Source organism: Lytechinus variegatus, chromosome 12, assembly GCF_018143015.1.
Source record: "Lytechinus variegatus isolate NC3 chromosome 12, Lvar_3.0, whole genome shotgun sequence".
Lineage (NCBI taxonomy): Eukaryota > Metazoa > Echinodermata > Echinoidea > Temnopleuroida > Toxopneustidae > Lytechinus > Lytechinus variegatus.
This window is the reverse complement of record NC_054751.1, coordinates 26,646,542-26,718,630: the sequence shown is the minus strand read 5'-3', so window position 1 is coordinate 26,718,630 and position 72,089 is coordinate 26,646,542. Positions and strand designations below refer to the sequence as shown.

Below are 72,089 nucleotides of genomic sequence, written 5' to 3'. Positions count from 1 at the left end.
TTACTATTATTATTACTATTATCATTATAATTATTATTATTATTATTACTATTAATACTACTACTGTCATCATTATTTACATTTGTGGCAGTTATTGTGTTTAAGAGGAGACATATATGGCAATATTGAAGATTAAGAGTAATTCTGCAATTAGGTGACTTGTTTTCTATCTAAATGGTTCAGAAGACGAATTGAGAAAGGAATAAAAGAATTTCCGTAACGGTTTGTTCTTACTTTAACTGATTCCCACCTTCTTCCACTACGAAGTAGTTTGTATTTCTTATCTAATGGATGGGAGTGATCACTGACTATTGCTTGGGCTTTGTCAACAACCTTTCCTTCACACATCCTGTTATTACATGAAATCATCATTGTTTCATTTTGTTCATAAATGTGTAAATGATGTGTCTCCTCTATGATGGAATTAGTTGTAGAAATAAATAACTAATGCACTTAATCAGTTGTCAATCCAATTGTTTAAGTTCTTGGTATAAAATGAACAACTGGGGATAATGATATCATCAGCCCACCTAATGAATATTCATGAGGACATGCCTAGAACTGTTTCACCGGAATAATGCAAATCTTTACATTTTCAATAACTTCGTTATTTGTTATCCGATTTTGATGAAAATTTCAGCATTTTGCTCTTTGAATTTTACTTCATTTATTGAGATATAACTATCTTCAGCCTGGAGCATCCCTTTAACGAGTTGTTACAGCATGATCAATGATGTGATCATGTAAGATCTAATTGATCACAAGGGACACAAGAAAGGAGGTAGGCTGTTGAACGGTACCGAAATCCTATTTCCGATTGTGGAATTGGGAATAATTTCACGATTATCATTATATCGTCTGCGAAGACTCCCTGAGGGATACACTGATAGGCCAAACATCCAGAAAACACCCTGTAAATTCCCTGTAGAAAGTTAGGATTTCATGTAAAACATAAGTTACCATGGTAAAGGTAAAGGACAATCCTATAATCTGTACACCCGGGATCTGTATCCCTGTCTCTGTCTCTCTCCTCATTTCTATCCATCTTTTTCTCCCACGTTGCTACCAAGGCTCGTTCAATAGCATTACGCAATGAGCGCCACAATAAAGAAATCATTCTTATTCGATGTTCATATTCTTCATTTCATATTGTTTTTCTATAAAAATGTAAAATGTTAAAATTCGTATCTGATTTCTTTACTTTGCATTATGTTTAAGTGGAAATTAGATAAAGAATTGTGATGAATTGGATTGAATTCCTTAAAGAATACAGGATGAAATTGAGATTTTAAACAATTTTCGAAATGTTATGGAATAATGTCACGTGATTATCATATAGGCTTGATAATTGAATATGTGGAAAGTCTTGATGTCTGAACATCACTATTCTAAAAAAAATCCCGATAAATACAGACATAGACATTACATCCTACAATTTATAAGATTCCATTATGAACATTATGGTATCATAGATACAGTTCATTAATGGCAGTTACCATAGTTATTATGACTCCCCGGGTATGACTCTTTGATGGTGTTATCATAAATCCGTCTGATGGGTCTGATGATGATGATTATTATTATATTTTATCATTGTTATTTGTTTTGGCGTCACCTGTGCCTGGGAGGCGAAAAGCGAACTGAATCACTATGACCCGCAAGTCTCTCCTCCCGATATAACTGATATGGGGAAGTGCAGGTTACGATAAAACGAATGGTCTGTGCTGCTGCTCTAAAAGTTTTCATGATCAGTGACGGGACCGAGAGTGTGTGGGACTAGATGTCCCTGCCCTTTCTGTCCAAATTTATACGAGTGATGAAGTTTAATTATAGATGACGATCATATCACTCTGAGAATAAATAACGTTGGATCTCCGACACGCCTCGACGCACTGACGAACAATGTCAACTATGAACGAGAAGACAGCTCATCATCCTCGTAGTTTCTTTATATCATTTGAAACACAATCCTTACAAGCTCATGGCATACATTTGTGGAATACCGCATGACCACTCTTCCATAATGATGAATGTCCTAAATAGGATAAACTACATGACTTCTAAATGCAGTTACAGAAATGATTTGGTTTTCGGACACATCTGATATCTGATATTGCTATGAGTAATAATTTTCATATTTCCCCCTTTTCGATGGATTTTATAAAGTGCGTCACAATCTATATAAAAAAATTATTCTTAACGGCCAAAATTTTCGCTTGTTCACTTCTCTCACTCGCGACGTTTTTGAAATTTAGCGACGTTTTTGAAAGTTAGCCCCATCCGCCATGTCGTTTCGCCCTTTCATTTATTTATTTTTTTTTGAAATTTTATTATTCTGGGTGTTCATTATACTACTGTGAAAAATACTGAAGCATGACGGCCTTACTACTGAAATCAAGATATAAATCAAAGTAAGCATTTCAATTATAAACACATAAACCAATAAACTCAAGGGGTCTTTATCTTGAAATTGTTTTTTCATAATTGACTAGATCAGGGGCGGTAATCGATGGGGGGGGGAGGGGGTACACAGTGCCCCCAATTTTTGAAGCAACGAAAATGTGTAATTTTTACGGAAGAAAATGCCCTCCTCATGAACGTGTACTCTGCCCCTTTCACCTGAGAATGATCCGTTTTATGTATTAGCAAGTGTCATTTCTCTTATCAGTGCCAATTTTTACACAAAAAATGTCCCATCAAAAACTTGCTCTGTGCCCCCTTTCACCTGCTTTATGTGTTAAGGAGAACCCCCTTGCCTTTTTGTGAGTGCTCTTTCTTTAGTCAGCGCCCTTTCTCGAATCAGTGTCCCATTTTACCCACGAAATGTGCGCCTTACAAACGTGTTCTGGGTCCCTTTCATACCTGAGAAGAACCTTTGCATGTGTTAGGGAGCGCCCCTTTGCCTTTTCATGGATGCCTGTTCCTCATATCTGATAGATTGTCCTTAAAAAGCATTCTTTTCATGCCCGATGACCGCCCGGTTTCTTTAATTAGCGTTCCGCTTCCTTCTACATGACTGTGTATCATTTAATCGCATATCCCTTTCAAGATATGATTTGCCCCTTTCGCCACTTCTTTTTCTTTTAATACTGAAATTCATCCCTAATACCTTTAATCAAGTTCCCTATTTCAATATGCCCTCATTTACTTTTGATAAATGCCCCTTTCCTTTTCTAGTTTCTTAAAAAAGTTCAGTATGTTAATGTTTTGATGGCGTCCCTTTTTCTTAGGAACAATACAGTGTTCCTATTATTATGATTCTGGAAAAACACATTCTAAATTCATTAATTTCACATATAATTATCTCGAGGAATAGGAGGCTGTTGCTATTCGAAACAACAAACCTCACAACCATTGATTTTTTTTCTATTTCGACAGGAACAGCCAGCGTTTGTAATACTTTGGCAAATTCCCATATAGAAACAGCATCATCGGTAAGAAACGAAAAAACAATTTTATCATTTTTGTATGTTACTATAATTCCAATAAAAAAATATTCCTACTCGCCTTAAGCTTCATATGAGTGGGGCAGATAAGTCTCCCCCCTATTTGTTTTAAGATGGTGCCCTTTCCGAAAGAAAAAGGTGGCAATTTTCCGTGTGCCCCCCTTTCAACTTCGTTCCGCCCCCCGACCCGACTAGAATATGCAGGATTTGAATATAGTCACATCAAATTATTTCGAGTTTCACCTAAAATAATCATTTTCTCATTGATTATGCAATTTAATTCCATTAAATTCCATGAAATATATGTATACGTTTATGTATATGATGATGACTCATAATGGCGTATGGCCTGATTATTATCATGATTATACATGAGCAAAAAATCCTGGTTAAGTGTTTTCTCCACATAAGAGAAAGCTACACTCTAAAAGCACTGAGCAAAATTCTACCAAATAAATGGAAAATGCATGTTTGCTAGGATTTTTGTTTACCCCATATTGAGCTATTTCAATGCAAAATTGCGTAAAATTTTAAAATAGAATCATTTTACCCAACCAAAATGCATGTTCCCATTGTACCCAATATTGGTAAACCTTTTTTTTAGAGTGTAAGGCTATTCAACCCTTTTCGTGTGATTGCCAGCTCTCTTTGCTAATGACTGTGAAATACTAACCGTCTCTTTCATTTTATCTTCCTAGAATAGCGCCACTGGCGCTGTCTGGCCATCATTGTTGCAGTTTGCATAACCAGCATCTCCCACTAAAAATGACTATGATGTATACTTGTATATTTATATTTATGCAATGTGACTGTAAAGAGCTAAGGATCTTTTTATTCCAAATTTCAAATACACATTTTCACGAAACACTATTCAATATGTCGGACCAAAACTTCGGAATTCTTTATCGAATGAACTCAAACATTCCCCCCACACTCCTGTTAATCAAATGGAAATATAAATTTTTCCCTCTTACTCCTTAAGGTAGTTTTATATTTGCCTCTCCCTCCCCTTTATTTGTCTTTTACTTTCTTTTTCTTTGTCTGGGGTTTTGAGGTCAAGTATCCTTTTTTTCTTATGTAATTTATGTATTCCATTGTTTTTTCATTGGAGATTGACCTTGATAGATCAATATGGCCTTTGTCAATCCCCTCCACATTTTGATTTTCTATGTTTTTTTTAATGTAATATATTGTAACTATTTATACTTGTATTGTTATTATCTATGTATGTGTTCGATTGTAAAGATATTGCATGTTTTTTTTAACTCAATATTTGGAAAATAAAATTGAATTGAATTGAAAAAGAGTTACGGTACACACACTAAGAAATAAAGGTTCAAAATTGAACCCCAAAAGGTTGATGCAAAATCAGCACCCTATGGGTTAAAAAATTGAACCCCCTGGTTGGGATTCATTTTTGCACCCTGTGGGTTCAAATCTGCACCCCTAAACTTTAAATTGCAGTTTTGTACCCGCAGGGTGCAAAAATGAACCCCAACCAGGGCTTCAATTTTTGAACCCCAATCAGGGGTTCAATTTTTGAACCCATAGGGTGCTGATTTTACATCAACCTTTCGGGGTTCAATTTTGAAACTTTATTTCTTAGTGTGCAAAAGTGAAGACTTGAGCATAGGACAATGCTCATGGACTGCTTAGAGATGGTGCTTCTGAAAAACTTAAACATGGTAATAGGGTTGGTACAGGTTAAGTGGACGATCCCGCCGTAACATTGAGCGTTATAGCACGCGCCTGTATTCAAGCTTAAAATATGTGTTACAAACTATTAACGATCCGAGGTTCGAGTCTAGTGTCGGGTGAAATACCAAATACACACACGCGCGCGCACGCGGAGTGTTTGTCTGAACAGCGCATTAAAGCAGCTAACTGGAAGAATTTTTTTCGGATAAGTTCCTCGACAAATTTCCATACTTGGTTGATACACGTCTGGAAGAACACAAGGAATACATTGCACATCCTCACGGACCCAAAGCATGAACTCCCTCATGCACAACGCACACACACCTTGCCACACACCGCAAACTGAGACCTGTAAGCAAGAGGCGTGTAGTTTCTAAAGTTTTTTGGAGGCAAGCTCGAATGGCAATTATTAAGAAGAATTAATGGGCACTGATTATTCGTGGGTGGAAAGAAAACGCCGAAGTATCGAAAATAATAGCCCCACACACTCATTTCAACGAACTTTAAGCCTATATTCATCTGGGTATTATATCGGGTATTATATTGCTTCATGTCTGATGTTACGGCATATTTTGTTTGACGAAAGGACAAAGCCCCCAGGAAAAACCTCTTAATGCAAAGGGCATTTAGCTACAAAAGAACTCGAAACTTGTTGATATTGATAGGGACGTACGTAAATGGCAAAATTAGTCAATCCTAAGTTAAAAAAAAAAGAAAAAAAAGAAGAGAACTCGAGTCTTGACAGTTTTACTGAGTAAAAAAATGATGACGAGAGAGTGGCAGAGTTTCCATGGCTTTTATGGGGAGCATTTTATAAAAAGAGACTTGTCGGACGTTTTTATCCCACAGTAAATATAGCAACAGTGGTTCTCAGCCTATCAAATCATTGAAAGATGTCGGATCTGACAACTTTTCGGACGGCAAATGAAATTGAAGAAATGTTCCACGGTTCAAGCTATGGAAGATAGAGCGCGCACAAGATGATCATGAAGGCATTATAGAAATAGAGTGGGGGTGTATCTTCAGTCATGGGGGGGGGGGGTACTCCTGCTTGTCTGCTTATTGTGCTTTACGGGAGGGGCGAATTTGGCCCCAAAGCTTTAAGTAGTCTCAAAAATGTTGAATAAATAAAATACGATTATGATTAAATTCAGAACATGCATGATGATTGGGTAAAGAATGGGTTTCATGGGTTATATGATAAAGTAATATTGTTTAGACTTCACACAATATTTGGCATGCTTTACCCCACGAAATAAATCAGTTCAGGGAAAGGTTTTAGTCAACTTTATCGATTTCGCGAGACAAAGAAAAATCATAGACAGGGAGGCATTCGGCGACCCCACCCCCTCAAATTTCGAAGTTTACACAGCAGCCAATGGGAAGTCTTCTCGTCCACCCCCATATACACTAACCAAAACCTTACAAAATTCGCACTTGCATCATAAAGCTATAGCTCTATGCTTGCATGGCGTGAAAGAAAGCAAAATATTCAGGACAGCAATACTATCAAAAGGTTGAGAAACCCTTATTCCCAATGCCATGGAGGAAAATACTCAGGAAATATCCATTTTAATAAAGAAATTAGTGAGTTGAAAGGGAATCGATCAATTATTGAAAAGGGCGTTTACAGCTGCACGACCGTAATTTTGATGGTATTGTCCTGGGAGTGAAGTGGATAAATGGTGACTTCACTTTTTAGGGACCTATATATCCGAAGGACTAATGAGTCTAAAAGCCGTGCTTTTATGAACGAACCGGTAATCATTATGATGTTAAATGATATTGATGTAGATATTTGATCTTGAACTCGAATTATAATGTATATGGGCGTATTGACACGGTTGGCGTGGCCATGCGGGTGTGTGATATGTGTGCGTTGGTGCGTTCTTGGGTACGCGTGGGTGTGTGTGTGACATAGAGGATATGGATGAGATTATATCAGTCTATGAATATTCATGTTTACAATTATGAAAATATTCACAATGTCGCTCTTTGTAGCCTACACAATGCATTTAACTCACAGATTTGCTGGTATCTGTGTTTTTTTTTTTATATTTAATTGAGTTACTCACAAAGTTCGACTGGATAGTAAGACTCAACATTATGTCGCTTTAAACTAACACACATCCTCGCATTGAGTGCTTTGAACCTGTTTCGCTTTGCAATAATATTAAACAATATCATATTTATAAACCGATGTATCCAGGCTCGGTCATCGAATAATAATTGGATGATGCCTCTAGATGTTCTCACAGGGGATAGGGAGTATTGACGGATGTTATTGCAGCCCTAGATATACACGATATAAAGTAGGTAGAACAAATATGGCTGTGCGTAGTCATAGTACAAATATCACGTCAGAAATCAATCTCAGAATAGAGATGGAGCTTATAATTTGAAACAAAAGCCTCATGGGACGCCATTGAAGAAAATCTTTATGTTAATCGATTCGGCGAGTTGTCTGGAAAATTAAGATTTGAATTAATTTTTGTATCTTCAAGATGGATGCATCTTTTCGTTTTGAAGTCCATAATTTGTTTTCTGCCTTTATCATCATTTTTTTAACTAACTCGTCTCTCCTACTTTATCCTGCTCTCCAATTTTCTTTTAAATCCTCTCTGTCTACTTGAAACCCCTTTTTATTTCCCCTTCTCTTTTGTCATTTCCATTTCAATCTCCATCTTCACTCCCCTCTCTCTCCTTTTCACAGACGCACATCCATATTTAAACTTGTTCACTTGTTCGTTCATTTCAGTCTGTCTGTCTCTTTTCTTGTCTCTCTGCTCTCCCCTCCCTCTCCCCTCTCTCTCCCCCTCTCTCTCTTTCTCTCCCTCTCTTTTATATTTCTCCTTATCCATTTGCCTTCCCTATTCCTCCTTCTCTGAATGTTTATACATCATCTATAAGTTTTAATTTTTTCCCTTGTCTGTCTGTAGCTCTCTCTCTCCCTCCCTCCCCTTATCTCTTATACATAATCCATCGAGTAAAGAATGAGCCGCATTCGGTGTCGAAGACATCCACCGATGCTTTAGAGGAAATTTTGCTCGTGGCTGGAGTTAACATACTTTACCAGGATAAAAGAAAATTTCCTCAAAATTCACGGATAAACTGTAACTTTTGTCGTCAATAAGCGTATTTTGACCTGAGGAAACACTCTAAATATCCAAAATTGCTAATACCCAAGTCTGCTTCTACGACAGGTACGAGGCAACTCGTCACCTCTTCATGGATCGAGTTCAAAGTCATCTCACCAAATATTTCGTCACATTGGAAAATGTGATGTCATAATCGTGCTCGGGTGAGCGGAAGCGGAACTCTTAGTCTTTTATCCCAGACGTGGATTACATTTTACAGCCAGCCACATTTTGGGGCGAACGAAAAGAAATGTGATGCAACGAAATCAGAAGTGGGATAATAATTTCTTATATATCGCAAAGCGCTAAAAGTCTGTGACGTGTTTTTCTGCTCAACCGAACATACAGAACCTGAAACGTCGTTTTAAAAGAACCTTATTTTATTAGTATCTGGATTTGCATCTGTATTTATGTGTTATCTTGTGAACATCAACTTTGATATCAGGAATTTCTGGTTTTTGCTTTGGGTTGTAAATGATAAAAATTCTTTCTTTACCTTTATCTGTCATTTCTCTTATCTTTCCTATTTTATTGCCTAGAAACATAAATTCCATGCAGTGTGAGCCATTTAAGACCTGCGGTTCCGGACGGAAGGGAAATTGGCAAAATTATTGAGCTCAAGTTCATTAACAGTTCGTAGAAAGTTCAGACCGTATTTTGATTTTACTGGCATGCGGTTTACAAATGACTTTATCCCTAATTAAGCCATTAACCCGGGCAAGCACAGGTTCGGATTAATCCCGATCAAGGCAATGCTATAAGCAATCTATTATCGAGTGTTACTGGGTCACATACAAATTGATTCACTTTTGGTGTTAGCTAAATTTGTAACGCTTTTAGAGTAATCATAACTACCATCCTCTAGCAGACAAGACATACGTCAGTCATGACGTATGCCGCCCTGGACGTAAGGTGGAGGATACGGTGGCACACTGCTCCGAGAATGGGAGAAGACGTTATCCGGGAAGGAAGAGGAAGTGTAGGGGGGATGGAGATCTGGAGGGGAGGGAGAGAGAGAGAGAGGGGGGGGGATGGGAAAATACTATGGAGTGGTAGCCATGACGATTTGGGGATGAGTACCCAATGACTTATTTGGGGTTAAAATACAGAAATGACACAAATGAGAGTTAGAGCGAGAGGTGTCTAAAGAGGAAGAGGTAAGATAGGGTTGGGTGGAGAGAGGGAGAGGGTCGGGGGGGGGGGGGTAGAGGAGGAGATAGAGGGAGCTACATAACAGACAGAAAAAGAGGGAAAATATAGAGGTTGTATAAAATGCATGTACATCTAGGAGAAGGAGAAAGAGGGGGAGGCAAATGGAAATCACCTTTCTTAGCTAAGATCATGTGTATCAGGTGAAAGGGAGAGGGACGGAAAGAGAAAGAGAAAGAGAGGGGGGGTATAAAGAGTATCTGATTCATTTTCATCGGCACATCGGCAACAATTATCCTCCCACTCACTAAATGGAGTGATCTTGGTGTTTATATATATCAAATAACTTCTGAGCACTCACTATAATAGTGACATTCAGAATACTATTTCTGTAGAAGAGAAGTAATGGTAAATATATCTGACAAGATTTAAGTACCTTACCGACTCTTTCTTTCTCTATATCTCTCTATATTCTACACTCTAAAAAAAAATTACCCAATATTGGGTAAAATGGGAACATGCACATATTTGTTGGGTAAAAAGATACCAAATATTTTGTAGAATTTACACAATGTTGCGTTGAAATTTACCCTACAATTTACCCAATATTGGGGTAAAAAAATACCCAGCAAACATGCACGTTCCCTTTCTACCCAATATTGGGTAAATTTTTACTCGGTGTTTTAGAGCGTATGTTACATATCTTTCTTAAAATTTCATTTATCGATGAAATGACATGAATGCAGAATTGTGTATTGGCTTGGGAATCTTTAGTACAGAGAGGGGTGGGGGAGGTGGGGAGAGAACAAAAAAAGAAAAACTGCGAGACTGCGAGAGAGAGAGGGGGGGGGGGGGGGGAGAAAGTATAAGACTGTTGACTTAGACTTGTGTGTGTGTGTTTGGGTGGGTGAGGGTGTTGATGGGTGGTTGTGTGCGGATGTGGTGGTGTGTGTGCATTTGTGTAGGTGAAGGTGTCTTAGTGTTTAGTGAGGGGTTAGTGAGGGGTTAGTGAGGTTGCGAGAGGGTGAGTGTGTGTGAGGGTGTGTGTGTATGCGTGTGGTTTTAATGGTAAGGTATGATACTAACAGTATAGATCTACCTTAGATACTGAATAAAAAACATGTAACATAATTCTTATGATTGTTGAAAGTACCAATGCCCTTTAATAATTGCCTTTTTATCATTTAAGTACGATGTTTTGCATTTCCAGTGTTATCTCCAGTCAATCATTCTATCATTTTAATACAGAATATGAAAATAACAACAAAAGTAGCTCTTCTCTTTTTAAAAGCATCATAGACTTAGGAAAGATGTTTTTTCCTAATAAATTCGGCAGGAATGTTGCTGCTCCCATGGTTGAACCAGGTTTACCTGCAGTGTGAAGATAGATCGTTAAGAAATGCATGAGTCAGCAAAAATCAAAGGCAAAAATGTCACTTCTCAGTTATCATTTGACCACCTAGCACATCGACACTTTCCAAATTTTCACGGTTCGGTTGAAAAAAATCTTTCTTATATTTGATTAAAAAAATATAATAAAAGTTAAGCACTTTAAGGAGCTTTTACAGTGACAATAATTCGGCGTGCTGATTTTCAGCACCAAGAGTGCTAAAAACAGCGTTTGACCTGCAGCTAAATTGTACAGGTGTCGCTTTTATCACCTTAAGTGCTTAAAATGGGCAGAAATACAGTCATACACGCTACTTACATGTAAGTGCACAATTTAGCACTTTACTTCTTAGAGTGTATACATTCCCATTATCATTCCGGGATGCAGGGACACAGAGGTACGGTGTATTCCAAACAGTATGAATGCAATTTGCATGACACTACTGATGACAACTGTCGGAAATGACATGAATGCAGAGCGTTTTGCTTTCGGCGAACAAGGGGACAATCTCCCCTATCCGCTGCAATCGAATCGATGACAGAGCAAACATATTACTCCTCCGTCGTACTAAGGATATTGTATTTCTTGACATTGCATTTTCTCAAATAATTTTCAAGGATTTCGCGCAGTTTGTTTTCTTTTGTCACAAGTTTCCTATACGCGGTTGATTAAACTGTCATCCTTTCACCATTAGTGCGAGATGTGTTATGTTAAATAACTATAAGGTTGAGGAATAATTCGGCTGAAGACAAAGTTGTTTGGGATTTTTTTTTTAATATAGAACATGTTAACTATGGTAACGAATGATTCTATCTGCTTAGGAAAACAAATATAAATATATGTCTTTCAGTTAATTTACTCAAACAAGTTTAATATAATTTTCTAAATGTAAATGATCATTTCATGTTCATTTAAGGATAATCTTTTTGATCATCTAAAAAAATAAACGACGGTGGAAAATTGTTACGGTGGCTACATTACCTAAAATGGTCAAAAATAATGAATGTTCGTTAAAAACGACCAGCGGACCGACGGCTTAATTAAGGTCCTCTCCGATTAATCTTGCAAAGAGAAGATATCAGCGTAAATCGAACCAGTGTCATCGAATTTCGATTGAAACACCTTTAGGTAAATGACGGAAGCAAAATGGAATTGTTTTTCAATTAATTGTTCTTTTTATTAATGACGTAAAAATGAAAAAAATCTGAAAGATGTCTATAATTTCTTGCCCAATTGATGATATTTTTATCATGTTTACGTAAAAGGCTTAAATGATATAAATTCTATCTTGATTTCGATTGAATAAATATAGAGGCATGCATACATTAGATGTCACAGCCCACATAGCGAAAATAAGAGAAAATCACAATTATTGACGTCAATTCAATAATTTCGCTTTCAATTTGATTGTTTTTCTTGGGTCGCAAGGGACATAATTATCCCCCTCTCTCTTTTCCTCTTCAGTCCCCCTCCCTCATCCATCTCCCCTCCCTCTCTCTCAATTTCTTAAGGTGACGTGCGACTCCAGAGCTCAATAGGAAGATGTTATCGCTACCATCATCATCATCATCATCATCTTTGTGATACTTTCTGAAGGCTGCGGTAGAATTAGAAGAGGAAAGTGTGGGGGAGGATTCGCAGACGTTCATGGAGCTCGCGGCTTTGGTAAATGTGGCGTAGCGGTCGCCATTTTGTATCACGTGTGCATCCGGGATAGCCGGCTGAGGTAACATACATTGAAGTTGTTTGAAATAACCAATAAACAAAAGTCAATAACCATGATAACCTGTTGAGCCATCATGACTGGGGTTTGACAGGTGCCGAAGTGGTTGAACCCATCAGGAATAACTTAAAGAATAGGTTCATACATTAAGTATGAGGATATTTATAGGCCTACCCAGAATGCTTCTGGATCTTTAGTTTCAGTGGGTTTTTTTAAAAGCATCTACAAAATGGTTGACCAAATGGGCAAATTAATGGATCGATGTATGAATTGATAGATTCATAAATGAAATAACGACTTAATCTCAGTGAACAAATCAATACCCACTCTTAAAATAGTTGGGCTAAAAATGCCAACTTTTAACTTTTAACCAACCCTGGGCAACATACTGTCCACACAACTACTGGTTCAAATCTGCCCAAATAGATTTGCTCAATCACAGGGGACAGTATGTTGCCCAATATTTTAAGTGTGCACGCATAATAATATATAATATATATATTATATATATATATATATATATATATATATATATATATATATATACGGAAATATTGCTTAACAAGTACAATGAATAAGGGCATTTGGACCAAACTAAATGCATCAATGTAAAACGTGTTTAATTTCTACGATTTTACTACATTGATGGAATAATGACTCCTTGGAATGACTAAGAATGCCAAAAATACATGTCGATCATGACTTTCTAACCAACTTGTTAATACTCGCTTTTGAATAATCATTTCTCCTAAAAGATCATATCTGAATAGTGCAGACACTATCTACAGATGCTCTGACCAAAAAGACGTTTCACCTGCTCCAAGAAACGACATTGCGCAAATCCACTATTTGAGTGTAAATAAAAAAAACATCTGAAATAAATTGATTGATTGACCTCCTCGCATGGGGTCAAGGGCAAATATCAGGTGAAATCCAGCTTCTTGGAATAAAAATATTCCGAACAATATACAATAAAGTGTAATTGTGTTTTCTTCCTTTGATAAGACATGCAAATGAACGTTACGTGTTCGATTAAGCATGCTTAGGGTAGTTGTGAATGTTACAATAACTATTAGAGCTTTCTATTTGGAATTATTTTTAGATATCATGTCATGAGGAAAAAGTTTTTACTTCGAATATGTCTCGCCACGTGCCAAAAAACCTGCTCTCTTTTTGACAGGGCGTGTTCCTTCCGTTAATGTGAAACAGAGCGGTTTTACGAACGACAAACTTCTTCTTATTATTAGAGGAAAAGTGTATGAAGTTTACAGAAGTATGTGCAATTCATGAGAGTGTGATTCACATTCCCCGTTCGTAGTGAACGCGGATTCTTAGTGTAAAATCCTATTCTCTCATACCAGGATGGGGTGTAAGAATATGCTTTTATCCGCACGCAAACATGTAGTCTATTAATTACACTCGTATTTCAGAAGGGGTACACCAATTATTTCTGGATTATGATGTGCTTTTTGTAATAAGTCAAGTTCCACAGAAGGAAATCAAAGATCAATAGATCATCAAAATCCTTCTCATATTTTATATTTTCTCTCTGTGGACGATTTTCATTCCGAGTCCATCCACCTAATGTAATTTTAAATTTATTCGGGTTTTTATTAGGGGGTTGAGAAATAATCAAGAATATTTTGATTTTATAATACCTTTATGAACGGAGAAAGTTTCCCAAAATACGCACAAGTAATACAGAACGGGTCGTGTGGTCAAGTGATAAGAGCATTAGACTCATAATCGTAAGGTTGTGAGTTCGAATCCCCACTCTGCCATTGTCTCCACTTTGATAAAAAGACCCGAGAGTAATATCTGTCGTCTATATGTAAGGTCAGCCACTATGATAAACCTAGACGTGAAATGTTTCCTAGGTAATTGGTTAAAAACCAGCTTGCGTTTACCAGCAAAACGCTGTCTTGCCGAGTTCCTACGGGAGTTACCATAAACAGAACCAGAAGAATAAGCAATATATAAGTTTCATTCTTTCGGTTCATGATTTCCTGAAATTTATTCCCATTTTTGAAGTTTCACGGAGCCGTTCGAAAAGTAATGCACGCTTTTACGTGGACTCGTGTGTGATATTGAATTCTTCACCAACTTCCCTAAAGTTGCACATTATGATAATGACTCCTACTGTCCCTGCTGGAAAGAACACAGTGTCCCACAGTGTGTTCACATAGTCGACTCTGTGAGATGTGATTCACAATGTTAAAACGCTCCAATTTAACAGTGTGAAGATGATTTCACATTGTGGACACCTCCACAGTGTGGTTTACCACAGAGTGCTCACTTAGTGATGTTTGATTTCACAGTGCGAATTTACTCGTTCACAATGTGAAGATGTGATTCACAATGTTAAAACGCTCCAATTTGACAGTGTGAAGATGATTTCACACTGCGTTTCACACTGTGGGACACTGTGTTCTTTCCGGCAGGGGTTAACATTCATTTTAGTGCAACTGCAAAGTCGGGGCGGCGCCAGGGCATTTTGACAGGGAGGGGTTGCACTCAAAATGTAAAGTTGTTTGTTTTCTCGATTAAATAACAGGGGTACTACAGAGGAACATTGCCATGATCTCTCGTGTTCATAATTTTACAAGATTTTTTTCTTCGTTTTTCTTTCCTTTTCACTACTTGAAAAAGTACGGGCAGGCCCCGGTTCAGAATATATTTTTGGCAAAAAGTATTTATTCACTTGTACTTATAAAACAGTAAAAAATATCAGTAAAAAACTTTTGTCTTGGGTTTTAGCACAACATGAACCCCTGTTCTGAATTAAAAAATCCATATTTGCTCTCTGCGACTGATATGATCGTATTTTTAGATAGCAATTGAATAGGGAGTTTGGGGAAGGTGCGAAAGTGATAGCTGACCGAAATCAGTTTATTTGGATCTGTCCTTACGTATTTTTTCTTTAACTGGACAAATAGTCACAACCTCGAAATCATGACTTGATATTAATCGGATTTCTCGTTAGAGATGGAATTGATGAGCACTGGCGATGGTGTCAAACATCGATAAGGGTCAAGAATCTCTATTGAACATGTCCAATAAGCGGAGACTTCGTTCTATGGAGGTCTTTGTACTCAAACGCATGGAAGCTATTACTATGATCATGATGATAATCGGGTATTTTCTTATCGTGATGCATTTTTAGATGTATATGAAGAGTGCCGTGGGGGTATTGTCTAATCTTAGGGCTGGAGTTGATGATTTTTGAGCTGATAAATTATGGACGTGGGTGGTGTTTGTTAGCTTTAGCAATGCCTTGATGGAGACTAATGAAGTGAAGATTAAAACTCTGGAGACAAAAATGATATGGGTGAAGAATTTATTAAAAACTCCTTTTTTCTCTCTCTCTTCTCCTGTTTTCATTATATATATATATATATGCAAAGATGGATACACGCTTGGAGTGTGAGGTGTTGGTGTGGGTGTGTGTGTGTGTGAGCGCTAATGTATGCGAGAGGGTGTGGGGTGTGTGCGCATTCAAGAGGGTTACAATTATTACTGTATAGAGAGAGAAAAGGAGAGGAGATTATGTATATGATATGAAGCAGAGAAAAGAAAAAAAAGAGGTTGTGTGTGTGTGTTTGTGAAGATGGTGATGGTGTGGTGAGACTGTGTGTGGATTGAGCGCGAGGGTATGAAATAAAGAGAGATAAAAAAGACAGATGCGATGAAAGAAAAAGTGTCTGGGTGTGCGTATCGATGTGTGAGAGAGAGTGTGTGTGTTTTTTATGTGTGTTCATTTGCGGAGACGTGTGTGTGTGGGAGGTTGATGGTCTGTGTGTGTGTGCAAGGGTAGGTGTGAGTATATGTGATAGACAAAAAAGATGAACACGGAGAGTTTGCGGGGAGAAGAGATTGAAAAAAAATGTGACAGTGGAAACGCCTAACTGAACCCTAAAACAAGTGGCTACACCTTTTTATGGCGTTTTAGAAAGTTATTTTGTTTTAATGTTTGTTCCTTATCTTAATGTATTGCTTGAACGTTGTAGATGAATTCACATTATCGCAGTTCAAGGTCAAAAACTAAATCATTTTCCTATGGGGTGTTAAAGTATGAATTGGCTTGTGATCTGTCTCATGCTACTCATCTTTGAAATACGACATATACTTTTGATTTTTTTTAAAACTTCACATCCAGTATTATATCGCATTCCTAAAAGACTATGATAAGAATGAAAACATTTTACACGTCTGTTTTCATATCTCTCTCCGAATGTTTTCTTTGAAGTCATCTTACTGTCATGACAGCGTTAAAACATTACTAAAATGTCACGTGCTTCTTGTCTCGTCCCTTTTCTGTATTTACCCAAAACCCTAGGACCCATTCATAATGGATTTGAAGTGGGTGTAAAAGGATTTAGTAATTACAACTTTTTGAAAATCACTTAAGCTGACGTTTTGACCGACCACCTCAATTGAACATGGGAATTATCAGTTATCGTTAAAGGAGGAGTTTACCCTAGCGATAAGTTTGTTTTGATAACAGCAGAAACCAAAAAAAAAGGTAAAGAAAAATGTTGATAAAGGTTTGATGAAATCCATCCAAAACTTATGGAGATTTTAATTGTATTAAGTTTGATTTTGTGACGTCACACACGAGCCGCTCTCCCATATGTCGTGTGATGAAATTCCCCCGATTGTCATTTTAAAAAGTGATTTTATTTGTGCAGAAAAGGTACCTATAGACACGTCATTCTATACCCCATTAAGAATGAATAATTAATCATGTTTCAGTAAAAAATAGAAAATTATTATATTGACAATACAATGGTGGAGCTGGTAGCATATGACGTCACAAATTAAAAACTTTAAAAAATTATCTCTTCTATTCTTGGATGGATCTTTATCAAACCTTCACCAACATTTTTCAATATTTTTCTCCCTTTATTTATCTTCAGGTGAACTTCCCCTATAAAAGAGAATCATGAATATGGTGATTTATAGCCAAATGTTGGGTGAAGAATTATCTGTGTTGGAGAGGAGTGTTCAGGACAATGAGTAAATAGTGTGGCTAAGTATGTTCTGTATATTTTCTAGTAAGTACCTGATGACTAGTAAACGTAATTTGATGCGATTAGAAAGTAACTGCTATAAAATCAATGGACTTTCACACCAGGTATTGGACATCGGTTAAACCAATTAACACAGGAAATTAACTAAAATTTCATCGATGAATCCTACTGTTTAAGTGATAATTACCGAGTGGAGTTTTTGATGCAAGATTATCTACCAAATTTCATTTTCATCTCATTTAATTTATTTTCATATTTCTCATTGACATTCGATCGACCTAAAATAAAGAAAAACAATAATATATGATTATAACATTATATACAACTGATACAAGTATATAATAACATAATATAAGAGTTATAAGGTAAAAACTTAATTTAAGACAAAGAAATATGATGGGACCTACATAAAAGCAAGCGTGTAAAACTGCAGGCCCCGGTAAAATAAGTTGTGAGTAATCAATTGTGGAAGACGGATAAATTTATGAACTTAAATATACAGATTTGAATTTAATTCAATTTGAATACAGAAAAAACGAAAGAAAAATACTTAAAAATAGAAAATTGAATGGGTCAAGGCAATCAAAATTATTAACATGCGTTTAAAGGATATATCCACCCTTCCATAACCCATTTAGTAAATAATATCTAATATACTTCTGTCGAAATATGCATGTATAGTTAAAGAAAGCAAATAAGTAGCAATTTGAAATGAAATAGGACCAAGACAAAGAATAGTCAGTGATATAGGAAAAGTGAAACCCTCACATCCCCCCAAGTACATGTATACTCCAGGTACGGGTTCAGCGTGCGCATTCAGCAATACATTAGAATAATCACTGGCTTACAGATGGGGAGGGGGGCATGGCCCCCGAAAATTCAAAGGCCAAGAAAAACAAAAGGGAAAAAAAAGCGGAAATTAAAGAAAAGAAAGGAAAAAGGGTTAAGGTAATATGTTATATTCTGAATATCATCTCAAATATTTCAACTATAACATTTTAGCTATTTTGAATCCCAGAATTTTGCTTGGTCGCTTCGTTCGATCGGTACTTTGACATTTTTTTGCCACACACGCTATGCTGTGCCCCTGGTTGTTGGCTCAGTACGCCAATGTATCAGTGTGCACACGCACATACTGTTTATCGGACTAAAATCTACAAATGATCGATTATTATTGTTTGATAGATGCCTAAACAATTCAAAGCTTAACCTCCAAATCGAATTTGATACGAAAATTTACGCAAAATACAGCTTTCATCGAGAAGGTTAAACGTTTGCTAGTTGTCAGGGGCAGTCCCAATGAATCATATATGCTACATATGTCACGTTTTGGTGGTCTAATACCCGTGGGTAATGCAGTGGTTAAAGCACAAATCAATGAAGGGAATATTATTCTATTACTGATGACATAAATCCTCCCCTTTAAGCCCCCAATACCCCAAATGATATACATTACCCGCCCCCTCCTCCATCCGGGAACTTTTATTGGTGGAGAAAAAAGGGTTTCACTTGTCAGACAAAAGACCTGCACAATAGCCATGATAGCTCTGTGTAGCCAATTCGATTGATGAAAAAAAAACCCTGCAAAATGAATGAATTACATATTAAATTCGAAAGAATCAACTTAATACCTGTCGATGAATTCGATTTAAGTTACATGTTAAGAAAATACGAACATTTTTTTTCTGCAGAAGCAGGAGTCTCCTTCCCAATTACGGTTTTATAGGAGTAAAGAATTTGGAGATTTTTTGGCGAAATTCTCTGCCACATCTTAAGCCGGATCAGTTACTTTAATCATGGAGTTAATAGCTCCATGCTTTAATCGGTCATGCATATTATTTAAGAGGGAATAGGAAAAGTAAGAATGTATTTGAAGTTGTCGAGGCGACTCCTCTGTACACATGATGTATGACAATATCGATTGACTTTTCAGCAGCAAATTGCCGAGTTTTGAAGACTTCATGTCTTTTCCTGCATTAGCTCCGATTCGCCCCTAAATGTAATCTAAATGTTCCGAATCAACCTTTCGGATTTGAAAATGTATTTGACGTACATTACGAATGTTCTTCGAATGTTGGCGAACATTTGCATCACTTCGAATGCAGTTTAGGACGATCAAGGCCTACAAATGAATCCAAACAGTTTGAATGCTCTCGGATTTCATTTTGGATATTGATATGATCGCATTTCGGCTTATTCTCTTCTAGCATGCCTATATAACTATGATAACTATGTCACTCCTCTCAACATTGTTCAAATAATATGGTGACAATTATTGAGTTTGGCAAGTTGAGAGTTAAATTCAAATATTTCAGGGGTTACTTTTATCATTAAGAATAGGCAATGTTTGTGGTATCAGCTAAAAACTTTAGGCCATTTAAATCCTGTATAATCAATTGAATTATCATAATTTCGATTACTTGTATATTGTCCAATATTATTTTTTTTTACTCAGTAAACTAATTCAATATTGTCGTTGACAGAGTTTGTAGTGGATGATGTCACAGTTGCTTCTTAACATGAGAATTTGCAACAAATTGAAATCCTTTTTTTGAATAAAACGAAGTATAAGAAAATCTAATAGATATTTGTTTCTTTGGAAACCCTTCTTTGGCATTTAAGATTATCTTTGAAGAAGAAATTGATGGATGAAATTTAAAAGATACGTATTCTGACTGACATCACACTCATTGTTTGATCACAAAAATAGTATTCCAAATTACGTGTGGTTGAGTTTGACTGAAATAGAGCCGAAAGTGGATGAATCATGTTTTATATGAGCCACACGATCAGGTACTTGTCCCACAATCATTCTTGACAGAATGATATTTAGAATCCACAAGCCTTTGGCCAAATCTCAACCCTGGTACATCTTTGTTCTCTCCAGTCTTTCAGTGGGAACTTTTTCGCAGAACGAATTCAGGACCACAGTAAATATATTGAAAAAAACCCCGCCAAATGACAATGAACAGTTGTCAGGTCTTTGATGAAAATTGATGAAACCGGAATAAAAGTTTTGTCCTAAGTTTCGGAGCTGACGAAAAATGGCAAATATGTCGTTTGTCCAGAGTACAGGACGATACTGCTTTTCTGATTCACCAATTTTCGACAAAGACTTCTTAGTTGCCTTTTGTCATGAAGAGCATTGACAATATATTTGTGCTTGAAAGCATTCTTCGTCGCAGAGCGAAAGTCTTTTTCCATAACCCATGGGTAAAAGGTCCATGCACAACCCAAGCTCCTTATCCTCGTCCTTGTCCTTTAACTGACTCTTTTTTTTCGTAATACGTATTTTATTTTCCTTTCCTTCTTCATTCAGGTTTTTCTTTAACTATCCTTTATTCCTTTTTGAAGAATATTCTCCAGTACTCTGTTCCTTTCTCTCTCGCTCTATCATTTTCCCTCTCCATTTCACTTTTTCATATAATATTCCTAAACCGTAGCCCCTAATTCGCATACTCTCTCCCTCTCTTCTCCTTCTAATCGTTCTTTGTCTTTCGCTCTCTCTCTTTCTCTCTGCTCTTCTCTCCAATCACTGTGGATTTATGTACACAAAAAAAACCACCATCGGATTTTTTTTTTTAGTAATATCTTCCAAATAAACGGAACATGTTTCGAGGTGTCGCACCTCATCCTCAGCCTGAAAATTATTAACAGAGTCATTGGTATTTATACAGTTAGGATGTCAAGTAAAAATTTCAAGAATGTAGTTAAACAGGATTACAAGGTGTGAATTCAATTGTTAAATGGAATGAAGTAAAAACATTTTACTTCAGTAATATCTACTTTAACTAACAGTCTACATAACGGGCAATGTCTTCGGGAAAATCCCATTCTAAGAAATTAGCCTGCACGTGTTTCAGTATATCTCTAAAGACTTCTCGTGTAGCCACAAAGTGGGAGAAAAACAAGGTTTTCCTCGGGATAAGAGATTTTCTTCTTATTCATTTGTGTAAATCTCACTTTGATATCAATTATTTTGAACTTTCATTGACCAGTCTTGTGCAAAGTCAACGCTTTTACCGCAGACTGTGCTGAGGATGAACTATCCTTGCTGATAAAGATCTAATCAACTTTGCACGCTGATGTTGCAATTTTGCACAATCGTACAATTGAATTCAACAATCGTAATAATTCGTTTTCTCCCTGAACTTCATATTAGAGAAGCTAATAAATGGAAAAAAGTTCTTGGACAACATCTATATAATAATAATCAGTATCAATGGTTCAAAATCTTGATTCAAAGAAAATAACATAGAAACAATTGTCATTATTATTCCAAAAAAATCAATTCAGCATGCAAAGAGTTAAAAGAGGAAGCTAGATTTAATCGTCTAAAGACTAATGATCCAATCTCACCACTTCTTGTTCATATTTCATTGAACAACATTCAACCTTTATTCGTCTAACCCTGATCGAGTTCAATTTTCCTCATTACAGACACCATAAGACCCCTCACACACACACACACACCCACACACCCACACGCGCACACGTATCCGCGCGCACGTGCATGCACCCAGTTCCCAATTTGTCTCCAAAATCAGTTTTCACATACACTTACACACCAGTACACAGCCCGGGTCCTAAAACTCTGAGCCCCCTTGCGGCTTGAAATCATGGATACGGCAGCAATTACAATAAAAAAATGTGCATATGAAATTAATACTTCGTGATATACAAAGTAATGATTATATCACATGTTTAAGGGGAGAATTCAGTTGTTAAAAATGTAGCGCTACCCCTTCTCCACCTACGTTTACCCCCTAGACTACCCATAAACACAGGAGCCCGATATGAGAGCGATTAAGATCTGCATCCGATCCGGGATATCATTTCACGTCTCGGTTCTCACATCGCACAGCCCATCACTCGAAATTTGTCTGCAGCGGGATTATACGCGGTACATATCGTCTGTAGGGGGTGGATGATTCAAGTTCATTGTGACGTCATATCACATGTGATGTCATCATGAATTAACACGTCATTCTCATCATGTATCGGCAAATCAACCAAGCTACTGCAAATAATTAACGGAGATCACCCCCTAAATCGCATTGAGTAATTAGTGCTTAAGCCTTACGGGATCATGTATCGTTCATTTCGAGTGAGAAAACGACACATGATTATAATGATAACCCGAATTCTTTGGCTGATTAGGCATATATACCACTCCTATCAATTTCTATAACATATTATTAGCTCGTTATATCCTCGTGAAATGTTTGTTTAAGATTGTTGCCATGGCAGAAACTTAAACAAACCTCGCATTCTTTTATTCATGGTTAATGCGTCTGTAACAGGTTTAAAAAAAATCTGAGCTTGATATATGCAATTACATGTACATCTGATAAAGATATATTATTTTCGATCGTCTTTTCTTTTTCTGTCTTTGGGATTGGCTTAAATTATATCTACACTTCTTATGTTGTTTAATTTCTTTATCTGAGTATGTGGAAAACGTATAGACCTCGAGTTTATAGGGGGTCTTCTGTATGTACGAGTACAGTTTGGTGCAGTGTAGGTCCATGGTATAATATACATTCTATAAGTTTTCTTTTATTTTCCTTTAAAATGCCCCAAATTAAATTCGATCATAACATCATAGAGATGTTTAACACATGTTTAAAAGCTGACATTCTATAAAGTCCTTTTCAATCATTTTATGCTCACCTTCAAATTGTCTTCCCCGTTTCTTTTGGAAAGCTAACGAATGCAATCACTGCTCAAAGGACTCTAGAGAAGAATGTTATCAACTCCTCCCAAACTTTGGGTAGAGTTTTAATCCCGAGGTCTGAAAAAAAAACACGAAACGAGGCATGAGCAAGAATTGATGCCAACTCTGGCAGACTTCAAGCTAATTTTAAAGCAACTTATCTCACGTTTCCAGACTTCTCAAATTTTCCATCATCTCAGAGATGAAGCGCGTAATGTTATACTTATATTTTATCATATGGCAGAAAATTTTTCCTTGAAAATAGTCCCTCTAGCAGAGTCTTGAAAACACCTGTAATCCTACTGCTTTGTGTAATCGTGCATGCATTGCGTAAAACTACAGAAAATTGGTATTTTCTAGAAAGATATTCAACAGTTCTCCTCACTGTAATTAAAAATTAAGGAGACGGTTTGTGGGCATTTAACATCAACGAATCAGATAACACACAGTTTATTTGATGGTGGGATATACTTGAACTTTAAGCACCAGAGTACCGATAGGGGCATTTGGGTACCCCTCTCCTCCCCCCCAAAAAAATCCTCGACCAAGACAAATGAATAAACAAGAAGAAAGGAAATGAACGACAATAGCTAGGGGAAAATCTCTTTGAAGTCTATAACAAATTTGATTTTCATCTTGATTGAAATTTTACTCATAGGCAAAAATGCCTGCTCAAAATATTTAATCATTATAGGCCACTGCATTTAAACATAAAGTTTTCAACTTTCAAAGTAGACACCTACAGCACATGTTTCACAATTTTCATTGTAATGACGGAAATGAAAAAAAAATGGAATAACTTGTGTCTTCGGGCTGCAGCGTTAAAAGTGGGTTAATTTGAAAGAACATATCTTTTATTTTTCTTCTCACGCGATCGGATATTGTATCACGAATTTTTCGGAAACATTTCTTGGAATGATAAGGAGTGGTCGACCATTTGTTCAGACTTTCACCATTATTTCTAGCTTGATCATGAATTTGAAAGGTGTTATGCCGTAAGGAGGAAATAAATCCTAGACGATGTATTGCTAATTAATGTAATTAAATACGTCATCGTGATTATGATAAAAGCAAAATCTGAAATGGCTCTTATAACCCTGTTGATTTAATATAGGTCCACCTCTTATTCCTTCTAAAAGAATAATAATAAATAATAATAATTTTTCCAGAGGATACAACGCGCTGTTGATGGCATAAGACAAGTTAAGGTTTATGGTTATATATGTGTGTTTTGAGATGTTTTTTGAAGAGGTCAAGAGAAGAGAATAATATTTCCAAACATTTTCTTTTTCAAGTTGCCTGAGCCGATAAGAGGAACAATGCTACCATAACTACCAATAAATATCTATAGATAATCATACCGTTGGCCCCCTCCTAAAATAAAATTAGGTTATGTAATATATGTATATATGCCCTACAAACGGTTAATAAACATTCGGTCTTTGTTATAATCCTATATATGTCACATTTTGCAGCAATCTAATTATCAAAGAAACATACCATAACAGAATGAAAAAAAAACCGAAGATAAATTGAGAGACCGAAAATTGAAAGGTCAAGTCCATCCAAGAAAAATGTTGCATAAATAGAGAAAAATAAAAATAGAATAACGCTAAAAATTTCATCAAATCGGATGTAAAATAAGAAAGTTATGACATTTTAAAGTTTCCCTTATATTTTATAAAAAGTTATCATGGTTATATGCACAACTCAGTGACATGCAAATGAGACAGTCAATGATGTCCCTCACTCACTATTTCTTTTGTTTTTTATTGTTTGAATAATACAATATTTCATTTTTTTTAATAGATTTGACATAAAGGTTCAATCTGACTGAACAAATGGTATTAACCAATTGTACTTCCACTTTTTTTAGGGAGGAATTAATTTTTGTTTCACTTGACAATGAGGAGGAAATTAGAATATTTAATATAATGAAATACAAAAGAAATAGTGAGTGGTTGACTTCATCAGTCTGCTCATTTGCATACAGACCAGGATTGGCATATTAAATGTTTTGTGAAATTAAGCGAACATTCAACATGTAATAACTTTCTTATCTTACATCCGACTTAGATTAAATTTTCAGTATTATGCTTCTTGGATTTTTCTATTTTTATTCAAAATCAACTTTTTTTGCTCGGGTGGACATGTCCTTTAAGAAAAGAATGGGAATACACACACACACACACACGCACACACTCAGGAAGAGAAGGAAGAAGGAAAGGAGAGAGGGAGAGACAGAAAAAGTGTAGAGGGTGTTGGTGTGTGTGAGTGTGGGAGAGAGAAAGAGAGATAAAGGGAGGGAGCAGGAGAAATGGCCGAGAGAGGGAGAGAGAAACTCCGATGAAGACATTTTTCTGGTCGACGGAAATATAACTTGACGCGAAGGGCGGAAGGAGAACTTGGCAATGGGCGGATGGGGGAGATACGCTTGAAAGTGACAAGTTATCAGAGCTCAGTCTTACGGTGTCATCCACATTCCTCAAATTGTCGAGGCGTTTAGGTGAAAATCGTGATGTTTACGTTCAATATCAACTCGTGGAATCATGAATTAAAGGGATATTGTGATGATTTCAACATGGCGGAAACAGACATTACCAAAAGATACCTACTCATGTATAACCAATAAGCGCCAATTTAATTTGTCATCACTTTATTTTAAAAAGGAATGAATCAATATATTTATGAATAACAAACATACAGGAAAAAACAGAGATTAGTACAAGTTGGAAAGAACACATGGAACACAAAAAGCTGACTGGAGTTTGGATCCTTAGAAAAACGTTTTTAAAACATATCTTTAATAAATAGTTGCATGATTACCACCATGATCATTATAAGATGTATTAATAAAATCAGGAATATTTTGTTAAATTTAATATTTTGCTTTTTATTTAATCTTTCTACTCGCTATTGAAAAAGGAAAAACGAATTATACTGGATCGAATCCCCTTTTCCTTTAAAATGTACTATTCAGGATATAGACATTATTTTGGCTTTTCTGCAAGTCACCATTGTAGTTCGATGAACGGACATTTCGTACACAGTGTCTAAAGAATATAAATGTTTTTTTTTAATATAAAAAAATGGAATGTAAAGTCGAATATCAATTGAGGATAATACACGCAGACAACGTCGCGATTCATAGACTGGCAATATTGTATATAAGGAGAATAATAAAGAAAACCATTTTGGGATTCTTTACCTTTAGATATTGGAATTTGTAACAATATTTTATCATTTCAAAAGAACGTGAAGAACAGCTTTACTCACAAAATTGTTTTCAGTCTTCTTCAAGATACCCATCATAATTTGTGAACACCATAAAAATATTCATAATTTTCGAAAATGTTGACGATGAATATGCTTTTAATTCAATATGCTATAGGTGTATAATTATTTCATATTTATATTTTTGAAGTTTTCGTACCAATTATCGAAACTGTAATGAGTTGTTCTTTATCTGCAGATGCTGTTATTACTTTACCTTGTTTTGAAGGGGGGGGGGGGTCGGGCCAAGGGGATATTACTTTGCATGGTGAAAATTTCCCTCTATAAATCGAAATTATATATATTGATTGGCAACCTTTTTACATTCACCTATTTCAGAGAACGGACACACTTTCGAAATAATTACTTTTAAAGAATTACGCGGTCACTGCCCGTACATGCTGCTCTTTCATTTGAAGTCCAAGTGTTGGATCGTTTTCAAACAATTTGATAACTATGTAATTCCTTCACTCCAATTAATTATGTAAATTTTCATTAGTCTTTTTTTGCAAATGGAATTTAGTAGGGTGATGAGAACTTGACTAAACATGATTGAATTTAACTGACTCTTCAGTTTCTTCCAAGTGGTAAAACGTGGGTTTCTTGAGACACATTATACCTTAGGAGGATTGGGCAATATATTTTGTAGGACAACAAGTATCCTCGCGTGTATCACTTCACCACCATATCCTCCAAAACACGTGCGTAAAGTGATGAATCGGTGTTGGCTTGTATTTATATAAAGTCTGAGAATTCAAAAAATGTTAACTAATTAAACGTGGAGTATGCGTGGTACATGTATGTGTGACGGGCATCCCTTTGTTCGTCTGAAGAACAGGATATGTTATATCCAAATTCATCTTCTAATTTTTCTAAATTTATCTCTACAGGTTAAAACTAATTTCTTCTTAATGAAAATGAAGTGAAGCTACGACAGGGATTCGAAAGTTGTATTTTTATTTGTTTTTAAGTGTCCCATAGTCGGTGGCTGAACCAGGTGGGAGCACTTCCGGTCCTTGCCCCACCCCGAACCATTAAAATTATTATTATTATTATTATTTTTTTTTTTTGGGGGGGGGGCTTGTCATATTTCTCGTGACATAGATCCCAATCGTTCGGAAGTATAAACCTTTTTTTTTTTACTTGTGTGTAGGTTTTTTTTTAATCCTGGATCCACCCCTAATACCAAAATCAGGATTGGATTTCTAAAAAAAAAAAGATAGGCATATCCATAGTTCTCTTCCTAAAGCAATGGAAAACTGACATAACAACAACAACAAAATGACATATCAGGACTAATACTTATGAAATCATTTGATGCATCGGTATTTTAATCATTTGCATAAAAATCATACCTCCAGGATAAGTACTCATTATTTTATTTAAATCTAAACGAAATGGAATAGTGAAGGAATTAATGAATAAATTCAAGATCACCGGAATACGAAATTTGCCCCCAAAATAATAAAATACCAGTGATTTACATATATGTGTATTGCATGAACATGACCTTCTGATGACATCAGATATATATTGTGACGTCAAAAATCAGATAATCGTTTCAATAACATGCTGGGAATGAAGATCGATGAGATCTGATTTTAAATCATTCTAGGAAACAGAGGAGAGTTTATGATTCATCAAAGCTATGGGAAGCGTGGGGATGTCATCGTCAATGATATGAGGAACGATCACCACCAGACAATCAGCATTGGTTCTGTCCTACTCGTTACAAAGAAAGTTGCAAGACGCAGAAGGTCCAATACAAAATCTCACAAACCCACGCACCTCCGTTTTTAGGTTCGTGACCGACTTCTTTTTGGACAAAATGAATTACAACCGTAGCATTCCTTTATATTTTCTTCGCTTTTGTCTTGACGGGTGGCTATACTATTTAATAATTCCTCAGTAAAAAAACAATCGCATCTCGAGATTCATTCAATGATAAAAAAGGGCGCGTTCCTGGAAAATGGAATTATTTCATAAGAGAGTGCCGGTAGACACCGCAACGCTCGAGATGAAACTTTGATTTTGAATGTTCGGCGGTATGAATCTATTTCGGTTATGCTATGAAAAAACAGCAATAATTCATGAAAAGTCTAAGCACAAATGAGTGTGGAATGATTTTATACCGCAAAGGTAATGGGCATGTTGGGTGGGCTACCGGAACTTTGAAGCTTTCTAGACTAAAATATTAAAAAAATGTTTAAAAAAAAAATGTAAAAAAAATAAATAAAATCTCAAAGTTAACGCCAAATTCCATAACTCAATAAGATATTCCGTTTGTTTGACCGAAAAAGAGCACGCATTGAAGAGGGAAATATATTTCTTCTTCGTACAAATATAAGCAGGTGGGAATTTCGTAATATCTGTGGCGCACCCAACATGCCCAGTTCATTCTTAGCAATTCCTTTCATGACCTAGAAAATATATATAAATTGATATTGTAATGTAGAAAATAACTTTAATCCAGACAGAGGATTCTTGTATGTGGTTATGAGGGGGGGGGGATGGGAGTTGTAATTTCCCACTCCATCAGACTCTTTTACATTTCTTCCCCCTATTTCTTGTCAGATGGTAACCCGTTACATTTAACACAACACCCACAACCCTTGCCCATTACAACTTTGTGGGCAAAACAGCTAAAAATAAAAACAAATATATAAATAAGTGGTGTGAAACCTGTAGACCCTTCTAATCCGTTCCCAATGTCTGGACTCCCTCTGGGACGGTCAAATGCAACCAAAAGTCCTATTAGCAATTGAAATAAAAGTCAAATACTAGCTATGGTCGGCGTCGAGAGATTTTCCTTCAAGACTTGTCCATCTTGAAGACTGTCCCATAGGTCACCTTCGTCTACTGACATGCACTTGAAGCTTGATAAAGGTAGAAGACGTAGAATGCTTGGGTAAGGATCTGGTTTTTGGCGTGGGAGTGATTGACTAGTTTTCCAAAGGAAAATGAAAAGAACGATCTTTTTCATTAAAGAGATCCCTTTTTAAACAGGTCTCTAAAGCCATTACCCATTACCATTTTTATAAATCATGTTTGATAGATCAACTTAGATATTAGTATATAATCCTATGAATATGGTTATGGGGGTCCACTTAACCCAGTTAACGCGTGGGTTTCAATAACGAAATCTGGTGTATTATCTTATTTTTTACCTTGTAAGATTCCGGTGATACGCGTAGAGAGAAGTGCCCAAATGTCCCTAAAACTTGTTTTTCTTTATCAGCAATAATCTAAGTGAATTTCAGTTCAAATGGTAGTAAAAGTTACTAAAACCATTTCTAATTATGATTAGGAAATCGAGTACCAATGCTGGATAAAACTGACATTGAGTTTGGAGCAACTGCACAGGCCTATAGGTATATGGTATCTATACCTCGATTACTAATTATGACGGACCACCCTGTTCTATAAGCAAAATGCACGAATGTGTAATATGAATGGTAAATTTTAGTGACCATGATTATAGAAATATTTCCATTTAATGCTGAAGATGACACTTTTTTTGCTTACTGCACTCGATTATCTTAGCACTCATCTGTCGGTTCACCTTGCTTGTCTAGTACCTGGCCAGGATTGCCGATAGGTCAGTGTTACGCTAATCTCTTCCTTCGCTAGTGGTTTAAGTACGGTTTTCAACATCGTATTTCATCTTAACCATGTTAACTTGACGCCAAACTGTGTCATCGACCCCAGATACGTGTTCTAATAAACTCTGGTTTTTGCCAGCTGGCATGTTGCGAACAGCGGCTACCGGTGTCCGTACAGTAGTCCCACGCATTGACCACCGTGTTTCTCGCGTCGCTCGACTCCCAAATATAGAATTTACTATGTCTCAAGGTTCCCCTAAAGATGAAAGATTAAACGGTAACATCTAACAAGACAGGAGGACGGAGCTAATTGCGTGGTTTTCAGCAATTCCCAACGGGAATAGAGCGTTTGATATTGACCCTGATTACGTATTTAACTGTACTGCTTAATTTGCATTCTCTTTGCTAGATCGGTTGTCCCTTTCATCCCCTTTCATTCGATTTGTTCCTATGAATACAACTCACTCTTGACATTTGAAAATGGTCTCAAACCATTTTTATCATGTTGCAGCATGTGTGAATGTACAATGTAAACAGACCTTTTACTTTCACCTTCTACGTTTCCTCTGTAATCATGGTAATAGTGTGACATTCATAGAACATCCAGACACTTTCCTTTACAATTTTACTTTGAACTAAATCACATATTCCTTTACTTTTACTATACCGTTTTAACATCTTCTCTTAATTCATATGCGGCATCAGTGGGAATACCTGACAGGTTTTGGCATGAGGGGCAGAAAATGTGTTACAAGGAAAATAAAAAGGTAACAGCACAGGGGAATTCAGATCAGATATTTTATTAGAAAAAAAATGCAGTTGGGCAACTTTAAACAAAATGTCGATGCGTGTGTGTGTGTGAGGGTGTGTGTGTGCACTGATCTAGATCATCTAGTTATTAATCATTATAATTATTATTAACCATTACTATCATTATCATCATTTTTAATTTAATCAATATTATTTTCATCATTCCCTATCCTAAGTATCAATTGTATCATCATAGCTTTTGGTCTATCATTGTTAAAATCATCGTCGTCATCATTATCTTACTTTCAAAATTATCGATGCTTCGCTTTAATCTCTCAAAATATCAAGTGGAAAACAAACTTTTGATGAATTGCTATCTTTAGGAATTTAAAACATTTTTTAATCAAACACACTATATTTATGCTGTTATCGACATTGATGATAAAAATAAATTATTGATTTATTTCCTGATTATACTATCATTACTTGTCCAGAAAATCTTAGTCACTCCTTTACTGTTTGAAATCGCTAAGCGTCAAGATCTAATTTCCTACTTAGCGGCGCATTTGAAGATAGTTATCAAGTTCTACAGGGAATACAAATATGAAATTGAATATTTCTCATCAAAAAGTAGTTTATGAGCGTGTCTCATGTGAATACTGTTCAAGTTCATAGCTTTCTTAAAATATTTATAATTGTTGTATTTGAGGGTTTGTTGTGCTAAACATGCATAGACCCTATGTTTGTTGTTGTTTCTTTTAAATTCGATAGACATCGATGTGGATTAGAGTAATATCGAGAGTAAATGATTGCGATCTCTGGAAACGAGAGGTTATTGAGGATACGACAAGAAGAAAATCTGGGTCAAAATGACGGCTTTCTCTTTTGACTAGATTGTTTTTGGTTGCTAAGGCCGACATCAACGTTGAGAGTCTGTCTGACCACAAGAAGGATGAGAGCGTCATCATTTAGGCGATGTGAAGAAACACGTAGGCTTGAAGAGGGGGGTAACGATGCCCCCTAGGAGTGTGGTTGTGCAACCAAACTTGGATACGTGTAGAATGTAACCGGAGGTGTCAGGAAATTTGCTGAGATACGAACGAGGGTGGGTTAGTTAGGGGAACTGTTTTTTTCCCCCATGATTATGGTTAGGTTGACGAGTGGCAATTTGTTCATCCAGAAGTCAACGACTTAAAATTCTTTTTTAATAGAACAGAGATGAAGCTGGAGCATTAACCTAGTAACCCACCGATCTGATTTAAAAGATGCATGCACATTATTGCCCTTTGATGGTGAGCGTTTTATGAAATTACTTGCAGCATGTTTTACTAGACAGTTACTGGCTACAGGAACCATGCTTGTTAGCCAATCAAAATCAAGGAAAGTTGTCAGATTTGACAACTTGTCGAACAAGAATGTTGATGAAAGGCTCTCCCGAACGTTCAAAGTTGTAGGTCTCCTGGTTTCTTAACGACAAGAACGTTGAATCGTCTCACACACACACACACACAAACACACATCCACCCCCACAGACATACATTCTCTCTCTCTGCCTTTCTGTCTTTCCCCTTCTCTTTAAACAACCCTTGATAAAAAAAGAAGTTTGTGTTTTTATTGACCACCTAGATCACCAGACTTCGGGTTCTATAGAGTAAAATTCATCGAGCAAAATGCTAAATTTCATCAAAATCTGATAACAGGTAACGAAGTTATTGAATTCTTAAGTTTAGCAATATTTTGTAAAAACAGTCATATGCATGTCGTCATGAATATTCATTAGGTCTGCTGATGATATAACATCCCCACCTTTCTTTATCTTATGTTATTACATGAAATCAGATTTATTATTTTTTTTATATAAGTGTGAATGATATGCCTCCCTTATGATGAAATAAGATGCAGAAATGAATATCTAATGTATTACATCAGTTGTCAATCCGACTTTCTTAGTTCTTAATTCGGATAGAAATTTTGAATGAAAATAATTTTATATAAAAAAATACAAGATAACAAGTGGGGATATGACATCATCACTTTGCTCACTGAACATTCATAGCTTGAACATTTACAGCTTAACTGTTTTACCGAAATATTGCAAATCTCTGAAATGTCATAACTTTGTTATTCCTTGTCCAATTTCGTTCAAATTTTCAGTGTTTTGCTTGTCTGATATTTCTGTATCTATTGAAATCATATAATTTTCAGCGTGGAGTTCCCCTTTTACTGATATTGACTGATTTCATGGACATTTCTTGTGATTTTTGTTTTATTGCAATTTTTACTACAAAATAACCCCCCTGCTGCGTTCGGCTATATATGTTCAACTATACAGTGAACAAAAACGGATCCCCGTCAAAATATGGCTCATATATAACGTTTAACAATTTTTCGAAATAGATTTCGAATAGAAATCGACAAACGGTAAATTAGGCAAAGAAAAAAAAAATAACACAATAATCCTGGTATTAAGTTAAGAACTGGTAACATAGAAGTGTAAAAGGAAGAATGAACAGTTGATGTAATTGTTTTTTCGGTACTAATTTAGGGAGGAAAAAATTCTCTTATTGTGTTATTACCAACCTGTCGGTGGCAAACGAAATAACACTAAAATATCTAATATTTCAGGACTTCAGTGTGGTAAATTTTGACTTCCGTGATTTGACGCTTATTGTTCCTTCCTCAATTCCTGTTTATCCTGTGAGTAGATTAAATACTCCGGCAGGTTCAATGTTGTATTAAGCTATAAATAAATTATTTATTTCCACTTGTGTATTTCTTATCTACAAACCACATCTCATCATATTTTGCAAGAGGATGTTTTCTAAATAGTGCGCTTTTTAATAATAAATGTGCTTTATAGTGAACAGTTTGATGTGTCTAATTAATACTTGGTAAACCGATATTTCAATATAGCTGTACACACACTGTAAAAACTGCGGTGTTAAAACTGACACCAATTGGTGTCAATAGAGGACCACACCATAAGGTGTTAAAATTACACCCTATAAACATAACACTAAAGAGTGTAAATGTAACAACAAAAGGTGTTGTAATAACACCTAGAGGTGTTAAACTAACACCACCAATTTAACACGCGGTGTAAAATAACTGGTGTGGTCCTCTATGTACACCGGTTAACACCACAGTTTTCGCTGTGCACGCATAGACGTTTTGTTAATTTTCACATGTCTCATGAAGTGATTGAAAATGAGTTTATAAACACTCTATAGAAAATGTGATATTGATCATGAAATTGAAATATTTTTTGTAAAAGGGGAAAAAGTTTCATGTCTGAACAGCATGGGATGACAGATAAGGAAAACAAAGATATGAATAAAATTATGATCATTTATTATGATCCCTGGATAGAGACCAGTAGTATACAAAAGTACAACTTCAAAATGATTACGGGCTACAATTAACGTATTGGTACTACATTTTAACGCTGGGCATAGTCTATACTATTAAGCAATAGTACATTGCATTATCTATATAAGACTTTATTGATGCACTGAAAACCTTTATTTCATATTTCATTTCATATAGCCTGTCTGGTTTGCCTATGCAATATCTGAGCATAGTTCATAAAACGCAGAAATCTGCCGAAGGAGAATGATGATGATCAATGTCACATTTTCTAGAGTGTTTATAAACTCATTTCTTTATCACTTCGCGCTGTCTGTATAATGTGTACAATTTGCAATGTCACTGAATATCACCATTGCTACATGTAAGTCGCATTTGTATGATCAAAATGGATGACTATGATTGTGATGAGGGACCGTATTAATTGACTCTGGCCAGTGGCATTATTATTTTTCCGATCACTTTTGTTGGGGGGGGGGGGCAGATAATAATACTGGATGGCTATATATCATGAACTACAAAAAACTATTTGAATGAAGACCAATCAATATTGTACGAATTGGAAATGAGTATAATTTTGGCCTTTATTCTTGGAATATTTCTAGCCGAATGCTATTTATTGAGACAGCAGATAGTAATATCTACATGTGTACAACGTGGTTTCGCGTTCTCTGATTTTAAAGCGGGTTATATGATATGTTATATCCTTTTCAGGGTTTTCGATATTTACCAAAGAAATCGTCATATTAACTTTACATCTTTCCAATGATGATTTAAATTCAAAATCAACGTTACTTAAATAACATACAAGGGAGGAAGACGTAATATATATATATATATATATATATATATATATATATATATATATATATATATATATATATGTATATATATATATATGTATATATATATATATATATATATATATATATATATATATATATATATATATATATATATATATATGTATATGTATATATATATATATATATATATATATATATATATATATATGTATATATATATATATATATATATATATATATGTAGTTTTTAGTCGAACGTAATAAAAATGATATCAGGAGGCATTTTCGGAGATGTTTCACTACAAAAAAACTTGAAAATAATTTCATGTTATACTTGATAACCATACTTCTTTATAAAAAACGTTGGCAATTGTTTACATATTTTGCAAGTGTCATTAATAGCGTGCAAAAGAAATCACTATTGCAAACCAATAAAGATATTTTTCAATATTTAGATAAGAACTAGGGTGGCATTAACTGATGTTGAAATTATGATTTAAAGTCATTGAATAGCTTTGGCAAATACATATATGAATTTGGCGCATATTGCAAAAAAAAAAGAAATAAAAAAAAGAGATGAAGATCATTTCTGGAGCTACATGTATACTAGTCCCTTTATTGCCCTTTTGGTTGTGGATGTGCATGTTGAAGCAGGTATTCAGTGCTCCCGGAAGAACAGTGAATGATGCATTTCATTAAAGGTGGAAATATTAACGCACAAAGGCTAGCACGCTAAAAGAAATGAATACAATGTCGAGGTAGGTGTGGTCATGAAAAGGAAAGTGAGGGAGAGAGAGAGAGAGAGAGAGAGGAGGGGTGAGATAAATAATAAAGAGAAATGATAGGTAGAATTAACTTTATAAAATATGGAAGATGAAATATAAAGGGGTACTCCAGGCTGAGAGCAACGTTATTTGAACAGATAAATAAAAATCAGACAAACAAAAGACAGCAAATTTGATCAAAATTGGACACGGAATAACAAAGCTATGATATATTAAAGATTTGCATTATTTGGTGACACAGGTCTATGCATGTTTTCATGAATATTCAATGAGCAAACTGATGATTTCATACATTGCATTTGTCTGCACTCTAAAAACAAATTCGTCAAATATGACTAGTTAATAGGGTCAGCTGGGTGCAACTGTTATTCTAGTCATACTTAACTATTTTCTAGTCGTATTTTACTAGAACAGAGTTATTTCTGACTCGAAAATATGTCAGAAATGTGACTAGAAATATCATTTGCACCCAGCAGACTACTGGTCTAGTCAATTTGACTGGTTTGTTTTAGACTGTGTGTAAAATTATATTTATTCAAATTTTGTCCAAAAGGAACGATAATAAATTGATTGAGAACTGATTTAATGCATTCGATTTTCATGGCAGCATCTTATTTAATTATAAGAGAGACATATCATACACACAGGTATTAAAATATGAAATGATTGTAATTTCATGTAATAACATAAGAAAAGAAAAGTGGGGAAGTGGCATCACCAGCCCACCTAATGAATATCCAGGCCGACGAGCATTTAACTGTTTACACAAATTATTCTAAACATTGTTAAACTCTCTGATGAAATTTTGGTGAATTTTACTCTATTTTGTCGGTCTGAGAATTTCTAGCCCGGAATCCCCTTTAAAGGACTGCTAAATAGAGTAACATTTTAGCAAAACGAAAAAAAGGAGAACTTCTTTCAGTATTATTATGGGAATAACATGATTAGACGATAAGTAAATATGGGTAGAGGTAAACCCAAAATAGACAAGGTGAAAGGGGTAAAGAAAGAGGAGGGGGCACCCCCGAGAGAGATGTTAAAGAAGAACATGTAGGCCTTCGTATACAAGTTTATTTGCTTTTTGTAAGACAGGTTTAATATGGCAGTTCTTTGAACTTGGACGTCTAGTCTAGCCCTAGTTCGGACGATGGAGATTACCCCGAAGGTTATACGGACCTGCCTCGTCTCGTCTCGTTTCTTGGGTGACGTACAAATCCAAAGATAAACTTGAGCCATGCTACTGTTCTTGGGGGAACGGAAGGGGGATTCCTACGAGTTGGCACGTATACAGGTAAGGTGACTGAAATCTCCAAACTATAGTTCCTACTCTCCTGGGGAAGGGTACTGTGTGACTATCATCATGTGGTGTTTATGTGTTTTTGGAGGGTTCGTGAGTCAGAACTATCATCTTCAAAATGTTGGGTAAAGCCTGAGAAGGGGTGAGACTTACATGCAGTTAGTGAGAGGGGGAAATTGAGGGTGGTGGAGAGAGGGGGCGGGGGAGCAGTGTAAGAGAGAGGGGGTGAGAGAGCGAAAAAAAATGAGGGGATAAATCATCAGCTGGCTGAGGTGAATGAAATGTGGGCGGGGTTTGGCGTAGGCCAATGGCATTAAGTCTGTCATCACAGAAGCAAGTCGACGTTAGTACGTCATCATAAGCAATACACACACACACACTATCTGTATAAGCGTGTCTCTCGCGATGCCGTTCGCACGTCCGTCGTACAACTTTATAAAAAAGGACTCTGATCTCAGGCGAATCAGAAACATGTTACGCCGCCGGACCTGGTATATATCAAGACTCAAGAAATAAAAGCGCCAATTACACTTGTTTGATGTACTTATCTACACATCAGGGACTATGTGACTTGCATTTTACATCCATCGCACCTCATCAAAGAAGACTATTCTAATATTTTTTTGTCACATGAAGGATCCGTTGAAATAACTGTGGAGCTGACAATATTGTTTTCCGCTGAACATTGGGATATTTTATTTACTAATATTTATATTTTCATCATAACCATGAACACTTCAAATCTACATGTAAGTAACGAACGATTTAATTATTTCCTCACTCTTTGCATATACTGATGAGATGTATTTGGTATCGGGGAGCTTCAAATTCAATTATTTAATAGATAACGAGTATATTGATAGGTATAGCACGCCGATCGAAAGTGCAATTCAATACGTAATTATGGTTTAATCACATTTTCGGCTTCATTAATTCGCTTGGCTAAACATTGCGAGGCACTACCCATGCTTGTATTCAATTACGCCTGCACGAAGATTTGGTCACTCGTTCTGTGCTTTTTCGTACTTGGAGGAGAAAATTCTGTCATTTTTTTATTGCTCAATAGGCCTAAAGTCTCTCTCGATTTGAACGCTGTTGCAGTCATAACTGTAATGAGTGTGTCACTGTTGATTCCGTTTTTTATCATGAGTTTTTATTTTGGCAGACAGGTATGTGTATCCTTGAATACCCCAGCTGAGCATAATCATCAGTCAAATGATACTTTGCTCATGCACCTCTTCTGAAAATACTTAAGAATTTTGTTATTTTCGCCTGCTTAAAAAAGTCACCATGACGTTTAATAGTTGTAGTGGTACAGGTGGTGAAATCATGAGAATCAAAGTAGTACTAGTAGAAGTAGTCAAATTAATAAAAGTAAAATAACAGTAATTGGTCGCCGTCGTTGTCGTAGTATTAGTGTAAACACTAAACAGTGGAGATAATATTACAATAGCAGGACGAGAAGGAAAAGTAGTTGAGGAGTATATAATGAACTTGAGTAAGGTGAAAAACCAGGAATTGACATAGATTAAGTTATTTGCCTACATATATTTCACATATCTTTGAAATATGCATAGCCATAGATAGTTTCTAGTCGCTCACATCGGGCCCATCTTTATTTGTTTTGCCATCTCCAATAATGTCAGTCATGATTATACAATGCGACGAACGATGGATCTTTAAGGAACGATTCCGATCCCAAAGGTCGTCAGGTCAAGGTCCCGCTATGTATTTGGGGCATGTGAAGTTTAAGCATGTCAATCATATGATGATGATCAACCTTTAAACATTCTCCTTCTCCTCCCATCCATCTATCCTCATAATAACTGCAATATGACAAATTATCGTCGACAGATATACTGTAGTCATGTCAGCAACATGTGGAGTTCTTCCACCTCCAACCATGGTTTGTGTTATTGGGCATTCAGTTACGCCGCGCTTAAACGCCAATGACTGCTATTAATTACCTAGGGTGAAGGCCTTTCACGCTACCTCGATTGGTGGCAAATTTGGCCGAAAATAGTTCATTGCAAATATTGATAGGATCTCCTTTCATATAACTTGCCTGGCTTATAATTATGCACAAATGTTTCGCTTTACAAGGCATTCTATTAACTAAGTCTCCAGTTTGAATTTGAATGACAAATATAAGTCATGTCCTTTGCGAATGCAAAAGTCAAGAGCGGCGAAATTAGATTAATATTTCATCAATAAGAAAAGGAATGGTCTTATTTGACAATTGATAATTAATTGGTCATGCATTTGTGTTTGCTCACTGGATATTTCAACGAGTCGTAGATTTTTTTACTTGTATTAAAAAATAATTAATTGATTAGAAATGTGTTGTTAATTTGTCTTTTATTAACAAAATACATGAAAAATAAACAGAAACCAGTATCCATAATGTCATGTAAGTTGTAACGGATTAATACTGGCAAATTAATAATTTCTTAAAAATGAAAACAAAATAGGATTTATGAGTCATAAAATATGTTGTGAGGATGCAAATTTGAAATGTAAGGAATGTTCAGTGAGCAAATACTACTGTATCTATTGCTATATACTTCATCTATAAAAAAAAATCAAACTGTTCATAAATGGAACCAATGTTTATTCCAAACAGACAATTTTCTTGACTAATTGATGATATGAGATTGAATTTTTATCTTTTCGGTACACATCATTTTGAGAATGGCTCTCATTCGGTTGTTACAAATCGATATATATTGTGCTCACTACTTTCAGTAAAGTATTACGCCTATGTGTTTTTTTTCTTCAAAAATTTATATCAATACCAAATTGATACAACATGAAATGCCTCTATACATTAGGAAAAACATGATGAACAGAGCGGCGTGCCGATCGCGTTCCTGACGATATTAATATCGCCGAGGACTATATTATTGACTATACCATCTTCTTGTGGGTGATGGTGCAAGCGTGTGTGTTTGTGTGTATGTGGATAGTGATGACACATTGCTTAATATGCACTCTTCCAGGGTTCAACCAAGTTGTAAGTGATTGTCAATATTTGAGGTGAGCTTTGGTTATATAGGGAAGATGATAAATAAGGACACCACGTAGCGGTATTTCATTGATACAGGCCATTCAATTCTTTATTGCGAGGGTTATGACCGGGGAAAAGGATTCGCAAACTTCATTTCCAAGGGCGATACGAGGAATCAAATGGTCATAATACAATTTCATGGATGAATTCTATATCTATTTGTAAAGACGGTGAGGAGTCGGGGGAAAGAGATAAAGGAAGAATGAGCGGAAGGAAAAGAAGGAAAGGAAAGGGCTTCCAAGTCTCGAATGTGAAAAAGGGGGAAGGGGAAAAACGGTTTCACGATGAAAGTGGGGGATTTAGCAAGTGTGTGCATATGTGTTGTGAGGGAGGTTGTGCGGGGTTGATGAAAGTGGGTGCAAGTGTGTTCGTGTGGGTTCACACAAAAAAAAGAGACCCAGGGCAGAAGCTACATGTGAATGATTCACTATTGTATCGACTGGGAAAGACACTCTTTAGGGAGATTCTGGAATTATTCCCCCCCCCCCCTTTTATGTGGAGTGCTCTTACATTAGTAAAATATTTCTTGTCAGCAAATTTGGAAGGAATTTACTTCTTTTTGTAAGGCATAGGTAGTGTGTGTGAGGGAGGGTGCGGATGCCGAGAATGTGGGAGTGTACGTGTTCAAACTAATAGGGGCAAAAATGAGGTAATGTGCGTGAGGGTGTGTGTGGGGGTGGGTGAGTATATATGTTCATAGAGGAAGAGGACAACAGAGGGGTGACGTTGTGCCCTGGATGGTGTGGGGTGCGTGAGCACGTGTATTCGTATACACAAAGCAGCCATTACGAGACAATGTGTGAGAGGGTGGGTGTATGGTGGGTGAGGGAATGTGAGTGTATGTGTTCGTATAGAAAGAAAAAGGAAAGCATGTATAGGTAATCTGTGACAAGGAGGGTGTTGGATGGGTATGCATGTCTGTTCATACAGTGGGGAAACAATAAAAGATAATGTGTGAGAGGGTGGGTGTGGGAGAGGAGAGAGTTGTGAGTGTGTATTCATACAGACTGAGGACAATACATAGATGATTTGCGTCAGAGCGGTGTGGGTCGGGTGAGTTTATGTGTATGTATAAAGAGGTAAATACGAAGCAGTGTGTTTGAAGGAGGGTGTGGGGTAGGTTTAATGAGCGTGTGTGTTTATACAGAAAAGGACCAATACGTGTCAATGTGTGCGAGAGACGTGAGAGTGTGTGTTCATACAAAAAAGTGGTCAAGACAGAGGCAATGACTTGCCGTCAGGCACTAATACTAGAAATCAGGAGAAAGAGAGGGGGAGAGATAACTAGCATCGCATCCCGTATTCCTCTTGGCTCGCGACCTTGTCTAACAAACAGCATTTTCTAAATGCCTCTGAAAATAGAAACATTTTCTATTGAAATATAATTCTGTTTATAATCTCATGGAGATATTTCGCTCTTTTTTCCACATTCTTCATTCTTCAGAAATATTTTTTCTTCACAAAAGAGCTGATATTTGGTATGTCTACATTTATACGTGATGTACACGTGGAAACTGGGGCTAACTTCGTCTTGCAGGAGTATCCGATTAATATTTGGGCTCAATCTTTTTCGCAGTGGCGTGTCAATGTAATATCACACGCCTTGTCGAATGGGGTCGGTTGTATGCGTCGGTTTAAGATGATTTTAAACCCCGAACACTGGCAATGTGCCTACGAGATGACTGATGTACTTGACATTTACTCTCACCTAACTGCTACCACTTGTAGGATGTTGATGCTTTGAATGGATGGTTTGAATTTAATCGATAATGTTCCAAATCTTGGGATAGTTTTGAAATTGTAAAAAATCATCCCATATTCGGGTAACGGGAATGTATGAAGCATTAAGACGAAAAATAAACAATTTCTTCATTAAACAATGTCATGTTCATGCAATTAAAGATTCCCTAATCTCCAATATCTAAACGTACTCGAAAAACGTTTAACGTTGCATCTATATAAGAGTTCTTTTGATTAGTTGTAAGCTTAAGACGATACAGCCAACGACTTCGGGTTTTAGCATTTCACTGCAAAAGAGAAATTAAGGGTATCATAGAGTTTTTGAAATAACCATATGCCTTAAAATAGCATTCCATAGCTATTAGTTCTTGTTATACAGCTGCAAATAAACATTGGCGATAATTTGAGATTTCATTGCGCATGACGAACAGGGGTAGAATACCTGTTACGATTATTTAAAATTAATACAAACTTAAAATCATAATTTTTATTATTATAACCATATTATAAATGAGCCACAAGGAAGCGTAAATTTTACATGTATCTTATTTAAAACATTAACAGTGATCTGTTATGAAAGCTTTTTTGTCATGTTTGTACGTTGTAAATGACTACACGTGTTATCGATACGTACTTAATGGCGCCAAACTTTACCGGAAGGGAATCCCTCGAACAAGCCATGGAAGGATAGCTTTTTATAGTGACCATTATCAACGGATGGGTGATTCGCAAGGTCTTTATAAACAGGTTTGATTAGAAAGCAAGGTCTTTTATGTTTCCTTGCATGATTATCATCGCTATCTCTGCAATTAATTAAAAGGCCTTTACCTGGCGATGGCATCTCCATTCAATTAGAGTTTAAATCATAATCGACAGCAGTGTACACTCCTCCGGAAGAGATGATTCATAAACGCATAGTCAATAGATCATGGCGTATTTTCGTATTATAACCTTAATATCATGCAATGGTTGATATTATGCAATGTAGGTATTTTTTAACTCAAGATGCATGCTGGAAAAATTATAAGTATGAAATGAATATATTATTGCATGTTTTTATAACCGTAATGTCATAGAATGGTTGATATTATACAATGTTGGTGTTTGTGACTCAAGATGCATGCCCTAAAATTATGTAAGTGCACAGTTAATAAATTATTGTGTATCTTTATAACATTAATGTCATGGAGTGGTTGATGTTATACACTGTTGGTGTTTTTAACTCCAGATGTATGCTCGAAAATGTGCATAGTCAATATATTGTTGCGTATCTTCATAACCTTAATGTCATTGAATGGTTAATCTTATACAACGTTACAGTTTTTAACTGAAGATGCTTCCAAAGGAAAAAAATATGAATAATCGAATACCCCTTTAGAAATAGTGAGATAAGTAACATATTAAAAAAATAATTCCAGTGAAGTCATGTATCATGGTGATTGAACTGTCGGTTTACTGAAACTGGAAATATATTGTTTGATAAGCCTTTAATCAATAAACGATGAAAATACGAGCATTTAAAGGTCGATCTTTATGCTTCAGACGTTCGAGTCACGAACCCGATTTTCACGTTTACTATTGGTAATATTCCAATGTTATTCGGGGTAGGGTTGAGAGGCATACTTAAAAAACACATATTGGAACTTAATCCTCCAACCAATACCACCACCACCACAGCAACAACAACAATATCATCAATGACAACCATTACTATCTCTTTTGCTGCGGCTACTACTATTACAGCAGTACAACAAGAACTAAAGAGTGCGATTTTATCAATTGTAATAAATAAAACATGAATGAAGAAATGAGTAAACAAATAAGAAATATATATAAATACTACTACTGATACTTTCAATTAATAAATCAATCAATCACATGTATAAAACATCTCTCTTCTAAATGAATGTTCTTTCTTTCGTGTGTTCTTTATTCTCTCTTCCTTCCATTCTTCCTATCTATCTTTTTTTGTCTAGCCTACTATATCACTTTCTATGTTTTATGTCATTTTAAACTTCTTTCTCACGTTTCATATAATTTTTTCCTCTCCCATCCCCCCTTTTCCCCTAACTCCATTTGCACTCCGTGTAAATTTTACGAACTGTGTTCACTCAATTTCATCACCTTCCTTAGCAGAGCTCATCCTCGTCTGCTATTGTACTCACAAGTTAAGTGAGTAGAGTGAACTTTCAAATCCAGGTCGTTTAAATAAGCTGAAAATATCATAAAATTAAATCCATGAAGATTCAAATTAGAGAATTAGGTATGTCGAAAGCAGAATACAAAACAGACTGACATGTTCGAAATATCCCCACCCACAATACCAATATATTATACTCATTTTTTTTCTTCAACTTTTCCTCCAAACTCGAACATGTCGAAGGAATTTATTATCTTTTTATAAACAGCCATGTCTTCTTCTTTTTAGCTTCCCTTTCACTTGCCTAATCCCTTTGCTTCGTGGATAAGTTTTTATCGATTCGCTAATTGAATGTAATAGAGCATTGGAATTCCTATAAATCTTGCAAGGGATTAAAATAAGTTTAAATCGATAGTGCTATTATAATTACATTTATATGAATTATAATGATTGTAATTATAGATGGAATATCAATGGTAACTTTAATATCAATAGCTATTTATTTCCTCATAAAAATCCTTATATTTCAATCAAACATCATAGGTCAATATTTCACAAAGAATAAAATTCACAAATAATTAGTGATGAACACTGCTTAAAAAATGGCCAACTCATGTTGGGTAATCAAAGTCCCTTGACCGTTTTTCTACAGCAAAGCTAAAAGTCATGCGTGGTAGGCCTAAATACCAATAGTATTCCATTAAAACATTTTCAATAATTGCTCCTGCGTGTATTTGAAAGGTCAGTGTATACAAAAAATATGTTTATGATGTTTGAACGTAAAGCTACCCATTTCATTTTAACAGAACATTATTTGTTCCTTTTTTTCTCATTTTCTAAAAAATGACGGTTTGCTGTTTGATGTTTTGTCCCCCAAGAAAAAATGATCTTTTGTAAATTGATATAGAAATATTATGTCACTTAATTAGTCTATGCGATTCATTTAGTTATAAATTCATGCATCATCACTAAACCAGCGAAAATGAGAGTCTATATATCCAATCTAAAAGTAGTATATACGAATAAGAGTGATCATTTAATTTGCAGTAAATCCAAATGAAATGCATATTAGGTACACATGTTCGATAAGCACATACCTGGTATTTATAGAGTCCCTGGAGAGGCGTTCTAATTTTATTTTCTATGTCGATCTTGATAATCCTGATAGTAATAATTCAGTGAAGTCAGAAGAAAAAAAATGCACCGACTCAGTGGGAAAATAGATTGTCAATTGCTAGGAGTATACGAGTGTGACGTCACATTGTACTAGCGTACCAATAAAACTCATATTCTTCTTATGGTAGAATTGAAAAACGGGAAAGTGGAAAATTAATAGCAATGTACGCATTACCGGGTGACATTTGTAACAATTATGTTTACCTCGATTTGTATTTATCGACCTTTAATAGCTGGGATGTATACACATGTTTTTTGTGAATTATTTGGACGAGTAGTGAAGGAGTGCGTAGGAGTTGAAAATTATTCATAAATGATGATGGATTAAAACTAAACAATAAAAGATTTTACCGCTTCCACTTCATACTACATGTTTTGGTATATTCCCTGTTTTCATCTGTAAGTGTTTTGTAAGTCGTGGATAAGGATCGACAAAAATTTCTGACCAAAATGGAAAAAAAAACTCGAGAGAATATATGCTTTTTTCAGCGTTATTTGGTGAACCAACTTATAATTACAAAAAATTGAATATTTTTATAGATATGAAGTCACTAATACATACACATTTATAGATGATTTTCTTTGAAGTGTGTGTTAATTTCAATCACAATTTCTCTGTGCATATGTTACTTATGTATCGAGTGAGTTGGGACATAAGAAAAGAAAAATCGTGAAAAGGTGAAAAATAATCAATGGAATATCAATTGTCTGTTCTGAAGAATTAAGAAATTTATGCCACATAGAAACATTTCAAAATGTCTATTCATTAATTTATAGAAATTTCTCACCTCCTATGTGATTAAGTCAACAAATATTATTATCGTCCTCAATTGCAGTATTTCAAAATATATCTTGTCTAGGCCTTTGTGCATTGGATATGAAAGGTAAAAGGTTAATTGATAATGAAATAGAGGAATATGCAACACAATAGCCCAGGGAGAAGGTGGAGAAAAACCGTAATGGAATATGTCAAACACACAAAATAAAAACGCAATTTTGTAAATTAATTTGCACCATTGTTCGTTTCAGTCGCCCGAAGGGTCTGTAGTCGGCTCAAAGCAAATTATGACGACACCAAAAACATATTGCGTCATTATACGGTAAACGAGTAGTGTAACCAGTCTGTTTTCCCCTCGAAGAATAGGGGAGGGTTTTGGGAGACTATTGATGTGGGGTTCAGATATGAACCTACAACTTTATGATTAAGTATAGAACAATTGATGATTAATCGCGAGTACGCCGGTGGTGAGATTCAATGAAACGTAGATTAACGATTTCTCTCTATTCAAAGGCAACCTGTTGCCTAAATGGTCGCCGGCGTCACTACAAACTAATAGTATAGCATAACAGCCTCGGCGTGAATCGCCAAACCCTTCATCCAAATAAAGTTCAAACCCTGTTTCCCTAAGGTGTGTTTTTTCTTAATAATCATTTGATGTTGCCATTCTCTATTTTTCTGTACAGGGTAGCCCTAGGGCATATATATATTGTTGCGAATGCCGCGGCATTCATATCGACAAATAATTAATTTCCTGACGAAATATCTGGGGGACCACATGTAATGACGTACTGTATGCAGTGCTATTAAACCAATTGTAATCTACCATTTTTCATTATAACTTATTTTCGATGAGAATGTGGAAAAATTGAACACAAAATATATGCATATTATCAAGGTTTTAGCTAAATACTAACTACGATACTAACATCACACACCAACGAAACGCACACAAAAGCGACCGATGTGTCATTTAGGGATAACTAGAATAGATTTGGTCGGTCTTGGGTCGGTTGGTGCATGAGCATAACGCATCATAAGTCCAAAATAACAGAAATCTATAAAGTTGTTTTATGTTTTGTATTTATTCCTATCCTTTCAGATTTATGCGACGTTACTATCGGGTATTTTACTTCAGTACTTTATGAGATGGGTGCATTCAGCAAGCCTTCCATCCGTACCCCCACCATCACACCAACAACCAGCATCCCTTCACACACTCCTTGATTCCGTGCCTCCAACAAATAGTACAGGTAAGGTTCCATTTCTAAAAAAAAATAAAACAAATAATACACAGATGCACACAGCCTTCGATGGCGATGTGTGATGCCACCAGTCTTATGAAAAGAACTTGGCCAATCGAAAATAGTTTCAAATCGTCTTTCAAGAAAAACCAGAGGAAACGAAAGTAGCTTTTATTCAAATGCATATTCCTTTTGTAACTGGACAGTAAATTTGAAGCCTGGCATGGACATTTTGTCTAAACTCTGCACTTAAAAAAGCAATAAGCATACACCTAACATGTTTCATTCTTGCGGCATCAAACAGGACTTCAAAGGGAATGAGTTGAAAAGTACTCCATCTATTTCAAACTCATTGGGTTCACCAAGGGATAACAAAACCGTTCGTAAAAACTCATGAGTTCAGAACCACTGGAACATGATGTGCTAAAAACGAGATCTCATACTTATTCATCCCTTTTCGACAAACTATGATTGGAAATTATGTCAGTTAAATGATAATTATGATACACACTAAGGTGGGTGTTGATAATAAATTGATATTCTTCATCAATTTATTATTTTTTTTTTACTAATAATGAGATTTGATGTGATTTGAGCAACTAGCTCGTAGCTCGCCCATAGTCCAGTAGGTTCTTTCTTTTTTTTTATCCTAGTGCAGGTGATGGCAAAGCGGTTTAGGGCCTTGCATATTCGTTTTGTAAAAGTGGTTATCGAGTACACGAAAATAACACATAAAACTTTTTAATACATTATTCCATCAATATGTCTCACTTCCCCCAAAATACGCCTTCACCCTCCTGGAAAGGTAAAAATACATTTTTCTCTATTGGTGATAATGTTTTGATGGGGATATTATAACGAGACAATCGCATCTCCCGCTATATATAGGCCTGGAAAACAGGCCAAGCGATGATTAAGAGATGATGAGAATGCGGTGCTGCTAAGACATGGCTGGATTAACCATCACTCCACCATTTCTCACCCAGCTCTTGGGGACCTGATGATTGCCAAAGCATGTAGCTGAATGTGATAAAGATACCACACTTAGCATCATCGGTGCAAAAAACCACAAACGTATCGTTCAATATCTCAATGGTTATGCTATATTGCATTTAACATACAGGGGCGGCGCCGTGATGTTTGATGGGGGGGGGGGCGCCTACAACCTGGCGCCATTTTCTCCTTTTCATTTAAATTGCAACTAATACAAGGGAAATTAGCATTTACTATTTTTATATTCTTTCTTTTTTTGGTGCACTTTTCTTGCTCTCCTACAACTTTGTCCTGTTCTTTATTTTTTTTTACTACATAAAAAATCATTTCATGGAAGGGAACTTATCCATCAAAATTGCAATATTTGAAAAATACCTGTTATTTTCACATTCTCTGTACAGGTACTGACGATGAACAGGAAATATATGAAAATGAAAATGTAAGTATTTCATTTCATTTGATCCTTTTATACACTGTTAATTTAAATAATGCTTCATTGAAATAAATTATAGATATAGGAATAATTGTCAAAGAAATAAAAAAGGTTATCCAAATAACTGAAATATCATTTTCGTCCAGTACATCCCTAGTTCTAAAAATACTATTTTGTTTATTCTGTATTGTTCAAGAAATTATAACCTGTACATGTAAAACTGTCATGCGATCATTTTATGAACTTTCTTGTTTATCACTTTGTTTATTTTTTTAAATAAAAAATGTCATTATATCTTTGAAATGTTATTGATTTCCCTCATGAAATTTGGACATAAGGGTAATGAAATATCAATGATTATTTTTCGCGAATTTCAGGTCACACAATCAAGGTCAAATTTAGGTTCAATGAACTTTGACCAAGTCGTGGTACATCAACATTGAAATCTTATTAAACCGAGGTTAATGGATCTATTGCATGAAACCTGGACGAAAGGGTTTTCAAGTCTCATTGATTATTTTGCACGTGTTGCACATGATCAAGTTCAAATGGCACTTAGGGTCAATGAACATATATTTTCTATGATATGAATGGCATTTTTGTGATTGAAATGTTATCCATCTCAGTTGGTTTTGAAATGCAGGCGAGACTGTCGGAGGCGTTCCACTTGCTTTTTTCCATCATGTATTGAAGAAATGAATAAAACAAGTTAAATTTTAAATTCTCTCTTTCTTGCCCCCTATTTCCCCCGTCTCTCTCTCTCTATTTCTCTGTCTCTTTCTTCCCTTTGTTTCTCCCAGGGTGCCTTGCATAGAATAAAGAGGAGTCGTACTAGGTGTAGAAGACAAACTACTGATGCTCTCCAAGAAATGTTACAAGCAGCAGGGGCAAACACACTCTATATGGACAACAGTCCCCTAAATTTCCCAAATTTACTTTACTTCGCTTCAAACAAGGTACGTATTAAACACATCGAATCGTTTACAGCTAGATTTTTGGTATCAAAATATCTGTAATTGATTATGTGATGACTCGATATATATTGTACACATGATACCGTTTAACTTGTAGTGTCCCAGCTAGAATAGCTTCTTTTGTAGAAATAATGTGCCTTTAAGCTTATTTAACTGGATGTTGGCTACTACGTTTTTTTAATGAATACTTTACGAAATCTAATGTAATTGTGTTCTCTTGTATGCAGTTGTCTTACAATTTTCTAAATCTGATTTGATTCCATTGTTTACCCACAAGGGTATCGTTGCAGAATGAGTTGCGTTTGAACCTAATTCCAAGGATCGAAAGCAATCTGATTTTTAACGAATAAGACATGCGTTTGAGTTCTGTTTGCAGTGAGTTCTCCGTTCAAAATAATTTATCATGACAATGAAACTATCCTATCATGATCATTATTATTGTTTTCAACACTATATCATGCCGGATTTTCATTGGTATTACAATTATTATTCGTTGTCGCTGTCACCATCAACATAAATACGTTCAATTATCTCGCTTTCATATCGACAGACATCAAAAAGCAGCAGAAGATTAAGAAAGAGGGATGTAGAATCGGTTTTACACGAAGGCTCTCACCCATCTTTACCCCAAGAACTTCAGGAACAATTACACAACTCATACGTCACACCACAGCAAAGAAGATCGCCCAGATCGATACGAAACTCAGTAGGTCAGTGATTTACGTTACCTGCTAATTTTCTTCTGTTCCAGAGGTTGTTTTGAGCCGAAGCTTATCGAGGTGCCGTTTGGTTGATGAAGTGATGCGTAATTTCGCAATGCGTTCTTTGGCGTATCATACATAGAAATTAATTGTTAAAACATAGCACATGTATGTACACTAAACCAGAATCCACAGAGTTGGATACATCTAACACAGGATATTGATTACCTTTGAGTTCAGTGTGATGATTAGCCAAAGGATTTTAAAACGGTGCAATCTAACACATTTGAGCTTGTTATAGAGGTTAAATTTACTTTCATCACTTTATTTCGAACGGACAGGTGCGCTGTATATCGCAATTAAAATGGCGCCATATTTTGCTTTCGACAAATGGGTAAAAAGCAAAACATGTTTGAAAGCAAAATATTACTTCTGAAGGTATTTTAATTGTTTTCGTTCTTTTTAAACATTCGGACTTACGCTTCATATTTGTGACGCGCGTACATGGGTTGCGCTACTTTATCTGACTTGTTGCGTCAAGGTTAGCAATGGCTGTAACGAACGTTGTGAATAATATGACAACCACGATAGCAGTAGGGTCCATAATATGATGGTTATTAGAGGCTGTATCCGGCCATGTGGTTAGAAAATTGGTTTGTGATACGATTTGACAAGTGGCGTATGTTAGCCGTAGGCCAATAATTCTCCAGGGTACTGATTACCCACATATCAATAAATATGTGCCTGGGAAGAGAGATGTGGTAGTTAAAACTTGTAGTTATTGTGCTTCACATTTTTGCAGTCAGGATTAAAATAGAATTAAAAAAGAACTACGTTTACGAAGTTGTTTTACGAAGCTATTTTATTCAGAACAAAAAGAACTTTACTCTGGTACCAATACATAACAAGCAACAATGGCCATGGGGATTTTTTTTTCTCAATGATACCCCCCGTGTGATGAACGCATGCTTGATAATTAAGTATTCATCCCTACATCAAGCAGTGTCGCGTGGTCCAGTGGTTACAGCATTGGACCCCTGATCGTAAGGTTGTGAGTTTGAATCCCCGCTCTGATAAAAAGGACGACCAATGAAAGAAACAAATAATTACAGCCCCCTTATGACATGTGATTTAAATTAAACGAACTGCTTTTTCCTCAAGAAAATTGAAAACAATTTTACATTTGCATTTAATATATCGTATTATCACGTTAAATCGTACACGCTTCTAGCAGCAATCAACATAATGTTAACCATTCAAAAGTAAATGTATAGATATATATGTATGTGTGTGTGTGTGTGTACAGGTACATGACGTATAGGGCACTCGCATATGATGTCACAGAATATGCAATAAAATATATAAGTACAGCTTTGAATATCTTTGATGAATCTTCACCAGCCTGTTTTATTGACATTCATCTCTGATTTTCTACTTCTATTAAAGCCAACTTGGTGTCATGGTGGACTGCCCGTTCAAATGAATTAAAAAGCCATTATCCAGATCATAATATAATCAGGAAAGACACGTTGTATCATTACCGCATATTGAAGAAGACGTGTGATTTTAACCTTCGCCCCCGATCTATCTTTCATTTGACCGTATAGGTGAGAGTACTATTGGATACTGTGAAAATATGGGAGAACCAAATGATGACGGGTTTCTGCGTCTTTGCGGAGCATGCATGATGACAACAGAACTACCAGATAATTATTTCCCGCGGTATCTTAACGAAGTTGTCTGCGACCCTCAACAGGCGACAGCGGGCTGTCTATTAGGTGAGAATATGTCTATTATCTAGCGCCAAGGGGACGGACATCCAGCTGATTGTGGGTTATTGATATGGGAGATCATTAAATATATATCTCACCCCCCCCCTTGTCCGATTGGTATATCCCCATAGAGAAGTGTTTGAATAATTTTTGTTTCTGATATGGAATAATTGGGCTCCGAAAATGCCATCTGAATAGTTTTTGTGTCCAGATTTGCAACAAGTTTTAAATGAAACTAATGTATCACTGAATATGCATTAAGTATATGAATGATCACGTGATTGAATACGTCACGCAAGTATTCATTTTGATTGATTCGTTTGAACAAAAAAATCTTGCATACCCTATGGGATTTAACGGGAAATCGTATGCAAAATATTCCTTTTGATATTCCTCATTACCTTACCTAGAGCATACAGAGCGAGATGGGTAGGGATGGCACTTAGTCTAGAAGAAAGATGTTTCTAGCGGTGTCAGATCCAATGCAGAAAAAATCATTTACATTACCGGCACGGAAGGAATGCATTTTCTGGAGTTATATCCAAGTCGGACGGAGGCGATCGAGAATGGGATGATTGTAGTATCATCTCATCTCGAACAAGACATTCACGTTGTATTACCGCATCTGTTAGGGTTATTAAACTCTAGATATACAGAAACCGTCTGGCTACAAATATTTATGCCCACTAAAAAGGCAGGCGTCTATTCCACATGGGGGATGGGAATCTTTCCTTCTCGTTCGTTTCTTCTTCATCTCAATCAGGCATAGGTGAACAGTCGTGGAGCAGTGCGACATAATAGTATTCTCCAAAGATACTACAAAACACAACAAACGCATCGTTATTATTTCTATTGTATTATTGTTAAATTGATTAAAAATATCAAAAATAAAATCAACAGGAAAGTGCAAGGGCTTTCTGCGTGTATGGGATTAGGGGAACACTTGCCTTGGACACCAATTGGATAAAGCATGGAGCTATTAAAATAGCTCTATGGATAAAGAGTTATCACTTCCTTTTCTTTGCGATATTGCAGTCTTATATTAATAACAATGTTTTGAGGTTCCATTGTGGTGGCATAAAACGGTACCTCCATAGCAGATTCGCATCTGACGGGGAGATCGAAGATGCGTGCTCAGTCATGCGTGAAGATGGGTTTTGAGAAGGGCCAGTTTAATAGCCGGAATGATATCATTAGTATCTTTCATCGCTACCAATCCCATCGAGACCTCCTCGACACCTTCTATATCTCTTGTGAAAGCTTGTAATGAGATCAGGAATGAAATCAAGCAGAATAAGATATGAATATGGGCATTGTATGCAAGATAAATGAATCAAGCACCATCTTTTCCACAACTATTGAAGGCACAAACGAACTGATTTAGCATTATTCTTTAGACAAAAATTTCTGCAAAATAATATAATTTTGAGACATATTGATTTAAAAGATTAAATTCAGGCCTACTGTAAGATGACAGGGTTTAAAAGATATGATCTGCAAATTTATATATTGTATGAGACAAAAGTCGGATCCATGTGATATATTCATTTTACCTTTCCAACAGAATGGAATTTGAGTGAAATTTCAGGGAACAATTTAAATGTATAGTATTCTTATAGTCACACCATTATCAAAAGGGAGTGCAAAATCCTATATAAAGGTCAGCTGAGTATCTGTCGGATCAGGGATTTACGGTCACTACATTTGTGACATTCAAATACAATACATATACAACATATTTCTGTGTTTGTACACGTGCTCAATTCCGTGCACAATTAATCACTGCGGGTGCTTTTATGATTAATTCTTTTTTTTTTCTTTTTTGCGCTTATAATGCGTTGGATTCAATGACAAGACTAGCATATTTTGTCTCCCCAATAATAAATAGACTGAGTACAATTCTGCTCTGGGTTTAGCCTACTTCCTCATATCGGCAAATTGTTTGTAGTATTTTATTAATGAGATTAATAATATGTTTACTTCAATTGTGTATATATATATTTTTCTTTTTCATACATTACAGGTACTGGAAGATGCGCAGATCGAACTTTTGAACTGAGCATGCTCAGAAGAACGGATGAGTGCGCGCCCCAAAGGAGTGCGACGGGCGGACGGCGGTACGTCGAACATTGGGAAGTGGTAACGAGAAGTGTGCGCGTCGGGTGCGAGTGTGAGTTAAATCCACAATCACACTTAGCAGCGGCGCTGGTTGGATCATAACCAATGGATTCCACGCACATACTTTATCATCATGCCCGCCATTTTGTTTTGAAAGCATTCCAGTTTATTTTTGATACTCTTCACCGTTATTTATATAAAAATGAATAAATCGAAAGACTGATGTATATAATGATTATTGATGAAAATGTTATTTAAAGAATGCGTGTAATACTTGTATGAAATTTTTGAAAGCAATTAATGTTTTTGGTGATGTCAAATATTTCAGAGTTGGATTAAACAGCACACTTGACTTATGCACGTAGCTGATATGAAAATAAGCGGACGAATAAGTCGCACATGCCTTTATATGTTAAAACAGCATAAATATGTAAACGATGTAAACATCACAACTTACCAAATTCAGGTTTTCTGTTTTCTTGCCAAAATAATTCATGTGGATGATTTGACTATCCACAGTGTAAAAGGTGAGCTACGCACAATGTGTGTTAATCACAATTTAACCCCAATTCAGGTTGTCTGTTTTCTTGCCAAAATAATTCATGGGAGTGTTAACAAAATCAGCCTAAACATACAATGAATCATAATTATTAGCCTTTTTACAATGCACAATATTTATGTGACCAACTGACGAGGGTCAAAGTTATCCACTGCATTCCTTTTCATGTTTTTACGTCGCAGGAATTGAGTTGATATCCTTTTCTATTTATTTTTAGGACAAGGGAATATTTAAGTAGCAATTTCGACCACCCTGACAATTTGCTACCACAGAGATTTGACTTTTTTATCATCTCTGAGAATCAATAATCTTTCGATACAGGTGATGTTTACTAACCCAAGACTATCCAAAATAAGTAATGACTTCCGTTTGTATAAGCAGAAGTGTTGATATGTAAAGAGTATATAATTTAAAATCATAACAGATGATTAAACAGGACAGTCATTAATATATTATTTCTGGTAATTTTGATATGGATACTGGTTGAGTTGAAAGTCGAGTCTTTCATTGTTTCCAGTGCTATATGTATGTATTAATATTTGAGAGCCATGCAGTTCTCGGAAAAGATAGATGTATGATTGTAAGCTTATGATTATTATTTCAAAATAACATTTCATTCAATTCAAATAAATAATTAGCATATCTGCCTTTTCAGTTTCACTTGAATAACTAGCATTAGGGGTTTCTATGCCTCATTTCTGTTCATTTTGGCATTATTGATATTTAAAAAAAAATATTTTATCTTGTGACCGAATTTAGAAATCTTGATACTCTTTCATTCAAATTGTACTTATTGCTCACTCTCCCTTATTTCCATTTTCTATCTATTTTTCTCCAGTCTTCTTGATATTAATTTTATCGTATTTGTCATACGTTTTCTAGTTTTCCTTCATTTTCTTCTCTTCCATTATCTTTTGTCCGTTTTTTGTTATTCTCCATCATCATCATCATCATCATCATCAACAACAACATCATCATCATATCATCACTAGCACCACCATCATCACCAACATCATCATCATCATCACCACCACCATCATCATCATCGTCGTCGTCGCCAATACCGTGTACCATAATGGTAACAGTATTTGTGAGCAAATTGATTAGATTGGTTGGATTCATAACTTGAAGAACAAAATAATATATTGCGATAACCATTTAAATGTTATTTTCAAAAATAGACAATGTCAATAAATTCGTATCTTCTTAGATAAAATGATGGTTAAATTTGATTGATAGAAGACGGGTATGTGACTGTTGCTTTTCTTCAATCAACAATTTATTTTATGATAAACATTTATGTGCAATGCCAATATGCAACCACTTTTCAATTATAACTTTGTATCCACTCTGAAAAATTGTGTCAGGCAATAGAATATATACTGAAGTACTTCATGCTGTTCCCGACAGAAGGCATTTTGCATCAGAAACACAACAAACCTATTCGAACACTTTATGATTTAGGTTAAATTTAAAAGCAGAACAGTATCAAATATGATTTATTTTAAAATCATTGGTGAATAATCTTGTATCTTATATGAGATTTTCTTTCAATTAAATGCTAATGACTTTGAAGATTCCGTATTATATTCATATCAAAATCTTGTTTATTACTCTCATCATATAATTATATCAACCTACAACCTACGTCATTCATAATGAATAAGCGTTTCTTTGGAACTGGCTCGGCATTTAGCTTTCTCTTTCATTTCTCGTAAACGAGTTTTACACAGTAGAAAGTAAACGTTATTGAAATATCATGATTAACCTTAGATGTTTACTCCCATCAGTTTATATTTTATGTGAGTTAATGTATTCATTATGCTCGAGTTACCAAACCGATATTGTATTCAGGTCGTGCTTAAAAACACCTTTTAATCGGATAAAACAGGGAAGATTTTAGTTCGAATTACATCGGTATTTATTCTGAATTTTTGCGACAAGTTTTTTGTAATGTATATTGTATTCGTATTTATGTATGCCATTCACACTATTTATTTATTGAATGTAAATTTTACAGTGCAAGCGTTTCAAAAAAAAATTTCTTGCCATGAATGAAAAAAAAATATTTATTGAACACAATTATAGTATGTATGTATGTGCCGGGGCGTATATGGCGTTCCAGCTTCCACGTTTGCTGTATAAGAATGGTAACGAGGAAGGAGAGGGGAGATTCTAACTTATTGAAATAAAAATGACAAAGGTAAAAAAATATGAATATGCATATTGGCTCATTTTTTTTCTATTTCATTTCACATTGTTTTTTCTATATTGGTTTGGGTATATTAATTTTTTTGTATCAACTTTGCCCTTGTGGGTAAATGTTTAAGATACATTCAAGTCATTCTATTCCTTCAGAGTGAAGGGTTTAAGGGGAAATTCACCCTGACAAAAAGTTTATTGCAAAAATAGCAGAAAAAATAATAATAGATATTGCCGAAGGTTTGAAGAAAATCCATCAAAGAAGAAAACAATTATTTGATTTGTGACGTCATATGCGAGCAGTTTTCCACATACGGTATGATAAAAAAAATCAATGAAATGTCGTTTTTTCAGAAAATTGAAAATGGTTTTACTGCACATTCAGTATATCAATAGAAAAATCATTACAAAGTCTTTTCTAAAAAGAAAACAAAAATAGGTCACCACGAGACATTGAAATAAATTATGCATTCTATATTACATAATATTAATGACGTCACAAAACCAAAACTTGACATTCTAATAACTTTCTTAATCTTTAATGGATTTTCCTCAAACCTTCACCAATACTTTTAAAAATAATTTTTCTGCTATTTTTACATTCAACTTTTCTTCAATGTGAACTTCTCTTTTAAAGGAAGGGGAGTGGAAAAGAGGAAAGAGACTATAAAAAGAAATCGAAAATGGAGAGAGATTGGGCAGAGATTACAAGAAAATAAAAAGATGAGAGTGAGATCCAAAAAAAATGAAAGCGAGAAGAGAGATCTATTGATGCGAATTGAATCCTTGGACCGATAGATTGCTGGATAGATGCATGCACAAAGATAGAGGGAGAGAGAGAGAAAGAAAGAGAGGGGAGGGGAGAGATTTGGAGTAATACAGTGACATTTGTAAGAGAGTCAAGGAACGAAAAATACAGCTACACCAGACAGGGACGGTGACCTCTTGATTCGACCGGGGGTGGTGTGGGGGCTCCTTTCCTTCAGGTATACTGCTCTGTCTATGTCTGGTGTAGACCGATTGTTTTTCCGAGCATCTTGCATATCTCAGACATCTGATCGAAATTGAATTTGCAGCTTTTTTGGTTTCTTAAGCGTATCGGTGGCATACCTAAAAATGATAAAAGTCCAGTAGAATGTTTTCATACTTGGAAAAGTTGTGAAATACAATTGTTTTTTTGTTGTTGTTGATTCGTGTTCTAGATGGGTATTGAACTAAATTAAGTTAGGTTACCACCTTGCCAACCTTGAGAATTTTCTTTCTTCAAAATCAGAAATTCATTTTCGAAAATATATGTTTCCATTTTCACCAACATAGTGTTCTAGTAAGGTGCAATACATTCTTCGTCGCTTAACTGAGATAAATTTATGACCCCAGTTCCAGCTATAGGAACTGCAAGACCAAAGCCAAGAAAGCCGTATGAAATAATTATCATTTATATTTTCAGGCTTTTTAGTACATTATGCTAATTACATTCATTAAAACTTTATCATTGATTAAAAATGAAATCTAGACTCATAAATGAATTCCCTGTAAGCAGTACAGTGACAGAAACAATATATATATTATGCTATTAGCGCATTATGCCAATTATGCTAATTACAATGCCTACATTCCTTCAAAGGGAAAAATAATGTCATAATGATATCCTCTTCATAGAAAACAAGAGGATAGCTGAAAAAATCATGTTTTCATTCATTCTTGATATAAAATAAAAAAATGAATATATATATTTATATATTGCACATAGATGTCAAGATAAAGGGAAATTTGGTATTGTAAATAAATTCCTTAACATAGAAAGAATTAGAAGGGTTGTATTATTCATGTTGTCAGGCCTTGGTAAAACAGTACTTTGACAAAGAAATCTGTATATTGCACATTACTATGTTGATTAGCTTTCATTTTCATTATAATGCCTATGATCAAAAGCGAAAAGTAATGTCATAAAATAATGAATGCTTCGTCACCATAGCATAGATGCATTATTCATGTTTTCTGGCCGTTGTAGACAATACTTTGACAAAGGAATATATATATATATATATATATATATATATATATATATATATATATATATATATATATATATATATATATATATATATATATATGTATTGCACCTATTATGTTAATTAGCTCATTATGCTAATTTTGCGAAATACAATGCTATCATTGCTTAAAGTGGAAAAAATTACGACATAAACGAATTCCTCGCCCTAAAAACGATAGATGGCTGCGTTATCTACGTTTTATTCATTATTGTTTTTATTTTTATTTTATTTTATTATTTATTTCATTTTATTTCATTTATTTTATTTATTTCTTTATTCATTTTTTTTTTTTGGGGGGGGGCTGTTCTGGATGGACATTCGCAGATACATATATATTACCCTTATACTAACAAGCTCATTATGCTAATTACGATGATCACATTTACTTAAAAAATCACTTATGTCATGAATCAATTCCTCGTCACAGGAACCCCTAGAAAATTATATCATTATGTTATCAGACTGTTTTGCTTCCATATGGACTGTTAGAAAAACAACGACGATGATGAAGGTGACGATTATGACAGTATCGTGGTGATAATTATGTAAATAGTGGCGCTCAATTCGTTGGATATAATGATGGGTCATTATCCACGCTTCGGCATTCATTATCTCTATTCTCTTATGTTACAACTTATATCTTCCATCGCCCGGTTCCTTCTCTTAATATGTTGTTTACTCCATTTCAATTAGTCTCAGAAGGAATATAATCATTGATAACCTCGAGGATACATGCAATATCAGTGGCTGCGATTTTATTTAATGAGGGGATGGGGCGGCCCCAATCTGCATTTGAGGTTCCGGAGTTAGATTTTGAGTGAGTTTAAAAAATGTCGCGAAATTTAAATTGAAAAAAAAAATAGTAATTTTTCTACAAAAATAGACTCTCCGTCGAAAAACAATCATATAGAAGTGATTGGTTCATATTTCATGTTGCACATAGAATAAACAAAAATAAAGCTCTAAAATCCGAGGGGATGATTACCTGACGACCCCCTTGGGACATGTCCCCGCCCACCATCCCCCTTTATCCCTGGGATAATCGCCTGTGGTGATTATTCATACCAATCATAATAATGAGTAAACTTTTTTTGTCATCGCGCCACAAGGGAACAATAAGGTGAGCGTGATTTATTATTTTAAACTCATTAAATTTGTGTAATTTGCATTTATATGTCTTTAAAGGACAATCGCATGAGGGATTCTGCAAACTTTATCTAAATTATATATTATATTGATGGCAATCGATCTTTGAGTTTAAGAAATGGGGCTACCCAGATCGAATAATTCGAAAGTCGATTCCTTGTTTTAGTTTTGAGGATAAAGCAGCTGTATGATTCGAGTCCTGCTGTTTTTCAAGAGGCATATCCCCTACCCCCCAACAATAAATTAGGGGCCAAGAAAATTGGCAATAAGCGATAAGACAGGCGTTGTGGCCCAGTTGGATTAGTATCCGGAATATAAAACAGATGTTTGTGGGTTCGAATCCCATGCAGCCATGGCGTAATTTCGTTCAGCAAGAAATTGATCCGAAAAATGCTGAACTCAACCCAGGTGAGGTTAATGGATACGGCAGGAAGTAATTCCCCAAGAGAGCTGTAAGCATCCGACATAGGAGCGCCTTGTGCACCGGTGGACATGGTGGATATGTGCGCTGGACAAATACCCTATACATATACACGTTTGCAAATGAATCAAATGCAATAATTACTGTCGCATTTTCGGTGCTCATAAATGCAATCATAAATGCAAGTGTATAGGTTTGGTTTCTGTTCGACATCACCCTTATTTTAATGTAAAACGTAAATAAATGAACTCATTAACGAATAGAGAAGTAATATTGGGATAATTTATAGTTTATTCACGTGTGTAAACGTTATGATACATTGTCTTGTGAACACATCGTTTATATAGTACATTTTATTTGAAAGAATTCTTCACAATGCGTACATCATAAAAAGAAAGGGGAAAAAAATCGAAATAGTCGCCCACGCCCGAAGTTGAGCTCAAGTATATCATCGCCCAATCAATATTAAAGGACACCCCTAATTGGAGAGTTTACTTACAATTTGGGTAAAGAACACGCAATGACCTGAAACCACATCTTTCCGATGTTTAATAATTTTGACATAAAGACGGTCTAAGTGATAATCAGTCTTGAAAAAGAGAAGAATATTGAAAAATAAAAATCGGAACTGGGGCAGCCTCTGACGTGATAACGAAATTTAACCGTTTACTGCGTTCTACGTTGACTAAAAATATCGTATTGAAGGAAAAAGGAACCTACATGGAGACAATTACGAATATTTCGTCAGAACCATTGAAAGACTATATGAAAGTAAACAAGTCATAATGAAATAAATGAATTAAAAAACACTCTAAAAATTAAAAGCTCAATCAACATTTTTCAGTTGGAGTGACAACCTTTCCCAAATGTTATACATGTATCTAACCACGTGCATAAAGCTGAATTCAACGTTTTAAGTGTTGAGTCGAACCGTTTAAAGTTGTTAACACAACATCTAGAAAGTTTGTAACTCCTCCAATCTTTCAAACGTTGATTTAACATTTTATATTTTCAGAGGGTTAGTGTACGAATCGGGAAAATGTTCATCAGTAATTGATTCCATTCATTCTGTAATCTTAACACCACCAGAACATTATGAATAGATTATTTATAGACGTTCCCATTTCGGTTCAACTACAAAATAAATTAAAATCTAATCAGATATCTACTTGCAAATAAACTATTTTTTTTCATTTTGAGTTTTTTAAATAATTCTCTGAATGGAAACTATATGCATTGATTAATTATGCTGTAAGAAATTTTAATGTGGATGGCTAAGGCGCTGGTCGTGAAGATGACGCTGAAGAGGAATGCTATATCATTTTTTCTTTATTAGTTGTACAATTTTCATCAAAGATGGCGCTGTTTATATAGTGCTTGAAAGTAGGCATTGACTAATGTAGGTACATAAATGAACAAGCTTATTCCAACAATAGATCAGAGAAAGTTGCGCTTAATTACATCGAGAAGATTCAAGCAAAATTATATATTTAAACACAAATAAAAAATCACTCCAACAGATCCATGTTACTTTAAAAAAAAAACGGGATATACTTGGAAGGATACAATTCGAGTCACATTAAGAATATACCACCGTTAGGATAAAATATTACTCTTATAGATTAATCTGGAATCATTAATAAATTCTTCATTTTCAGTATTTTTTTAGGCCTATTGCGAATGAAAAAGAAAATGGACATAAAGGTATTTAGCACATTTCTTTTACACGTCATTCAAAATTAAAACATTTCTTTGAAAAAAAACCGATTAGCACTACTTCGAATAATCGATTTTTTAAAACAAAATATTTGACATTCTATCCATTGAACGACCTTACTGTGTTTGACAACAATATGACTGCTATATACATCTAAAAAACACATTAAAACTGTGTAAATTGGAGTTAACCTCCAAGACATTTTGTTCAATTATTGCAAGTATTTGGTAGGATACTCTAAATTACGGTGAATTGATTTTTCATATTACAGAAATTGCCTATCAAATTCGGCTGAATCCATAAAAAAGCTTTGTTGAGAAGCTTTGGGGAGAGTGGATAATGTATCAAATTGTTGCAAACTTCCTACAAAACATTCCCCAATTAAAAAGTATTCTTTTATTATTACTTATACCAGGGAGTCCCTGCATGCTGGACTTTTGGCAATTGAAGTCCGTGGCATTTAACACAACACTGAATTATTTTTGCAGCAACTTATCATGGAATATAATATCATAGAATATATTATTAGTATCAGTACTTGAAATTGACTTTCACAAAAAGTCCCAATAATTTGTTGGAACTTGGAAGGCAATATCATATAGGCCTATATATACATGTATGACTTGTCCTATATATCATTTGGTCCATATCCTTTGGTAGAAATAACTAATCTTACAGTTTCTAAAAAGATCAAGTTAGCATTAAAAATGCCTAATATAGGCAAATACATTGAAATATTTACATGCACATTGTGTCAAAAAGATTAAAATACTGTGCGATTAAATAATTTATCCCTCCATTTCTTCAAACTTACCTTCAATTCATACAAATTTGTGAAAAGGTAAAAATTATTCTCTAATACACGAACATGCACTTGTCCCATTATATTTCACTAATTTCATTTGAATGATACATGGCCCCATGCATGAAATGAGATCAAGGAAAAAGTTCAGATCACAGGCAAGTAACTACGTCATATTGCGGCATATAGATGGTTTTCAGCATCACCTCATGTCTGAATATTATGTCAGATCTGATTTCTGCATCTTTAAAACTCTTTCCATTCTAGAAGTAGAAGCAATTCCGATGACGGTACGAATTGGTCTGCATCGCCGGATCCTTCCTCTGTACCCATCATTTTGTGGCATCACGCTTCGAAAAATTGCAGTTTTCTTTATTCAAAAGACTTGCTAAATTGTATTTGTCTTCGTTGTCAAAAACTGGTGCTTTAAAATCAACCGGTTGTAAATCTGGGTTGTCGAGAAATCAAAAAAGATGCATGTCGACGAAATCCCGCCTTGATTTAAAGACTGGCCCCCATCCATCGTAGTTGGCGCTTGACCGTTCGTTCTTCGTTACTGATTTACTGTTCTGTCTCGAGAGTTGGACGCTGTCAATGTTTCCCTCTCCTTCATTTCGTCTCAACGACTGTGTTATTTGCATATTCCTTGCGTTTAATCTGTCATTATTATCAACATTCGCGTGACTGATGTTGTCCATGGTGATGGTTTTCACAGTGTCCTGCTTCTCAGGCATAATTTATCTGTTTTATTAATAAAAGACAAAAGGATGTATGACTATTATGTAATATTTTTTTTTAATGCAGGAAAGAACCTGAGGAAGGGGTGGGACGATCAAGTATATTACTCAAGCACCCGTTTCAATTCAAGGCTAAAATTCATCTTTAAAATGATCACTTAATGGAACAATATTCATACAAATATAGGCCTGTAAGTTTTTTTCGGCCCAAATAATAGGCCCAATCTGTTGCGGCGTCATGGCAATTTGAAACTTAAAGTGCCCCCCACCTTTGCATACACTTTGAAAACAAAAACAAAAGTATAGCACAAAGATCGAGGGGCTGTTTACCCCCCCCCCTCTCATCTCTCTCTCCCCCTCCCCCTTGCTCCAGTCTTGTTTTGGTCATTCGGCATTATAACGCACTTTTCCAAGATGGCCCAAAGCTCTCATCATTTCAATATACCTAACTCAAACAAAAACAAACAAAAACATTATTATATAACATTGAAGGCAGAACTGTTGCCTAAAATAGAAAAAATTTTTTTACGGATTTCGATTATTGTTGGAGATTGTCGAAATGTGAGAGGAAGTTTGTTCCATCCCATCGAGGATGCAACACAGTGAAGGTTAATTCTATCTTAAAGTTTGCTTTCATTAAAAGACATCAAATTAATACAAACATGTTCACTTGCTGTATACTCCGCGAAATCACGCCCCTCTCTCTCCGCTTTCTTTTAATCATGCAAGTAGCTACTTTTTCAGTTCATCTTCATTAGGAAAATCAAGCATGGGGATGTCTCAAAACGTGTATCAAAATGCCTATTTAGAGCCACTGAATACAATTTGAGCACTGCTCAAATGCAGCCAAGTTCTGCGTCCAAATCGGACATTTTCTCACAAAAGTATTAGTTGCATTTGTATATTTTTGGTCTTAAAATGAAGGGTCTTAAAAGGGATCTTATATGGGGTGGTAGCATTATGTTTAATAAAGATTTAACTTGGAAAGGCACTGAAATGACCAAACCGTCAATCAATATTACAAAACAGAGAATAAAATAAAATGACAGAAACAGTGGCGTACCGTGGGTCACGGCATTGGGGGCACCAGCAAAAGTTTTGAGTCACTTACACGCTCATTGCCAGGTATGCTGACCTAAAGTAGACAAAATTTTAAGAACTGTTTCATTGAATGGATATGTATCTCACTAATCAAACAATGCCAGAGCGAAGCGAGAGCTGATTTTTTTGGTATATATTGACCCCAAACAAGGGCATAAAATAAGGACTATTTTTAGGAATCCAAAGAGTATACATATCTCACCATTGTCATCTAATGCGAGTGCCAAGCGCTTTATTTTGTACATCTAAACACATGAAGCACTTTTTTGTAGTTATTGTAATCATAATCATACACATCTCACTAATCAAATATTGTAAGCGCGAAGCGTGAGCTGAAAATTTAGGAAATTTATACTTGAAGACGGGCATTCTAACTTCTAAGGCTTGTTAGAATTCAGTAAGACCATACGTATTCCACTAGCCAAATGATGCGATCGCGAAGCGCGAGCTGAAATTTTTTTATATTCAGATCAGAAAAAGGACATTTTAAGGATTGATCTTAGAAATTCATGAAGAGCAGACGTATCTCACCAATCCACTAATGCAGAAGTAAGCACGGATAGGAAATGATTTAAATTCAGACCTTAAAATGGGGCAATCACTTTGAAGTTTTTATTAAAAAGAAGCATATATCACTACATAAAACAATAAGAACAAGAAGTGCGAGGAAATATATTTGGTGTATATTGACGGAATGTTTTAGTACGACAGGATATACGAGCACCAGGAACGATGAACACATATGCCCTGAGCAAATTATATTTCATGAAGCTATGGAAACAATTCTCGTGTAATTTTATATGACATAATATGTAAATTGCAATATCTTCTTTCCCACTACGTTTCTCTTCCTTTCTCCCGCTTTTTTTCCTTTTCTCCCGCTTTTTTTTTGTGGGGGGGGGGAGGGGGACAGACGATTGGGTGGGGGCACGTGCCCCCCCCCCCGCAGTTACGCCACTGGACAGAAAATATAAAAATGCGGTTATAAAGTCAGGCCGAACACAATTACAAGATTTAATTAACAAGGAAATGCTTGACCGGAGACTATAGTGCGGATAACGGAAGGGAAACCCACAGCCTCAATTGTATGTAAATGAGTCAGCTGTGTTTGTTGATATACAGAACGAGGCGGGTATTGAGGTCAACGCTGACGTGCAAAAGTCGGCAAGCACAGACTAAAATTTGACACTTTAAAGGTCAAGACCACCTCAGAAAAATTTTGATTTGAATCAATAGAGAAAAATCAGACAAGCACAACGTTGAAAATTTCATCAAAATCGGATGTAAAGTAAGAAAGTTATGACATTTCAAAGTTTTGCTTATTTTCAACAAAATAGTTATATGAACGAGCCGGTTACATCCAAATGAGAGAGTCGATGATGTCACTCACTCACTATTTCTTTTGTTTTTTATTGTTTGAATTATACAATATTTCAATTTTTACGAATTTGACGATTAGGATCTCCTTGCCTGAAGCACAAAATGTTAGAATAAAGGAATTCCACGCGTTCAGGGAGAAATGAAACTTCATTTCACTTGACAATGACGAGAAAATGAAAATATTTCATATTTCATATAATAAAATACAAAAGAAATAGTGAGAGAGTGATGTCATCAACTCTCTCATTTGAATGTAACTGGCTCGTTCATATACATGTAACTATTTTGTTGAAAACAAGCGAAACTTTAAAATGCCATAACTTTCTTATTTTACAACCGATTTTGATGAAATTTTCAGTGTTATGCTTGTTGAATTTTCCTCTTTTTATTCAAATCAAGTTTTTGTTGGGGTGGACTTGTCCTTTAAGCATGCTTTTACATACCATGTCTAGAGTGAAGACTAGACTTCAAATCTCTAATTATTAAAGGGATGGTCCAGGCTGAAAATATATATATCTTAACACATAGAGTAGAATTCACTGAGCAAAATGCCGAAAATTTCATCAAAATCGGAAAACAAATAATAAAGTTATTGAAGTTTAAAGTTTAGCAATATTTTGTGAAAACAGTCGTCATGAATATTCATTAGGTGAGCTGATGATGTCACATCTCCACTTTCTGTTTTCATATGTTATTACATGAAATCATATTTTTTCATTATTTCATACTTGTGTGAATAATATGTCTCCCTTATAATGAAATCAGTTGCAGCAATAAATATGTAATGCACTAAATCAGTTGTCAATCAAATTCTTCTAATTCTCAGAGGAAAAAATTTGAATAAACCTAATTTCATATGATAAAATACAAAAGAACAAGTGGAGATGTTACATCATCAGCTCACCTAATGAATATTCATGACGACTGTTTTCACAAAATATTACTTAACTTTAAACTTCAATCACTTTCTTATTTGTAATCCGATTTTGATGAAATTTTCGGCATTTTGCTCAGTAAATTCTACTCTATGTATTAAGATATAAATATTTTCAGCCCGGACCATCCCTTTAATAGATTTTAGTCTCAATCCTTCAGACTTTAAGAATTACTGAAAAGCATTAAGTCTGTGCTGTAGACTAGCTAGACATGCATGATAGCACGTCGAAAACGAAATCGGCTGTTGCATATCCCCGACGAAATGTTCCCTTTCCTGTGTATACTGTATTTCAACAATAGTGCTTATAACGATAAATGGTGCTTGTTTTTCAATGTCTCCCTAGGCTATATAAAAAGGGAGTACAATATATATAGCCGTATAACCCATGAATAAGATAAAAATAGGCCTACATTTAACCTCAACAAAAATATAGTAAACTAGGGGTGTATGGCAAGGCGACAAGGGTTAACCTTGCTTAATTATCATCAGACATGCTATAATTTACTTAAATAACGCGAATTCATAGGTGACAAGCTGATAAAAGCAACACATTACGAAAAGTATTTACAAAAAGAAGTTTTAAGTCTGTATATATTTCAAGGATTGAGGATTTCTTGTATTTTCTCAAGGCAAACTCTCACGAAGAATTTCATTTATTTTGAAGGCAGATAAGACGCCTCTTTCTCTCTCAACCCCCCCCCCTCCCATGCACACCCATGGCAGCTATAATACCTCAAATAAGATTTATAGGTATAGGACAGCTAGTGTGTGGACCCCTATTTAGAGGGGTCCACACAATACAAGCACTGCTTTATAGTGGATCCCTCCCAATTTCTTAGAATTTTATTTCATAAAGTTTGATATTTTTCTTATATACATCACTCATCCTACGAACGAGGTTATTATATATATATATATATACAATATATACATACTCTGTTTTGTTTCACTTATAGAAAAATATCATATATTGTACATGCCTCAATGTCTGTATATATAAGTAAATTGAAATTGAATTGGGTACAGTTCTCCCTCCAAAAATCCTGGTCAAAGTATGTTGCATAAAATAGTTTCATTGTAATCATCATCATCATCATCATCATCATCTGTGTACTGTCCATCGGACCAGGTTGGTGTAACATACTTGTATGCTGTATAAAATTTGTTTAAAAGCCCACTCTCTACCTTGGTATATATGCAGTTAGACAGCTGGCAGCCGTCTGTTTCGAGGAGTTTTTTAAATTTTTTTAATTTTTTAATTGGTGAGTGAAGCCAACGAAGTTCAGCTGAACAACCAACATAACAGAGACCGAAGCTTTTGGTCTAATATGCAGTATGCACTTGATAGGCATACTCTATTTCTCGATCGACTTTTGAGCTACGGACTAGACTAGTATTTAATAATAGCAATAGATGAAAATGTTGAAAAATAAGAGCCAAATCAGTATAACTCACCGTGTTCCTTTGATGTTGCAGGGTTCGCGGATGAGATATCGAGAAAAGGTGTAGCTGAAGATCAAGGAGCAAGAAAACGAGGATTCAAAGACGATCCGTTCCAGCTATAGCCAGGCACCTGTGCAATCTGTGTTGTGTGACCTACACTGCAGAGTCAGTGAGTGGCAAGTGTGATCTTGAAGAAAACCAAACGAACAATGCCCGGGGCAAGTTCACCGTCTAACGTCGTTTAAATCGATTTCACAATGCAGAAAATGCGACTAAATATCCGTCAATTGAATAGGAATCCCCAAATTTCGCAATACATTGCAAGGCGATCCAAATTCATAATAGGAGCTTTACACAGTTGAACGAACACAAAACATATCTTCCCTGAGCTTTGTTATGACCCCTGCCTGTTGTTCCGCGAAATACTGAGCTCTTCTCAATCCGAAGTCCGAGAATATTATTTTCGTAGTCTTATACTTCGCAGACTCTAATATACTTATTGATCATGTTTTCACGGAAATGTTTTCAATGGACAGGTGTTCGCGATATGCGTCTGGAACACTATAGCTGATTCAAGGAGGAGGGGGGGGGGGCACAGCCGGCCCGCCGTGCCCCTTTTGAGAAACAAAATTAAAATTTGTAATGTAAAAATGTTAGTAAAGACCTTTTATTTCTTTTTTTTTGCTTGTCAAATTTGATCGGAAAAAATGTGCCCCCCTTTTGGAAAATCCTTAATCCGCCCCTGGTCTGGATAATGGTCATGTGAAAATGACCTGTAAAAAACAATAGTTGTTGGGGTTTTATTGAAAGTTTCGGAGATTATGCCAAATGGCCAGGCTACGCGGATTCTGGGACATGACCATCAAGGCTATACTTTTTTTTTCTACAACACACAGTGCTTGTTATTCCATTAAGCAGACCGTTTTTTATTGCTTTTCAATATGCGTGTTCACTGTTCAGTACATAATCATGAAGAATGATACCGAGAGAAGCATAGACCTAAATTTTTCGTAGACTTCAATTCAACAGTTTAACACAAACTTAAATATACAAATACCTTGCATGGAAACTTTTTTTTTTGATTGCCTGAAGCCCTGAAATATTGTTTAAAAGGGCATGTGAACATTCTTGGTAGTTCCTATTTTTTTTAGTCTTCCGTGTTCAGGTCGACCATTTGAATTCGGAGTAATAATAGTAAACATATCTCGTCACAAGTACGTTTATTATTGTGTGCAAGATATATTACAGCTAAAAAAAACTTTTTGCAAATGGTCAATTATGCAAATTAGGCAGTGGATCTTTTTCAAATTACCCGGTAAATTTCGCTAGAAATTTCTTCGCATCGAGTGCTATCACTTTATTTCTGATTAAAAACATTCATTACAAAAAAAGAACGTTCAAAGCCAAACATGTTGAACTGAATTATTGCGTGATCTCCCATTACCGTTTCATCACAGCGCCTATATCAACAGACTAAGCAAATTGAACTGTGAGATAGAATAGTCTGTGTAAAGAAGACTTCTTTGTAAAACCAAAATATTGAAGCTACATATTCGTTCTCAAAGACTGATTGTGTCATCAAATTTCTACCGTGTCCGTGTGATATGAATAAGTTTCAATTAATGTAATTATATCCCTACATTCAGACAGCATTGCAGTGTTTCGGAAATTAATCAAACATAAAAAATACATAATATTACACAAAAAAAGTATGGTGTCTGTATGATCAGACTGAGCTGACATTAGAATTGCACGTGCTCCACGAATGTAAACATAATATATCCTCGTCCCCAGGCGTCAAAATTATTGATTGTGTGGGAGAATTTTGCAATTGCAACATTTACACTCCAATCTTCCAGCGTCCCTAATCCTTCAAGAAGCAGTTTCATGTGCACCACCATCTTAATTGACATTTGATACTCGTGATCCATTAGGCTTATAACACTGGGATTTGATTTTGAATCTGTCATATTAACAGCTGCATGAGAACATACAAAAATTCCCCGGGGGGCCACTTACATTGACGAGTGGATACCATGCGCGACCAAAAAAACACGTAAAAAGGATGTCTTTTTCACGATAGGGCACGTTACGTACGTAACGTGATAAGGGTGTCAAAAACACAAAAATAATGAAAAAAGGGTATCTATTTCGCTAGGAAAATTACGTGTTTAGGGTCGAATTTGCGGGGATGATAAAACAAAATTAAAATGTTTTATAAAGGATGTCCTTTTTGCCCCAACACTACGTATTTAGAGTCCGATTTGCGCGAGGTGTAGAAGGTGGGTCGTACTAAACCAATTAGGCCTATGGTAAAGCCGACGACCGAAGGACCCGTAACAATAAAACATTCCTTTACTTGTTTAGGGGTTCATTTCAGGGAACATTTGACAAGATTATCGTTTTGTTTCCAATTCTTGTTAAGGGTAGGGTTTCACATGCCAATACTTGTTAAGGGGTGCATTTTCAGAATATGGAAATTACGTGTTAAGGGTGCTTTTCGAGACCCCATGGTCGCGCATGGTATCCACTCGTGAATGGAAGTGGCCCCCCGGGAAAAATTCACATTTGATCAACAAAGCACGAATAAGATTGTTTTCGAAGTATGTCGTTATTTTGTATGAGGGCGTGTAATTATACATGACATCAAACACATACTGGCTCTTGAGATAGGGGACGCCCAACAGTTCTACGACAGAGAAAAGGGGAACTGAACGCGAAGAGTGTAAAAACTGTGAAATAATTTGATGAGGAAATTCGACCTTTCATACTGTGATTTTTAGTATTCTTGCTCGCTTAATAAGTTATTATTTCGGAGTTTTACCTCTACCGTGTCGTGCCCCCTCAAAATGATTCACTCATTACGCTGGCTTACATTAATTTTGAAAGGCCGTTAAGATCAAAAGTTGCCAAAATAATGAAGAGTTCAAATGGAAGTTAAAATGTTTGGATAATTACATTAATTTACATTATCTACAGAAAAGGGGAAATCTGCATTTTGTTTTTCGTTTGAAACATTCTAATCATGTAAATATGGTGGTGATTAGCATAGGCGGCGGAAGCGGGGGGGACAGGGGGGCGTGTCCCCCCCTAAATTTGGGGAGGGGGGGACGGTCCCCCCCTAAATTTTTAGTTGATGACCTTTTTTTTTTTTTTTTTTTTTTTGCTTGTCAATTTATTTTCCTACGCCCTCCCTGAAATTTTTGGGTTGAGAATCTTTTTTTTTTTTTTTTTTTGCTTGTCAAAAAAATTTTGGTTGTCCCCTCCTAAAATTTTTTACTTCCGC

The 72,089-nt window shown here is 35.5% G+C and overlaps 1 protein-coding gene and 2 long non-coding RNA genes across 3 annotated transcripts; 2 read left to right on the top strand and 1 right to left on the bottom strand.

Annotated features, from left to right (window-relative positions):
• The first annotated feature begins 37,618 nt into the window (after window positions 1–37,618).
• On the top strand, window positions 37,619–54,910 carry LOC121425732 (uncharacterized protein T16H12.9-like). Its single transcript, XM_041621906.1, has 7 exons — window positions 37,619–37,917; window positions 47,172–47,322; window positions 48,708–48,745; window positions 49,540–49,695; window positions 50,264–50,423; window positions 52,022–52,192; window positions 54,210–54,910. The coding sequence occupies exons 1-7, from the start codon at window positions 37,897–37,899 to the stop codon at window positions 54,404–54,406; spliced, it is 894 nt and encodes a 297-aa protein (XP_041477840.1). The 5' UTR covers window positions 37,619–37,896; the 3' UTR covers window positions 54,407–54,910.
• Window positions 54,911–59,423: 4,513 nt separating this feature from the next.
• LOC121424962 lies at window positions 59,424–62,449 on the top strand. Its single transcript, XR_005971462.1, has 2 exons — window positions 59,424–61,257; window positions 61,291–62,449. It is a non-coding gene; the product is annotated as an uncharacterized LOC121424962 (long non-coding RNA).
• A 747-nt stretch (window positions 62,450–63,196) lies between these two features.
• On the bottom strand, window positions 63,197–69,331 carry LOC121424961. The gene is made up of 2 exons (XR_005971461.1): window positions 68,816–69,331; window positions 63,197–63,946 (listed from the first exon to the last, which is right to left on the bottom strand). It is a non-coding gene; the product is annotated as an uncharacterized LOC121424961 (long non-coding RNA).
• Window positions 69,332–72,089: the final 2,758 nt, after the last annotated feature.

Bases quoted from the DNA above. Each gene is read 5' to 3' on its own strand.
- LOC121425732 (XM_041621906.1), top strand. From the start codon at position 37,897: ATGAACACTTCAAATCTACAT. The intron at 37,918-47,171 runs GTAAGTAACGAA...CTATCCTTTCAG, and splicing joins TGAACACTTCAAATCTACAT to ATTTATGCGACGTTACTATC. The intron at 47,323-48,707 runs GTAAGGTTCCAT...TTCTCTGTACAG, and splicing joins GCCTCCAACAAATAGTACAG to GTACTGACGATGAACAGGAA.